We start from the raw sequence: 56,940 nt of genomic DNA, 5'->3' as shown, positions 1-56,940 counted from the left end.
AAAGAAAGAAAGAAAGAAAGAAAGAAAGAAAGAAAGAAAGAAAGAAAGAAAGAAAGAAAAAGAAAGAGAGAAAGAAAGAGGGTGGGTGGGTGTGGGAGAAGGAATAAAGTAAAATATTTTATTTTTTTCATTCTTAATTGATCTAAAATATACCTGTTTAAAGCAATAATGGTAACAACATATTTGGTAATTATAGCATATAGATAAAAGAAATAAATGACAGCAATGTCACAAAGGATAGAGAATGGAATTGGGATACCCTAAGGTACTTACAATATCTGTAAAGCAGGATAATGCTATTTGAAAATGTACTTAAATTATTTAAAACTATATATTGTAAACTCCAGGGCAACTACTAAAACATTTTTTAAAGAAATATAAAAGATAGGCTAAGAAAGAAGATAAAATGGAACCATATAAAATGCTCAGCTAAGGGGCGCCTGGGTGGCTCAGTCGTTGGGCGTCTGCCTTCGGCTCAGGTCATGATCCCAGGGTCCTGGGATCGAGCCTCACATCGGGCTCCCTGCTCCGCGGGAAGACTGCTTCTCCCTCTCCCACTCGCCCTGCTTGTGTTCCCTCTCTCGCTGTGTCTCTGTCAAATAAATAAATAAAATCTTAAAAAAAAACAAGAAAACACAACCCAGCTCTATGTTTTCTACAAGAAACCCACTTTCAACACAAAGTCAAATAGTATATAAATAGTAAAGGCTTGGAGAAAGATTCACCATACTATCACTATCCAAAGAAAGCTGGCTTCACCTTATTAATTTCAAACAGTGCAGGATTTGAAACACGGAAGAGTATCTAGGATAAAGAGGGATATTACACAATGATAAAGAAATCAGTTCTCCAAGAAGACATAACAATCCTGAATGTGTATGTACCTAACAAAGGAGCATCAAAATACATGAGGCAAAAGCTGATAGAATTGGAAGGAGAAAGATAAATCCAAAGTTATAATTGGAGACTTCAACACATCTCTGTTAACAATTGATACATCAAGCAGGTGGAAAGTCAGTGAGACTATAGATGACCTGAGAAGCACTACCGAACAACTTGGACTAACTGACATTTGTAGAATACTCTATCCAACAACAGCAAAATACACATTCTTCTCAAGCTCACATGGAACATTCTGGGCCAAAAACATACCTAAACAAATTCAAAAAAACAAAAGTCATACAAAATGTGATCTCATACCACAATGGAATTAAATTAAAATCAATTACAGAAAGATAGCCAGAAAGTGCCCCAAATATTTGAAAATTAAACTTACTTCTAAATAACTCATGAGTCAAAGTACTCATCTCAAGAGAAATTTTTCAAATATGATTAACTAGGTGAAAACTAAACTACAATTTATCAAAATTTGTTGGATGCAGCTAAACCAGAGCTTAGAAGGAAATTTACAGCATTAAATGCACATAGTAGAAAAGCCAAACAATCTAATATGAATAACCTAAGCTTCCACCTTAGGAAACTAGAAAAAGAAGAGCAAAGTAAAACTAAAGCAAATAAAAACAAGGAAATAATTTTAAAATTAGAGCAAAAATCAACAAAATTGAAAACAGGAAAACAAAAAAGAAAATCAACAAAACCAAAAGCTAGTTATCAATATCAGAAATTAAAAAGGGGTCATCTTTATAGATCCTATGGACTTTAAAAGGATAATAAGGAATACTATAAACAACTCTCTGCTCACAAGTTTGATAACTTAGATTAATTAAATGAACTGATTCTTTGAAAGCTTAATAGCCCACAAGTCCTCTATGCATCTTGTTTAAATAAAAATTAGGATTCAGAAGATCTAGGATGGGGCCTCAAATTCTGCATCTCTAAGGCATTCTCAGGTAACTCTACATTGCTAGTCTGGGAAGCACACTTTGAATAGCAGTGATTTAGAAGACCAAAGAGAAGGCATTTCTTCATTACACAATGCAAAAGTGATGTGAATATGGTCAACTTTCAGGTGTTCAGGAGGAGATTATTTAAATTGATTGCATATTCAGGGTCATGTCTTTCCGGGTTTTTCTTTTGCTTTTCTTGGCTTTCTTTTTGGTGTTTTAGAACCTCACCAACAATACCTGACAGACACAGAAGATGGAAGGCAGCCTTACCTTTCAACAATGCTTGACAGACACAAAAGATGGAAGGCAGCCTTACCTTTCGTGAAAGTCCTACAAACCCTATAGACTGGGGGAGAGAGAAAGGCTAAAACACTTTGAAGCCATCAGTGACTCTTAATCTTTGGATTATTTTTTCCCCCAACCTCGGTGACCAAAATAAAATTATAATGCTATACCTGTGTCTCAATTACCTGGGTTAAGCTAAGTGCTACTATATAATAAACAAGTTATTTCCTTCTGAGATAAAGAAATGGGATGTTGGGGAACAAAAACGCAGCATGCTAGAAGTTTTCAGAGAACAAAGTAGATGCCTCTAGCTTAGAGTCTTAGATGCTATTTAAACGTATCATAATCTGCCTTTAATGATTGTGAACATAATCTTGAGACTACTGTAGAAAAGATCTGTGTCCCATCCATATCTAGTGTTAGTTCACTACCTCAGGAGCATCCTGGGGGGGGAATCTGGAACTGGCCTCCAAACAAGGGCAAGGGGACTGGATAAAGAGGCAGACCCTCCAGATCAGTAAGTGGCAGGTTAAAAACGCAAGGAACTCTGTACCTCTGAAACAAATAATGCAATATATGTTAAGGAAAAAAAAAAAAAAAGAAGAAGAAGAAGAAGATAGCAGGAGGGGAAGAATGAAGGGGGGGAAATTGGAGGGGTAGACGAACTATGAGAGATGATGGACTCTGAAGAACAAACTGAGGATCCTAGAGGGGAGGGGGGCAGGAGGATGGGTTAGCCTGGTGATGGGTATTGAGGAGGGCACGTTCTGCATGGAGCACTGGGTGTTATGCACAAACAATGAATCATGGAACACTACCTCTAAAACTAATGATGTAATGTATGGGGATTAACATAACAATAAAAAAAAGGAAAAAAAAAACGCAAGGAACGTTACCAGGCTTGTGCTAGGTAGCCCCAAGACGAGATCTCTGCACCACCGCCAGAATCTTAAAAGTTTATATAGAGGTCTTACCTTGGTTCAATCACATATGTGGTCCTGATGTCCTCAACAACACATTGCTCTCCCAGGGCACCTGGGCAGCTCAGTCGGTTAAGCAGCTGCCTTCGGCTCAGGTCATGATCCCAGGGTTCTGGGATCGAGCCCCATATCGGGCTCTCTGCTCAGTGGAGAGCCTGCTTCTCCCTCTGCCTCTGCAGCTCTCCCTGCTTGTGCTCTCTCTCTCTCTCTCTCTGTCAAATAAATAAATAAAATCTTAAAAACACACACACACACATTGCTCTCAAAACTGTGGCCTAGGGGTGCCTGGGTGTTTCAATCCATTAGGCGTGTGCCTTGGGCTCAGGTCATGATCCCTGGGGCCTAGAATCAAGTCCCACGTGGGGCTCTCTGCTCCAAAAGGAGTCTGCTTCTCCCTCTGCCCCTCACCCGACTCCTTCGTGTGTGCGCATGCGCTCTCTCAAATAAATAAATCTTAAAAAGAAAAAAAAAAACTTATGTCCTGGAAAATGGCTCCCACTGCGGGCAGGAAATACACTCCAGGATAGGGGCAGGGGCAAAGAGCCTCCAATTCCCCAGATCCCAAGGGTGAACGAGCAGTCACGTCTTCTCGGTGACGTCCTCCAACACTCTACCCCTGGTGACAAGCTCTTATAATCTCAGATGCCCCCTCTTCCATATTGTGCTCTGAGGGTCAGCAAGGGGTTTCATTAGCATGAAGGTGGTTCATTGCGCAGCCGCAATCCGGCTGCAGGGGAAGCGGATACTCCAGCGACAATACAGGCATGCGCAGCCAACAGACACATGAAAAAGTACTCAACATCACTCGGCATCAGAGAAATCCAAATCAAAACCTCAGTGAGATACCACCTCACACCAGTCAGAATGGCTAAAATTAGCAAGTCAGGAAAGGACAGATGTTGGCGAGGATGCGGAGAAAGGGGAACCCTCCTACACTGTTGGTGGGAATGCAAGCTGGTGCAGCCACTCTGGAAAACAGTACGGAGGTTCCTTAAAAAGTTGAAAATAGAGCTACCCTTCGACCCAGCAATTGCTCTACTGAGTATTTACCCCAAAGATACAAATGTAGTGATCCAAAGGGGTATGTGCACCCCAATGTTTATAGCAGCAATGTCCACAATAGCCAAACTATGGAAAGAGCCTAGATGTCCATCAACAGATGAATGGATAAAGAAGATGTGGTGTATATATACAATGGAATATTATGCAGCCATCAAAAAAACGAAATCTTGCCATTTGCAACAACGTGGATGGAACTGGAGGGTGTTATGCTAAGCGAAATAAGTCAATCAGAGAAAGACCAGTAGCATATGATCTCACTGATATGAGGTGGAGTGGTGGGGGGCGGGAGGGATGGGGGGGCTGGGTGATGGACATTGGGGAGGGTATGTGCTATGGTGAGCACTGTGAATTGTGTAAGACTGATGAATCATAGACCTGTACCTCTGAAACAAATAATACATTATATGTGAAAAAAAAAAAAAAAGAAGATAGTAGGAAGGGAAAAATGAAGGGGGGAAATCAGAGGGGGAGACGAACCATGAGAGACTATGGACTCTGAGAAACAAACTGAGGGTTTTAGAGGGGAGGGGAGTGGGGGGATGTGTTAGCCCGGTGATGGGTATTAAGGAGGGCATGTATTGCATGGAGCACTGGGTGTTATATGCAAACAATGAATCATGGATCACTACATCAAAAACTAATGATGTAATGTATGGTGACTAACATAACATAATAACATTAAATTTAAAAAACACAATACAAGCACGTTCAAGAAAAAACATAGGTTAAGATAATGATTCCTAAAATAATTTTATAATAAAATATAAGAAATAAATATAATAAAAAATAAAACAATTTTTCCACCAAGTGCCACATGATCTGAACCACTGATTTATTAGGTCCCCTGGGCTGGGGATTGGATCACTCAGAGATTACACTTGTGTCCTCATGTGATTTAATGAAGATGATACACTAGCAGACTCATCAGGTATGAATACAACGTTCTATTTGGATAATGGCACACGTGCCCCCTCTCAAGGCAATAACATCCAAGGTCATTCCGTTTTGGAGGACAGCTTTTCTCAGTGGAGACGTTTCAGTGTTCAATCAAGACAGACTTTGCTGGCTACCAAATACATTGCTCTCTCAAAACCGTGTCCTTGAAAACAGCTCCCACCGTGGGAGCAGTGGGCAGAATATACAATTTACAATTTTAGTCGTTATGGTATTCATCCCTGAATACCCCTGGAGCTCCATTTGGGTCCAAGTTAAAAAAGAAAAACTCTAAATAACCCCTTCATGGTTCAGAAGGGAAGTCAGATGGATTTTTCGAAGGCCACACAGTATGTAATGGGCACAGCTGAGGAGGGCGTGTTTACTAAAGCTCCAAGGATTAAACCAGCACCAGCATTCCCCAACAAAATGGTAAAGGAAACCATTTAACCAAGGAACACTGACTAGAATACTCAAGAGCTGAGAAAATACATTAAAATGTACTTACCCAGGCGGGGCTAGGTAGGGAGAGATAGGGGACTCTGTGATCAGGCTCACAGAAATCCCAAAAATTTACGGGGAAACCAGAGATAAGGAGACAAATCGACCACACTGCCCTAGGAGTGTGCAGTGGGTTGTGTGGGGGTGGGTGTCTTTATGATAATCACCTGTGACCAACAAAGAATAACCAAACCCTAAAAAGGAAGTAAGCCATTGAAGGTATTATCAATAGAGATCTTAAAGGATTTAAGTTCTCCGGTTAGCTTTCTATAAAAGACCCACCTAAAGGCCCTCCTTGGCAACCTGGTACGGACCCCTCTCACTCTTGAGAGCTTTTTCTGTATCTTCACTTAATAAACTTCTATCACTTTACTCACACATACACACACACACAAAAGGGTACTTACCAATGAATTCTTAGTAATCAGATACGTGAAATACAATCACAAGCAAAGACCCCTCTCTCATCACTTGTCCCCTAGAAGCTAAAAGGGCATCCAGAGAAGTCACAAAATCCTAGCACTTTGGAACTGGAAAAGCCTTTAGAGAGTTGGCAGGCCTTTTACAGATGAAGACAAAAGGTTTGGGGTGGGGCGCGCGCCTGGGAGGCTCAGTAGGTTAGGCGTCTGCCTTTGGCTCAGGTCATGATCCCAGGGTCCTGGGTTTGAGCCCCACATCAGGCTCCCTGCTCAGCAGAGAGCCTGCTTCTCCCTCACCCTCTGCCTGCAGCTCCCCCTGCTTGTGCTCTCTCTCTCTCTCACTATCTCTCTACGTGTCAAATAAATAAATAAAATCTTAAAAAAAAAAAAAAAAGGTTCATAGGGACAGTCATATGGAGACTAAAGGGAAAATTTTCCAGGCATAGGCAGGGCCCAGAGTCAAGTGTGGGGCTGGTATGCTCAGAGAAAAGCAAAGAAGCCAGGATGGGCTAGATTGGAGTGAACTCCAGGGGAGGTGGTAGGAGAATTCAGAAAGGTGATGGGGGTGTATGGTGTCTTAGCAGCCAATAAAGCCTGGAGGGACCTTTTAATAGTTTTCCAGGTTTTTCCTACACCACATTATTTGGTTATTACGATTTATTTTATTTTTTGGTTGTTATTACAATTTAGGATACTAAAAAGGAAATTTTGCTCAGGTATTTTTCAAGGGAAGTTTTAGTTAAAACCTTCTCTGCAAGATCGGTTTTCAAAAGGGAAATTTAAAAAATACACGATAAGGTCAGAAACTAAAACTTTGAATTGCACAGGAAAAATTGTGAGTTGCATAAGGTAGGTTAGCTTTTAAACGGCAACTTTAAAAAATTTTTGTTCAAATTTCACACAGTTCTTTCATTTTTATATATGTTATCCCAAAAAAGATCCATTATATACAAAGTTAACATATATTATTTATAGGCTTTATGGATGTGTTTTGTCAGGAAATTTGTTTCCTGCTTTGAAATGTCAGTAAATAGGGGTGCCTGGGTGGCTCAGTCGTTAAGCGTCTGCCTTCCGCTCAGGTCATGATCCCAGGGTCCTGGGATGGAGCCCCACATCGGGCTCCCTGCTCGGCAGGAAGCCTGCTTCTCCCTCTCCCACTCCCCTTGCTTGTGTTCCCTCTCTCGCTGAGTCTCTCTCTGTCAAATAAATAAAATCTTTAAAAAAAAAAAAGTCAGTAAATAGGAAGTAATAGATTTCAGTGAACTTCCTCATCAGAAAGGACATAGGATTAGGAAAGCATTCTTTTTCCTCCGTTCACCTAGAAAGCATTTATTAAATTATTACTTCAGTGGATGATGGAGTAACTTCATGACCAAGAAAAAATATATTCCATTATTATACCTCAATTTATTTTTATTTTTATTTTTTTGTTATGTTAATCACCATACATTACATCATTAGTTTTTGATGTAGTGATCCATGATTCATTGTTTGTGTATAACACCCAGTGCTCCATGCAGAATGTGCCCTCTTTAATACCCATCAAAATATTTTATATTATTATTTTTATATATTAATGTTATTTATATTTATTTTTATATTGCATATTATATACTTATATTGTATATTTATATTTTAACTAATGTTATAGTTTACTATCTATACTCTGTTTCTATACTTTATCCTGGACAAAAAGCATTTCTTTATAAAATGGAGAGGAGATTAAAATTAGGACATCAAATATTAAGTTAATCTAATACATTTCTAAACACAAACAAAATGTCTCCTTACTCTTAAAAAAAATTAAGTCAATTAAGCATCTGACTTTGGCTCAGGTCATGATTTCAGGGTCCTGGGACTGAGCTCCTTGAAGGGCTCCCTGCTCAGCGGTCTTCTCCCTCTCCCTCTGACCTCCACACTCACTCACTCTCTCTCTCTCTCAAATAAATAAATAAAATCTTTGAAAATAAGTAATCAAGTAAGCATTCTTGAACGCTTTCTCAGGAAAGCTCGATAAAACCGTATGTACCTATCCACTTGTGACAAGCAAAGTTGAGCATTAAGATGTGACTTTTGGTCTGATAAAAAAAATCTTTTGTTTGTCTCTTTATGTGGTCTTTCTTAAGTTTATTATGCTATCATGAGGAAGTAGGTTCTTTCTATACTTCAATTTCACAACTTCTTTTCAAGGGAGACTTAATGTACTTAAAGTCTCCTCCTTTTCTGATGAAATATATTAGGCTTGAACATAGGCCTCTGCACTTCATTTCTCTCTACTTGTAAACCATTGAAAATGCTTTAGAAAGGGGCGCCTGGGTGGCTCAGTTGGTTAAGCGACTGCCTTCGGCTCAGGTCATGATCCTGGAGACCCAGGATCAAGTCCCGCATCGGGCTCCCTGCTCAGCAGGGAGTCTGCTTCTCCCTCTGACCCTCCCCCCTCTCATGTGCTCTCTCTCTCAAATAAATAAATAAAATCTTTAAAAAAAAAAAAAAAAAGAAAATGCTTTAGAAAGATTCAGCAGTGATGCCTGCAGCTACCGTGGCTTGTTTTAGAGACCTTCATAACAGGCCAGGCAGAGCTACCTCGAGGGTTTTACAAATTTATGTCAGAAGTTTAAAACCCCAAATCCATTAGTGTTTGAAACTATCCCCTGTCATATGATCAATCCATAGTAGCTGTATTTGTCAGAGAAGGCTAATGACTATAACAAATAACCCTAAAGTGCCTGAACACAAAAGAAGTATCTCTCGTTTATGTAAACTCCAAAACAAGTGTTTCCTATCATTAAGCATCTCTACTCCAAGCAATGATTCCTGGGCAGGGGAGAGGTGGGAGTCAGGCATTTTCATCTCTTCCATCTTCAAAACCTAGGCTCTAAAAGTTATTTGGGGGTGGTCGTCACTCCAGCCAGCCTACCAGAAGGAAAAAACAAACAAACAAACAAACAAACAAAAAACAAAAAAAAAACATGGCGATACATAAAAGGTATAGATGGCCTAACTCTGATTTGCTTCCCCATCAAATCCATTTCTACAAGACCCTAATTTGAGTGACTGCCCTGTTGAAAACTCTTCAGTTGCTCCCCATTCCCCAGAGGAAAGAGAAAAGTCCACATTCCCCACCACAGCCTATGTGTCTCCCTGGCCCAGCTCCTGACCTCACACACACAGCTGCTTATCTTCTCTAAAGCTCCCCAGCTGTTCACACCACCTCAGCAAGGATCACATCACAACCCCTCTTCCTCAAAATCCTTCTTCCTATCTCTTGGGCCCTTCCTCTACCAACACCCCTCCATTGTTCAAGACTCAATTCATATCACTTTTGCAGGAGGCCTTATAATCATCCCCAAACACTAACGGGGACTCTGCACTTCCCATGTTGTATAGGAAGTGTCTTCTTCTGGGTCAGATGACCTCACAAGATGCTGAGTTAACAACAGTAATGATAGTAACAATAGAAATAGCTATCCCCAAATGGCTAATGTGCCAAATGTTATCCAAAGTGCTTTACATAAATGGATTTGTTTAATCTTCACAACATTCCTATGATGGATCATCATTCCCATTTTACAGATGAGGAAACTGATGTCATGAAGGAAAATTTGACGAGACCCTCAGCCAGTATATAATACAGGCAAGATTCAAAGCCAAATCCACCTCCAGAGTTTCTGTCTTCTTCATCATACCTACATGTTTTTGTTGCTGTTTCCAAAAGAGCTAGTAGATAGGAAGATACCAGAGACACATGGAAGAAACCTACCCAAAAATGTACTGCTCAGAGAAAAAGGCATTAAGTAAAAGCAAAGGAAATCCAAAACAAAACAAACTATAGACTGTAGTTAATAATAGTACTGAACCAATAGAACTCAAATTCGTTCAAGTTGTGACAAATATACCTCAGTAATGTAAGATATTAACAATAGGGGAAACTGAGTGAAGGGTATACAAGATCTCTCTGTGCTATCTTGGCAACTTTTCTGTAATCAAAGAACTATTCCAAAATAGAAAGTTTATTAAAAAAACAACAACAACAACATACTATTCCAGACCAAGTTGGTAATCACAGAATTCCTACAAGGAAGGACACTATTTCTTTGGCTTAAGACTTCAACCATTAATATGATTAAATGAGGGCTTTAATGAATTAAATAAACTAAAAATAAAATTTTCTATCCATGGTCTTGTCTGTCATTTACACTCCTTATCCCAATTTTCTTGTTTTAAGCTCTTGGTATGGATCTGTTCATGGAAGTTTTTAAAAGGAAGAAAGAGACAGAAGTAGTATGGGAGTTCAAAATAAGTCCACAGATTCTTTGATACTTGAGGTGGAGCTAATTCCTGTCCCTTCACCTCTAAGAAAAAAAAAAAAAGAAATATATGTGACAGATGTGATGGTGTGACTTCAGAGATCAGATTCTAAAAGGCATGTGGCTTCGGCCCTTCTTTCTCTCTCTCTCTTAAATCACCCACTCTCAAGGAAGCCAGCACTGTGTTGGGAGGATACTCCAGAGGCCCCATGAACAGGCCCAGGCAGCAAGCAACTGAGGCCTCCCACCCACAACAATGTGAGTGCACCATCTTAGAAGATTTCCCAGTTCAGCCTTCAGCCAACTACAGCCCCTGCCATCTTGACCACAGATTCATGAAAGGCTCAGAGCCAGAACCACCCAGTTAAGTCACCCCCAAATGCCTGATCCACATAAACTATAAAATAATAAATGTTTATTGTTTAAGCTATTATGGTTTGGGTAATTTGTCATGCAGCAACAGACAACTCCTTAGTTCACCACCTACCTCCGCCAAAGATAGGACTGTCCTTCACTGATCCTTCATCTAGATACAGGGTCTCCTAGATTTTTTTGTGCCATAGACTTTGTCACTGTATTCGCTTCCTATTGCTGCTGTAACAAATGACCACAAACCTAATTGCTTAAAATAGCACAAACGTATTGTCTTACAGCTCTGGAGGTCAAAAGTTCATATGGAACTCACAAGGCTAAAACCAAGGTATCGGCAGGGCTTTTTCCTTCTACAGGTGCCAGGGGAGAATCTGTTTCCTTGACTTTTCCAGTTTCTAGAGGCTGTTCACATTCTTCAGCTTGTGGCCCCTTCCATCTTCAAAGCCACCCCTTTACTCCGTTTCGATGATCACAAAATCATTCCCCCTCTGACTCTGATTCCAACTCCGCCTCCCTCTTTCACTTATAAAGGTCTTTGTGATTACATTGGTTCCATCTGGACTCTCTAGAATAATCTCCCTATTTTTTTTCCTTTTTTTTTTTATTTTTTTATTTGACAGAGAGAGAGACAGCAAGAGCAGGAATACAAGCAGAGGGAGTGAGAGAGGGAGAAGCAGGCTTCCTGCTGAGCCGGGAGCCCGATGCGGGACTCGATCCCAGGACCCTGGGATCATGACCTGAGCCGAAGACAGACGCTTAACGACTGAGCCACCCAGGCGCCCCAGATAATCTCCCTATTTTAAGGTCAGATGATTCGCCACCTTAATTCTACCTGCAACCTTAATTCCCCCTTTGCCATGTAGCATGACATTTCACAGGTTCCAGGGAGTAGGTTGTGGATGTCTTTGGGGAGCCATTATTCTGCCTACCATTAGTCAGTCTGGAGAAATCTATGGAGCCCCTCTCAGGATGATGCTTTTAAAGGCATTCAATAATACGCATATGACTACCAAGGAAACTAACCCCACTAAATAGCATTGTCAAAATACTTTAAAAACAAATGTGTGATGTAGTAATACACATGTTTCTCTTTTAACACATTATAAGATCTAATGGTGAATCTAGTAACTATCTTAATTTCAAAGTGGAGATGAGGTATAAATCCTACTTCAAAATCATCGGCAATCATGTATTATAAAAATTATGATTTCTCTTGGTGGCATAGTCCTAGGTAGTACAACTACTATGGCTTGTTGCCTACATTTTTTTTTTTAAAGATTTTATTTATTTATCTGAGAGAGAGAATGGGAGACAGAGAGCATGAGAGGGGGAGGATTAGAGGGAGAAGCAGACTCCCTGCTGAGCAGGGAGCCCAATGTGGGACTCGATCCAGGGACTCCAGGATCATGACCTGAGCCGAAGGCAATTGTTTAACCAACTGAGCCACCCAGGTGCCCCTTGTTGCCTGCATTTATACTCAAAGGAAATGCTACTTTTCTGTTAGAGGTTATTAATTTTTTTTTTCCTACTCAAATTCACACCAAATTTGGCTTAAGCTCTGGTTAAGAACCCAGGTAGAATCAAGGAATTTACTTAATTTAAAAGAAATAAATAGGGGGTGCCTGGGTGGCTCAGTTGGTTAAGCATCTGACTCTTGATTTCAGCTCAGGTCATGATTTCAGGGTCCTTGGATCGAGCCCCTCATCGGCTCTGAGCTCAGCACAGGGTCTGCTTATCCCTCTCCCTCGGCTCCTCTCCCGCCCCTCATAAATAAATAAATAAATAAAATCTTTTTAATAAATAAATAGTACTTCAGTAAGTTAAATTAGAAGGACACTAGCTCCTCAAATTTCTGGAAACTGTCCCTTTCAATTCAATTCAAATTTTATTTAGCATGTACTATGTACAGAGACCTTCATATACCCAATATGAGCAAGAAAAACAACAAATGTAATGGAAAGTCAGTGACAACATGCAAATAAAACAAGGATTCTCATAATTTATAGAGGAAAATCTGCCTTCTAACTTAAAAATGGGCATATTTGGGCGCCTGGGTGGCTCAGTTGGTTGGGCGACTGCCTTCGGCTCAGGTCATGATCCTGGAGTCCTGGAATCGAGTCCCACGTCGGGCTCCCTGCTCAGCAGGGAGTCTGCTTCTTCCTCTGACCCTCCCCCCTCTCATGCTCTCTCTCTCTCTCTCTCATTCTCTCTCACACATAAATAAATAAAATCTTAAAAAAAAAAAAAATGGGCATATTTGTGTTCTCAATCTAATGAAATCAGACCAGGGTGGGGGAGGAGTAGGAGGAACCCAGACGCATAGGATTTGCGAACATGACAACAGTGACATCTAGTGGGCATCATATGCTAAAGCACCTCAAGTACCTACCAAGGAATGCTACAGATGGAAGCAAGCACAGAGAGCCACACTCATTAAACATTTATTGAGCACCTATCATAGATTAATATCTCATTAGGCCCAGGCCAGCAGCCCACTCGTGTTCTCCCGCCCCTGGCTCTATTCCGCACCATAATAGCCTCACGTGTACATACCTCAGCCAAGTCCCAGACACACAGTAGGTAAAGAAAATTATTCTGGCTATCCGTAACCTTCTAAAACGAACTGACTGGAGATTCAATGCCAAAGTAAAAACTCATGCAGGTATGAGATTACCAAATCTAGGCAAGGGATATTTGTTCATGGGGACAAGAAAAACATGTGCACTCAGGTAGGTTATGATGTTGACCCTAGGGGTGGAGTCATTCAATACTCCACAAACTACTTCCATGGTTTGTCCCCTATGATCGTTCCTGTTTCCTTCCTCCAGCAAACCCAAAGTGCCTTAGAGAAAATGCTAGGGCTGTGAGAGAAGAAAGGAAGGGAAAGAAGTAAATAGACAGGGCTTGGAGGAAAGTGAGGTCCTTTGGCCCTTGGACCTAAAGGTGTACACATTTATGGCAGATCCACTCTGCAAAGGAAGGGCAGCCCCAGGCACTGTTCTTCTCTGTGCTGAGATCCTATACCTCACAGTGGGCTAGAGATCCATTGGAACCTGGGTGTTCAAAGTCCAATGGCTGGAGGAGAGGCCCATGCAGAGACATGCTTGGGACCATTTGCACAAGGAATTCCTGAGTCTCAGGTACCCAAAACAAGGTCTACAAGGGCAGAGGTGGACTCCAAGAGGACACTGCTCTCAGCCTCCATGGACTCCTCAGCCAGTGAGAAGCCAAAGGAGAACCATGGGGAAGGGAAGAGAGCTCTAGCCAAGACTTAAGGGTACTACTACTCTTGCACCCACATTTCCCAGTTGGGACCATTATCATGACTGCAGCAACTGTTTAAGCATTCATATAGTCAATGTGGAAGAGGAGTGAGAGAGAGCAACCACACCTCTCTTTCTGAAAGCCCTCTGGAGTACAGCTCTTCTCACACTTCTCTGTGCACAAGCATCACCTGGCATCTTGTCAGAACGCAGATTCTGATTCAGTGGGTCTGCAGGGGGAGCAAGAACACGCATTTCTAACAATGGCCAGGTGCTGCTGCTGCTGATCTGTTGGCCACATTTCGAGTAGGAAGGCTGTAGGAGACAGAACTTTCATCTGCCTGGCACTCCATTTTCTCGGAGAACCCATCCCACTCCCATTCCATAGGAATCCTCCTCATTCCGAGTGATTCACTTGAGGCTGGTTCTACCCTCCCAAAAGCAGGCACATGCCCCAAGCCAGGCTGATGGGAAGCCTTCCCAGAACACTGTCAGAACTATTCAGGATTGCCAACTGTGCACTTATAATGAACATGGTGAAGGTCATCCTTTGAGTCAGCTTGAGAATAACACCATCGCAGAAGAAAACCTTGCCAAGACATGATGAGAAAGAGGCAGGGATCAGGTGAAATCCTGCATCTAGCCGCGCTTCTAAGCTTTTCAGTTGCAAAGCCTCCTTCAGATGCATAGTCAAGGCAAGAGCTAAACTGCCTGAGTTCACATCCTACCTTCGCCACGTCTTAGCTGAATGATGTTGGGCCAGTTATTTAGCTTCCCTGTGCTTCCATTTCCTCATCTGTAAATGCGGATAATTATGGTTCCTTACTCACGCAGCTGCTGTGATGTTTGGTTGATTAACATATGTTAAATTCTGAGAACAGTGCCCAGCGCATGGTCGGATCCATAGAAGCACTTACTCTTACCATGACTATCATTATTTTTATTATTATTTTATCCCCAAGACAACCTCTCAGGGAAGGTATTATTTTTATCTTCATTCCCATTTTGTAGATGAGGTGACAAAATGATAGTGAGACAGATACTTTTAATGAACAACACTGCTGAGATAATGTCAACATTCTTCCTCAAACTGTAATGTGGACTCTTCTAATGCTATCTTTTGTTATTCAGCTATTTTATTGCTATACGAATACAAAACAGTGTGTGTGTGTATATATATATATGAAATCCTGTTGTTGTCAAAAATACTTTTCTATATACATCTTTCTACAGGTAGACAGAAAAAAAGACTGAAGAAATTTATATCCAAATATTAACAAGGTTATCATTTCTGAATAGAAGGCTACAGATAACCTTTGTGCGTATGTCTAGGATTTTAATTAAGAGACTTCCAAAGGCTCAATAGTTGGCAGATGTGGGGTGCCAGGGTTCTCTCACCCCCATCTGTACCTGAGAGCTGTCAGGCTCCCAGGAATCACCTCAACTGGAAATGGACTGAGGGAATCTTCTTGAATCTAGAATCTACATTTGTTAATAGCCCTTGGTGTGGCCCCCTGTCCCAGTGTTTCCCAGTGGGTCCTAAGTTGCTAGAGTGAAGGCTCCCAGTGGTGCCATAAAATTCCCTCTTACTTCCATTTGCTGTCTTCTCAGTCAAGTATTGTCAGCACTCACAGCTTGGCACTCATTTGGGAGTTCTTCCGTGTGGAAGAACTCATGTGGTCCTTTGAGGTGAAAAGGGTGAGGTTCCACGCAGGGGCTCTCCTTTCTACATCTTCTACCACCAACATGCATCTTATAATAGAGAAAAATGTGTTTTTTAAAAGCCAATATTTGTTCCATAAAAGCATTTAAACATATGTTGGAAATATACTGGAAGAAGTGGTTTGCATCCTGCCAAACTTCATAGTGTGAGAATACTTTTTCCCTAGCATTTGTTTTTGCTCTTTGGGAGTCCTTAAAATTCAATCAACTTTGAATCATCTATTCTGGATTCTTTAGTCTACACCTCCTCTCAGTTTCCTGGCTGGTTTCCCACCTCCACAATGGCTGGCACAGAACAGCTGTGAAATCTATAAAGATATTACTAAGATCTTCCCTAATTTCTTAGAAAAAAATTGTCTTTAAACATTTCGACAGGTAAAAACTCAAGTCTGACCCCTCTTTATCATTTAGTGAATATTTGTTGGTGCCTTCTATGTGACAGACCCTGAGGGTAAAGTGATGAATTAAAACATACACTCTTCCCGCCCTACGGGAACTTAGAATCTAGTGGACTTAAGTCTCACTCACCTCTAGAAGTGATCTCCTTTTGTCATCTTTCTATGCTACATGCTCTGCAAATTGTCCAAAATCAAAACTTCCCGTGCACAATGAAGAGAGAGAGGCACCAGGGGGAAAGGCATTAGGAGAAAAGAAGTTGCTTCACATTTTATCTTCCTAATTATTGGTCTAAAATCTGCCTTTGCAAGTATATTTCAAGCTCCGTGAGAACAGGGACCATATCTTTTTATTCACTGTTGTATCTCTAGCACCTAGAACAGTGCCTGGCTGCTGGGAGGCACTCAACAAGTACTAATTTATTGAATGAATGAATGAATGAATAAATGAATGAACCTGGAAATATCGCCTGGCAGATGGTAGGTGCTCATTTGTGGATAGTGAGATGGATGAGCAGGTGTGGAGTAGATGAGTGGATACGTGTATAGGGGAGTTAACGATGGATGGACAGGTAGAAGGTGGGGTAGGTTAATGAGACATGAATGAGTGGGTGACATATGCATGGTTGGGTTGGTGCTTATGTGGGTGGGTGATTTTTAAAACGGCAAAGTTTCAGTACGGTGACCAGGATACTTATGATAACGTTCAGTTTGTACAGGTTCGAATTTGCCCCAGTTGGGAAGATATCACAGAAACACCACTAGGGTTTGGAGCAGCCTATGAACAGGACGTGGCCTACACACGACGTGGATGGAACTGGAGGGTGTTATGCTGAGCGAAATAAGTCATCAGAGAAAGACATGTATCATATGACCTCACTGATAGGAGGAATTCTTAACCTCAGGAAACAAACTGAGGGTTGCTGGAGTGGTGGGGGGTGGGAGGGATGGGGTGGCTGGGTGATGGACATTGGGGAGGGTACGTGCTATGGTGAGCGCTGTGAATTGTGTAAGATTGTTGAATCACAGACCGGTACCTCTGAAACAAATAATACATTATATGTTAAAAAAAAAAAAAGATAGCAGGAAGGGGAAAATGAACAGTGGGGACATCGGAGGGAGAGATGAACCATGAGAGACGATGGACTCTGAGAAACAAACTGAGAGTTCTAGAGGGGAGGGGGGGTTGGGGGATGGGTTGGCCTGGTGATGGGTATTAAAGAGGGCACGTTCTGCATGGAGCACTGGGTGTTATACGCAAACAATGAATCATGGAACACTACATCAAAAACTAATGATGTAATGTATGGTGATTAACATAACATAATAAAAAATAATAATAATAATGATAAATAAATAAATAAAATTAAAAATTTTTTAAATTAAATTAAAAAAGGCCTTGGTCCTTATGTTTTCCAAAGTCTAATGGGGAGAGTTTACTTGGTTCAATTAACTATACCTTCATATCCTTACCATAAACTCCATTTAATTGTGTCTTTTTACCCTTTTAAGACAGAATTGGTTCATGCTGCCTACAACCAAAGTATCCTAACAGCTAAACCCAGTCCTCCAAGACAAAAGGGCTGAGTGTGGTGCGTGTGCATCACTCCCATCTCCCTTCCCTTTGGACCTTGAAGAGTGAGCTTGGCAAGAAGAGGCCAAGGGGTTCCTTTGTCAACTTAAATGAAAACAATAGGATGGGGTGCCTGGCTGGCTCAGTCAGAGGAGCATACAACTCTTAATCTCGGGGTTGTGAGTTCCAGCCCCACACTGGGTGTAGAGATTACTTAAATAAATTTAAACTCTTAAAAAAAAAAAGAAGAAAATAGAAGGACTTTCCAAGTGACTTTTTATTTAACAAGGGCACTTTTTCCCTCTGTATTTTAGTTCAAGAAGCATGGATGGTTCACCAGCTAGACTGTGTTGAATTCCTGCCTAAACTTATCACAGGGCTATTGTGACAATTAAACAGGAGATTAAAAACATGAGCTTCAAAGTGTTACACAAGAATGAAAGCCCACATCTTCAAATGAGGAGGATCAAGCAGTAAACTTTAGACTGAAAAGACCCCTTCAGTTAAAAATCAATCCCTTATCCTGCTTTATTTTCTTCTGTAATCTGATATTATGCTTTATCTGTATTTATTTATTTACCCACTGTCGGTCTTCTCCACTTGAAGACAAGTCCCGTAAAGGCAAGGGCTTGGTTTCACTCACTGCTGAACCCACAGTGCCAGAGGGAATAAATGAGGGAATGAACAAATGAATGAAAGCAACAAGCTCCAAACCAGCCTTATTGTTAGCGCTGCAGATATATTACTTCACCTGAGTTTTAATCTCCTCATCACTAAAATGGGAATGCTAAAATCTACTTTTTTAGGTAATTACAGGAATTAAGATGAAGTAAGGCTAACTATTCAAAAATGTAGTCTGGAAAGTATGGTACTGGCACAAAAACAGACACATAGATCACTAGAACAGAAGAGAAAACCCAGAAATGGACCCTCAACTCTATGGGCAACTAATCTTCGACAAAGCAGGAAAGAATAGCCAATGGAAAAAAGATAGTCTTTTCAACAAATGGTGTTGGGAAAACTGGACAGCAACACACAGAAGAATGAAACTGGACCACTTTCTTATACCATAAACAGAAATAAATTCAAAGTGGATGAAAGACCTAAATGTAAGACAGGAGTCCATCAAAATCCTAAAGGAGAACACAGGCAGCAACCTCTTTGACCTCAGCTGCAGCAACCTCTTCCTAGACACGTCGCCAGAGGCAAGGGAAACAAAAGCAGAAATGAACTCTTGGGACTTCATCAGGACCAAAACCTTCTGCACAGTGAAGGAAAAAATTAACAAAACTAAAAGGCAGCCTACGGAATGGGAGAAGATATTTGCAAATGACATATCTGATAAAAGGTTAGTATCCAAAATCTATAAAGAACTTAACAAACTCAACACCCAAATAAAAAATAATCCAGTTAAGAAATGGGCAGAAGACACGAACAGACGCTTTTCCAAAGAAGACATCCAGATGGCTAACAGACATATGAAAAGATGCTCAACATCACTCAACATCAGGGAAATGCAAATCAAAACCAGGATGAGATACCAACTCACATCTGTCAGAATGGCTAAAATTAACAACACAAGAAACAACAGGTGTTGGCGAGGATGTGGAGAAAGAGGATCCCTCTTGCACTGTTGGTGGGAATGCAAACTGGTGCAGCCACTCTGGAGAACAGTATGGAGGTTCCTCAAAAAGTTAAAAATAGAGGGGTCTGGGTGGCTCAGTTGGTTAAGCCTCTGACTCTTGGTTTCGGCTCAGGTCATGATCTCATGGGTCGTGAAATCAAGCGCCACTCAGGGCTCTGCGCTCAGCAGTGAGTCTGCTTGAAAAATTCTCTCCCTCTGCCTCTCCCCCACTCATACATGCTTGCTCGCTCTCTCAAATAAATAAATAAATCTTTTTAAAAAAAAAAAAAGTTAAAAATAGAACTACCCTATGATCCAGCAATTGTACTACTAGGTATTTACCCAAAGGATACAAAAATACAAAATCAAAGAGGTACATGCACCCCGATGTTTATAGCAGCATTACCAACAATAACCAAACTATGGAGAGAGCCCAAATGTCCATCGACAGATAAATGGATAAAGAAGAGGTGGTATATATACACATTGGAATATTACTCGGCCATCAAAAAGAACGAAATCTTGCCATTTGCAGCGACGTGGATGGAGCTAGAGGGTATTATGCTAAGTGAAATAAGTGAGTCAGAGAAAGACAAATACCATATGATTTAACCCGTATGTGGAATTTAAGAAACAAAACAGACGAACATATGGGAGGAGGAAAAAAAGAGAAAAGAGAGAGGGAAGCAAACCATAAGAGACTCTTAACAATAGAGAACAAACTGAGGGGTGATGGAGGGAGGTGGGTGGGGGATGGGCTAGATGGGGGATGGGTATTAAGGAGGGCACTTGTTGTGATGAGCACTGGGTGTTATACGTAAGTGATGAATCACTGAATTCTATTCCTGAAACCAATATTGCACTGAATGTTAACTAACTAGAATATCAAATAATCAATATCATAATAGTAAGAAATACCAGGTTACTTACAAAGTCCAGGTCGTAGGCCTGTGTCCCAGCTGCAGGGGAGGCTGGGAATTGGAGTTCTGATTTCTAGATGGGGATACTAACGAAAGGATTTCTACAAACATAAAGAGGACTTTCCAAGGATGGTAGGTAGTCATGATACCCACTATAATCACAAGATATTTTAAAGTGAGAAAAACAAAAACACAGAACAATATGTATAGGATACAATCACTTGTATAAAAAGCAAAAATAGTCTACATGCATAGACTATCTCTGGAAGGTTCTAGAGGAAATAGGTAACCATTTTCTCTGGGGAAGGGAACTTTATTATCAAAGAGGAGGAAGACTTGATTATCAATGTATACTCTTTTGTACGCTTTGATTGAGATGGATGTAAAGGAAGGAAGGAGAAAGAAAGAAGGGGGAGGAAGAGAGGGAATGAAGGAGGGAGTGACCACCTTCCTTGCTGCTCTCATCCTTGATGGTGAGCTGAGTGTGGCCTCCCGCAAGGCCTGCTGACTTTTCTTTCTCCATCTAGTGCCTATAGATACATCAGGACACACCCTCTCCACCCTCGCGAGGAGAAAATTATAGAACTTGCCTGGGCATAGAAAGCGCTCATTATCCATCCAGCTGGAAAGGAGGGTGTAGCTTTAATAGGCACATTCAGCTTCTTTGCGCTGAACGGAACACGTTCGCCGCAAACATGAACACAGCTCCTGAGTCCCAAGGACTGGGTGAAAATTAAAAAATACATTTTAGGTATCCGTTGTCATTTCTTAGTTGCTAGACATTCAGCATGTTGATAATACTTAATGAAGAAGATTACACTGAACAACAACTTGTCTGGTCAAATAAAACCATCAATTCAGAAAAAAAAAAAACCCACCCCTTTCTCCTCCCAGCAGCTTTTTCTCATTTTCTCTCAATTAATTATATGGAATTTTTTTTTAGCTCTGAGGGCTCACCTAGTGGAGGTGGAAAGGTGCTAGAGGAAGGAAGTTGCTAGTATTTAACAAGACAACTAGGACCTTCAAAGGTCCTCTACTTGTTTACTTACTTCCCCTTTCCATTCAGTGAATAAGAACGTGGTCATAGCTCTCACCCAGTCCAATCCACTCATATCCCATACGATACTGCAGGCGTGACTAACTTACAACGGGAGGACACTAATCTTCACGTCAGTGTTTCAGCATATGGGTGTCTGATAACAGTTATTGTTTCAATATTTATTTGTACCATGAACACATAACATTTTGAGGTCAGGAGATATAGCTCCTCTTTATCGCTCACCTTCTGCCAACTGAAGCTAACTATAACTATTTGTTAACTTAAAAACATCTTAAAACAGGGTGCCTCAGTCGGTTAAGCGTCTGCCTTAGGCTCAGGTCATGATCCTAGAGTCCTGGGACTGAGCCCCGCGTCAGCTCCCTCTGCCCCTACCCCTGCTTGTGCTCTCTCTCACTTGCTCGCTCACTCTCTCTCTCTCAAATAAATAAAATCTTAAAAAAAAATCTTAAAAGTTTTCTAGAGACTTCAGGTTATTATAGGCAACTATCACACTCTTACCCAATGCTTCAAAATCCATCTCAAAAATCATCTCCTTTCCGAAATCTTTTCTCACACTCTCCCAACTCTGCAAAGTTGGCTGAAATAGATAGCCCTCTTCTGTATTCCCTGGCATCATAACTATGATCTGAAGATAAAGTCTCTGTGCCTAGATAATCTTGAGTATTTTCAGCACATATCACAGTGTCTAGCCCACAGTAATACAATGGCTGAATGAATTAACAAACTAATTCATTACTTAACATGTGTAAATTAATTAAATAGCTGATTCAAAGTTGATTTTGCTTGTTTATACATATAAACATATGAAATTTTAAAGTCCAGAATGCACTTTTTAATTCATTTCTAACCCAGGACCTTAAGGGATGTGTTAGACCTGTGTCACAAGAATGGTAATAACCAGGGGTTCCTGGGTGGCTCAGCTTGTTAAGCATCAGACTCTTGCTTTTCACTTGGGTCATGGTCTGGGGTTTGTGGGATCCCTGCTGAGCATGGAGTCTTGCTTGGGATTCTCTCTCCCTCTGCTCCTCCTGCTGCCCACTCTTGCACTCTCTCACACACACACACAAAAGAATCTCTCTCTCTCACACACACACACACACACACACACACAAAAAAAAAAGAATGGTAATAACAAAAAAAAAAAAAAAAAAAAAAAAAAAGCTTAGGACACACAATATAGATGAAACTCAAAAACATAATGTTTAACAAAAGAAACCAGACAGTAAATATTTTGTTTTAATTATAAAATCCCACATTTGCTGACAATTATTCAACTGATTTTTTACTTTTTAAATTCTTTTAAAGATTTTATTTGAGAGAGAGATCGAGAGAGAGAGAGAGCGCGCGCACAAGCAGGGGGGAGGGGTAGAGGGAGAAGCAGACTCCCCGCTGGGCAGAGAGCCCTATGGGGGACTACGTCGCAGACCCTGGGATCATGACCTGCCCAGAAGGCAGATGCTTAACCCACTGAGCCACGCAGGCACCCCTCAACTGATCTTTTTAAAGATTTTATTTTTTTTTAAGTAATCTCTACACCCAGTGGGGGCTTGAACTTACAGCCCTGAAATCAAAGTCAACCGACCTTTTTAAAATTAAAGGTAAAGGGGCGCCTGGGTGGCTCAGTCGTTAAGCGTCTGCCTTCGGCTCACGTCATGGTCCCAGGGTCCTGGGATCGAGCCCCGCAGCGGGCTCCCTGCTCGGTGGGAAGCCTGCTTCTCCCTCTCCCACTCCCCCTGCTTGTGTTCCCTCTCTTGCTGTGTCTCTGTCAAATAAATAAATAAAATCTTTTAAAAAAATTAAATGTAAAATACTTTCAAAACCATTATAACGGCTGAATATGGTAATGTGCAAGCAAAAACAAGGATTCCACTTCTAAATTTGATAGCATTTTAAGTTATCATGAGCCTTATGTACTCGGTGTAAATCGCTAAAGTTTATATTATACTGCATGAAACCCTGGAATGGTGGTGGACATTCCATCTCTACCCATTTCACAGATGAGGAAACTATCATTGCCTTGACTGTCTCATTAAACCACTGCATCCTTAGAGCTCAGCCCCATGTCTGGCACGTAATAAACATTCAACAGATGTGTGTAATATGAACCAAGGAGGCTTGGACAGGTTGTGTACATTGCCCAAAGTCACCCACCCAGCCTACTTTGGGAGTAAATCCGACAGGAAGGTGACCGGCGAGACCAGGTGGTGAATCGGAGGTGAGCCACCCAATTCCGGCCTGGGGCGTGGCCTTGAGTTGCCCCGGGGTCTTGCATTGTGCGTATTTTGGGCGCCTCGCCCTTGTCGGCGGTTTACATCACCCTCTTACTCAGAGATGACCCGCTCTCGTTTCTTCCACCTGGCGATCGCAGGCCCCCCAGGCTCTTTAAAGGGGAGAAGGGAGTCTCCGGACCTGGACGGACCCCGGGGTGTGAGTGATGGATATACCTGGAGGGCAGGGCACGTAGCCGTACTTCAGCCACCTGGGCTAGTCCCCGAAGGGCCTCGGGGAACCGGGGAAACTGGAGGCGGCCTGCGAGGGGCCGGTTGAGAGTTCGCTCGGGGGGTGCAGGCGGCGTGCGTCCGCCCGGGTTCTCCCCGCCCTCCCGCCGCGCCGCAGCCCTTCGGCCACCCTCAGCCCTCCCAACTCTGCCGAGCGCTTCCCCTCTCCCGGAGCGAGACCCAGCAGGCCCGGGGCTGGGCGTGCCCTCACCTGCCCCGCCGCGCGCCGGCCTCGGCCGGGCCTCCGGGGGCCGCGCAGGGCGGAGACCGTGCACCCCGCGTCCTGCTAGGGGCGGGCGCCGCGCCTCGCCGGGAGGTCCGGGGCGGCTTCCCCGCAGCGGCCGCGCGCAGCCCAGCCGGCCCAGCCGAGCCGAGCGGCCGCCGCGAGCGCGGGCCCCGGCACCCCGCTTCGTCCGCTTCGCCCGCTTCGAGCGCCCGCCCGGCCTGGGGCGCCTCCGGCGGGACTCAGGGGCGCAGGCGTCCACGTGCGCGTCCGTGAGGCTGCACGCCACCCGCGCCGGGAAAGCAGGTGGGTGCCGGGGGCTAAGGCTAGGGGCGGGGTGGGGGGGGAGGCTGTGACGGGCACCGCCCAGGCTGGAGACCCCTGCCCCTTCCTTTCTTCAGCGCTTGCACGTAAATAGCTGCTGAATTAAAAATAACGTCCCCGGCGTGTGGCCACTTTCTCCGGCCTTGCCTATCTGGCCTTGCAAAATAAACTCTCCTTGTAGCCGCGGGGGCTGCCCTATGGGTCAGGGGCACCCACCTCACTCCCCCTGGCCCCAGGACCCTGCAGGACTGGCAACCGACAGGCGGAGTGGCCTTTGGACAGGCACACTCTCTGATCTTCCAGGGGAAGCATCAGGGGCTATTTCCCTCATCTTTCTGTCTGGCTGGCTGCCTGTCTGTCCTTTGTTGCATTTTCTGTAGTCAAGGAGGACAGGAGGAGGTGGACAGCTGGTCTTCCCCCAGGGAAGGCAGGTCAGCCTGCGCGCTTTGCTTTCTGTTCTCGTCTCCTTCGATGTGCTTTCCCGGTTGGTGTTTGCTGCTCCCCTTAACAAGTAGCAGCTTGCTGCGAATGAGAAGTTCATTCAAAAATGGAAGGTGCAGAAAGATAGGAGAGGAATGCGGGGAAACCGGATTGTCCAATTTTAGCCTGAATTTCGCTGTAAGGGAGTCACCATATGTTGCCTACATGCGAAGTGGGTTTTCTTTGTTTTTTTGGTTTTTGAGAAGTGTTTTGATTGCCCAAGTTAGGAAAAGACCAATGTGTGATACTCATGAAACAAGCAGTAAGGAGTCACTTTAAAGTACAAACTTTTTTTTAGTGTTCAGTTAGCCACTGTAGAGTTCATTAGTTTTTGATGTAGTGTTCAATGATTCTTTAGTTACCTGTAACACCCAGTGCTCATCACAAGACGTGCCCTCCTTAATACCCATCACCCTGTTACCCCTCCCTCCAACCTCCTCCCTTCTGAGACCCTCAGTTCGTTTCCGGGGTCTCTCATGGTTCGTCTCCCTCTCTGATTTCTCCCCCTTCAGATTTTCCTCCCTTCCTCTGTAGTCCTCCATGCTATTGCTTATGTTCCACATATGAGTAAAGTACAAACTTTTAAAATAACTATACCTCGAACCATAGCAGTTTAGAAATTGTGAGGGTCTTAAAGTCAAATAGTTCAATGCCATGTTATGGTGTTATCTTTATTGCTTCCTCACTGGGAAAGATGTTAGTTGAAATGCTTAGTGAAGCCTCCTGAGAGTTTAGCTAATGTGGTTTTAAGAGTTTTATTTCATGTTGGTGTTGCAACTTTATGAAGGACGTGTCCCGGTGTAGTGGTTAAGAGTTTGGGGTTAGAAAGACCTGGATTTCTGTCTGGGCTCCACCATCTAACTTGCTGTGTGGCTTCCAACGAGTTGCATAACCTCTCTGAGCCTGAGTTTCCTCATTTCTAATGGGACTGCTGAGCAGTGAAGGAGATAACACAAAATAGTGGTTCACACAGATTATATATCCGGGTAAGTACATAACAAATGATATTTGAGCCTGATGATGACAGTGAAGCAAGTGGTTAGGCCGAATATAGTCATTACATGGCCTTCACTGCCCAAGCAGGAGGTCTCCACGTGTGGCTCTGTGCATGGGGAGGTACAAGCATTATATCCCTTCTGGTCATACAAACACAAGGAGCTACTTCTGAACTCCTGAATTTGATTTAAACAAATAAAATCTGCCCTGAGCCCGTTCAGATTTACAGTGTATCTTTGTGTATTTTGAGATTCTCTTATGCTTTCAAATGTGAATAGTTTCAAATGCACACAACACTGGTATGCCACTGGTGGGGTAATTATTATTATTATTTTTTAAGATTTTATTTATTTATTTGACAGAGAGAGACACGGCGAGAGCGGGAACACAAACAGGGGGAGTGGGAGAGAGAGAAGCAGGCTTCCTGCTGAGCAGGGAGCCTGATGCGGGGCTGGATCCCAGGACGCTGGGACCATGACCTGAGCCGAAGGCAGACGCTTAACGCTTAATGCTTAACGACTGAGCCACCCAGGTGCCCCTGGGGTAATTATTATTAAAAATAATGTCCCTCAGGTGTCACCACAGTCCCTGGCTTCATATTAATTTGGGTAGATTGAAGGGTGGAATGGAGTCCTGAAGCTAATTTTTCACGTGGCTGGCTGTTTGGACTCAAAAGTGTGAGCCACAGACCTGTTAACCTGAAGCTTGTTATAAATGCAGGGTCTCCACCTGCACCCCACACCTGCTGAACAGAATCTGAGGTGAATAAGATCCCCAGGGGATTCATGCACTTGCCCTTGGAAAAGCCCCTCAGGAGTTTGAGTGCACTGATGTTTCTCAAAAATAGGCCTTATGAAAACATGGACATCTTATAAGCTGTCTTTACATAGTGAAGTGAAAAAGATGTATTAATGTTTAAATGACTGATTTTTCTTTTCAGTATTAAAATAGTCAGAAATGGTAAGATCATTTGTTTTCTTTTTAGAAGTAAGACAGAGCCCTTATTTTAATTCTGCCAATTTCAGGTTCCAGTGTTCCTATTACCCCTGAAACATTCCAGTTTTGATACTGCATAGCTTATTTTATTCTTGTTCCTCCAATAAGAGGAAAACTCTGATTTTGAAGTTCTCACCCCATCTGTATTTTGAAGAGTGGGCTTGGTATGTCTGTCACTCCTGTTTTAAATCTTTTGCCAGAGGTATGTCCAAAAACTTAATTGATGCACTTAACTTATCAACTTTGATATGACATAAAATGGTAGCTCAAATAAGTCAAATACATGACAATAATTATTAATGACCTATATCTTCATATGCATTTAAGGTACAACTACATAGTGTATGACTGAAATAGAAACTATTTTGCTGTACTTCCATTTTTTGAATTGTCATACCAGAAGATGTCATCAATATGTATGGGAGAATATAATAATATAGAAAAATAGAGGAAGATTTTTACGGCATCCTTTTCTAAAATAAACTTTAGCTAAAGGCATAATTTGCATATAACAAAGGCATCAAACTGTACATTTAAAATCCGTGCATTTTTGTGGTGAGCACAGCATAACATATAGAGTTGTTGAATCATTATATTGTTCACCTGAAACTAATATACTCAAAAAAGAATCTGTGCAGAAGTGCCTGGGTGGCTCATATGGTTGAACATCTGACTCTTGATCTCAGCTCAAGTCTTGACCTCAGGGTCGTGAGTTCAAGCCCCATGTTTGGCTCCATGCTGGGCATGGAACCTACTTAAAAAAAAAAAAAATCTATGCATTTTGTTATATGCAAATTACACTTCAATGAAGTTGATTTTTTTTTTTAAAGATATCAAGGATTCCCATGATTTGTTGCCTATTGCCACAATAGTTCAGAGAAAGTCAAGAGAAGTCAACAGAGACAGAAAGTGAAGATTGATGCATTGGGCAGGCACGGAAAATAAATAGGCAAGTGCCTATGGAAAGATAAAGTTACATACATTTGGAAGGCTTGAGACCATTTTTATAGGACTTTTTGTCTTTAAAGATAAGATGTTGAATTTAATATGGAACACTGGGAACCCTGCAGAGTTCCTGAAGAGGCTAAAATGAGAAAAAGTTTTGCCCTGCAGGGTCTCCTGGCAAGCTCCAGCTACCTTCTCATATTCTGATCTGTGTCTGCCTTTTTATGCGGCAGACACCTGCGTTTGCCATGATGCTCTCATCCAGCGACTTTGCATCTGCTTCTTGGGAGCTCGTCGTCAGAGTTGACCATCCAAACGAGGAGGAGCAGAAAGATGTCACACTGAGAGTGTCCGGAGACCTGCATGTTGGGGGGTTGATGCTCAAGTTAGTAGAACAGATCAGTAAGTTACTGTTTCTTTATGGTTTCCCTATATTTGAAACCCTCTCTATTGCACTAACAGTAAATGGCTGATCTAGGTTGTCTGATCATCTAAGTTTTTCTGCTTTTTTATCTTGTAATGGCTCAGAGAACAAGCCCCCTCCCACAGGAAGAAGAGAAATAGAGAATCTTACAAAAGCCATAAACTGAACCCCCCAACCACTCTTGTAAAAACTGGAGTCTCTGGTGGCAAACTAAAGCTCCTCAGTAGGTATGAAACCATGTTTCCACAGGCTCATCCCACTGGCGGCATCTGAAGTGACTTTATGTGACATGGCATTAGATTACTGTGTCAATTCTCTTTGTTAATATGTTTGATTGCTCAGTGATGAAGTCCGCTCAGTGCTAATGTATCTTCTAACACATATCCACCATTTGCTACTCTTCCTGTTCAAACAAAGAAAGAGAAGTCTTAAGGGTCAGTCTTCACATCAGGAATCAACATGATCGACCTAAAACTTAATAGTGTTCTGTTTTCTCTTATTTCTTTTTACCTTCTACCCAAAGTTGTCCAGATGTTGGCTTTTCACTTACACTAATGAGATAGAGATTTTTTTTAAGTAAGTCTTCATTAAAGTATAATTCTGACTTCTAACACCATAGGAATAATTTTACTTGTTTTTAAACTGCATATAGGTGTACTCATGTGAGGATTTACCCATGTTGTTTTGTTTTGTTTTGTTTTTTAAGATTTTTTTTATTTGAGAGAGAGAGAGTGAGAGAGAGAGCATGAGGGGAGAGAGGGTCAGAAGGAGAAGCAGACTCCCCGCTGAGCAGGGAGCCCGATGTGGGACTCGATCCCAGGACCCTGGGATCATGACCTGAGCCGAAGGCAGTCGCCTAACCAACTGAGCCACCCAGGCGCCCAAGATTTACCCATATTGTTGCATACAGTTTTGGTTCATTTACTCTCATTGCTGTGTGATATTCCATCGTATGATTATGCCACGGTTTATCCATTTACCTAGTGATGGGCATTTGGGTTGTTCCCATTTGCAGGCCCTTACAGATAGGGCTGCTATAATACATGTCTTTGGTGAGTAGATTTCTGTTGGGGTACAGCTCAGAGAGGAAATGCTGCATAATAGGACTTTCTAAAATAGTTACAGCATTTATATTTCTACTAACAGCATTGAAAGAAAGGTTTTCTAACATAAAGTGAGAGAACAAGAGAGAAACATTTTTTAAAAAAACAGACAAAAGATTGAATATTGGTTCCAGCATTGACAAAGGAAAAAGATTCAACTTTGCTCTCAGCATTGAAGGAGGGGAAAGAGTTCACGTTGACACTGACATTGAGAGAAAATATTCAGCTGATCTCAGGTAGACATTTTGGAAACTGGGTATCTGGTGGTGCTGATAAGAGAGCTGGTCATTATGCAGGGGGGGAATGTCGACTTTATAGTCCTTCTGTGCAGACTTTGGGAGTTATTGATATTCCTTTGTGATGCAATGGTGTAAGGATTCATTTCTTATAGGGAAATAATCTTGATTAAAGTCAAATGCTCCTGGCTTTCCCAGAAAGGACCATGCCCCTAAGGGATTCTAGGGAAAAGAACTCCAGCTATTTTATCAAGAACAAAATGTGTATGTTTCTGTTCCTTTCACCGTGTTAAAATATAATCATGATAAGGTTCAGTCTCTGTTTTCTACCTGCCCCACCTTAGAGACTTTGACGAGAGTCCCAGGCTTGTGGAGCCTTGGGTTGTAAAAGGAGATGGGGAGCTGAAGACCATGGGTATATTTCAGCTCTCGCACGCAATGGAATGGACTCGAGTTCTCTCTCATTTCACTTCATCGTATTTTCCATTTTTGCAGACATATCCCAAGACTGGTCAGACTTTGCCCTCTGGTGGGAACAGAAACATTGCTGGCTTCTGAAAACACACTGGACTCTGGACAAATGTGGGGTCCAGGCAGATGCAAAGCTTCTCTTCACCCCACAGCACAAAATGCTTCGCCTCCGCCTGCCAAATGTGAAGACAGTGAGGTTGCGAGTCAGCTTCTCAGCTGTGGTTTTTAAAGCTGTCAGTGATATCTGCAAAATCCTGAGTGAGTACCCTGGAGGGGCCCCACGCCCTTTGGACTGTTGGGCAAGGAGGACAGGAAAATTATGTGTGCTTTCTGCCTACACTTCCCTTATTAGGAACCATACTTTTCAAGCTTTTTCTGGGGACTTTAGCCATGTAAGTAGAGTTAAACCAAATGAAACATTATTGGAATAAATCAGGTTCATTTCCACAAAGCTTAACACTATTTCAAAAGAGATCTGTAAACAGAAGAAACAAACCCATTAAGATTTCCCCCCAAAAAAAATTCATTCCCCTAAGCCATACTAATATCATCATTATATTTAAGGCAAACAAGGAAGTTCCATTCCATCATCATCACCATAGAGCTGAAATATCTTTATTGTTTTTGAGATAATGGTGTTTTTTAGTGTCTTAATTGCTTTATTAACACTTCACTACAGTAAATATTCTAGCCACGAAAATTATTTGTGGAATTTATTTTAAGCAGGAAGGTACACTTAATTATGGATTGAAAACTAATTCTTACGGTTTTAACAGTCATTAGGAACAACACTGCCCAAACCATGTATTTGGGGAACTTCTATAATGGAAGTGAACCCTGTGTCATGAAGATTTTCTTGTTTTATACTTTTTGAAAGTGTGTAGGTACATTCTTTGGTTCCAAGGCTAAGATTTAGCATTTACAATATCTGAGTGAGTAATCTCTCTTCCCCATTAAACTATAAACCGTTCATTCATTCCTTCAACAAATATATACTGATTAGGCAGGCATTGTGGCGAGTGCTAGGGATTGGTTAGCAATAAAAATAGTCCAAACCCCCTTCCCTTCTTGAGCTGACATTCTAGGATACAGAGACAGAAAAGAAAGAATGAATGTAAAAGTAATTTAAAAATAAGATATTAAAAGGAGATATGTGGTAGAGAGAAAAAGAAAAACTCTAACAGTATATGCAGGATTGGGAGTTCCAATGTTGGTCAGTGGGGACTACTATGGTATTAAATAGGGTGAAGACAGAAACCATTACTTGAGCATGCCCAGGTTCCTAACACCTAGCACAACACCTGGCACATGTTCGCTGCTCATCAACTGTTAAGTGAACAAGTGAATGGAACCTTCCATTACAGAGCTCACCAGCAGTGCCCCTGGTGCATGACGGGCAAATGGCAAGTAGCAGGGCATGTTGTTTCCAGCAATATTCCAATGACGATTGGAAAACAAAGGAAATGATGAAATAAAACCCAGTCCACAGTAGACTGGAAACACACATTGTGGCCGGGACCAAAAACTTGAGGCTGCAAAATATATAGAAGCAGTCAGACGTTCTTCTCTTTTCCAGATTATATCTTCATAGTAGTTCTAAAGGGCTCAATCTGGCATTTCTTTTTTTTTTTTTTTTTTTAAAGATTTTATTTATTTATTCATGAGAGACAGAGAGAGAGAGAGAGAGGCAGAGGGAGAAGCAGGCTCCCAAGGAGGAGAGAGCCCGATGTGGGACTCGATCCCAGGACCCTGGGATCATGACCGAGCCGAAGGCAGACGCTTAACCATCTGAGCCACCCAGGCGCCCCAATCTGGCATTTCTAATCATTGTCTTTTATATCTGTTCAAGTGAAGCTAAATCAAATTTAGCAATATGATGGGTTTTCTCACAAAGACAAGACACAAATCTTGGGCTTGGAGATGCAGGTTTGGTTTGGTTGTTTTGTTTCTAATGCTCCTGCTGGAAATTCTGATTCATCTCCTGGTCTCATGTATAAATTATGCATTTGGAATGGGCACAGGTGTGTGCTGCCACCTGACAATCAAGCATCCTTGGTTACAGGGGAAGAGGATGGAGCTGAACTGCTAGCCTCAGCCTTGGCACTAAGCAGTGTTTGAACTGAAAAATGGCCGGACCTCTGGCATCAGTGCATTTGCCTCCAGGAAAACTGCTTTCAGACTCTAAACATCCACATTCCTTAGCTTTTACTTGGAATCACATAGCAGCTCAGTGTGGTTAATGGTTATCAGGAGTTCTGATTAGCAGTGGTGGTTATAAATATATTTGACTAATAGAGAAAACTGGGAATCATCTTGGTTTCATTGCTCCAGAAGCAGACTCTGAGATAAGAATTCAAGGACAAACAGTTATTTGGGGGGGGGGGGGTGATTCCAGAAAACACTGGTTGGGGGGTGAGGAAGTAAGACTGGAAAGAGAAGGCCACCCATAAGAGAGTGTCACCAATCCAGTCGCATTTGGGGCATTTGGGGGCTTCTGAGAGATGATGTCAACATGCCTCAGAACTAGCCCACCCAAGGGGTGAGGGAGCAGGAGTGTTAATATGCCACTCTCGTCAGTCATTGAGGGCTGCTTTTGGGGAGTGTTAATTCTCTGAACTTATGTGGCCTTTTGCATCAGCATTTGGGCAGTGCAGACTGTGGCATCCAGAGCAAGCCCTCAGGCAGAGAGATGCTTGTCCTAGCTGCCACGGGAAGTCGCCTCAGAGTGCACGGAAGTGGTGAGGGCCACGAAGAGATGCGCGGGGCACCAATGCTGTCTGCCGTAGGGATGAAATTAGCGACTGGGCACAGTGTAAGAGAAAGGCTTTCAGGATCTATGTTCTATAAAGAAAAAGGTGGGATTCTTGGTTGTTATTTTAGAAAAAAAACCTGAAAAAAGAGGAAAAAGAGGGAGGGAAAAATGGGTAGTAAATAGATAACGCAAGAACAGCTAAATGTTGGTAGTGGTTGAAGCTGGCTGATAAAAATATGAGGGCGCCATTATACTATTCCCTTTGCTTTGGATATCTTTGAAATATTTTCATAATAAATTAAAAAACAACTAGTAATTTTATTAGACTAAATCTCCCTCCACTCTTTGGCTCACACCCCCCCCCACACACACACACACATGCACCCATTTTAGGAGTCTCTGGTCCCCTTCTGTTTCTTCCAAAGGGATATAATTTAGTTCCATCTACTTCTCAGGAATTTCCTGAGAAATGATTTCAGATGCCCAGCATGACTCTGGGTCTTAGAAGGAATTTTCTTTTTACTTTTTTTTTTTTTTTTAAGTTTTATTTCTTTTTAGTAATCTCTGTGGCCAACGCGGGGCTCGACTCACAACCCTGAGGTCAAGAGTCGCTTGCCCCTCCAACTGAGACAGCCAGATGCCCCCTCTTTTTACTTTTTGATAGTTTTTCATTCTTCTTTATATTTGTTTGTTAGATATCAGACGATCAGAAGAACTTTCCTTGTTAAAGCCTTCTGGTGACTATTTTAAAAAGAAGAAAAAAAAAGACAAAAGTAACAAGGAGCCCATCATTGAAGATATTTTAAACCTGGAGGGTTCTCCGACGACTTCAGGTCCACCAGGTATGATTCCTGACAGCTGTTTTATTGTTGTGTTTCATTCTTGAATCCAAGGATTTCTTAAATCCCAAGAACTCTCCTTCCCTCTGCTCCTCTTTCCCTCGTCTTCTCTTCCCTCACCTCCCTTGCCCCAAACAAAGAAGGACTAAAATTGCAGGATTCCTGTGAGGAAGAAAGGATATGCGATTACTTTTAGAACTCACAGAATTTTTTTTAATAAGGTTTGTTTTATAGCTCATTATTTTTTTTAAGTGGGCTCCATGCCCAGCACGGGGCTTGAACTCACGACCCTGAGATCAAGAGTCACGTGCTCTACCAACTATATAGCTCATTGTTTTAACTGTGTATATTATGTTGCTGATGAACGCAAAGCTTTAGGGGAATTGGCTGTGAATTTGGGAGGAAAAGAGATTAGTTGGATCACTCAAACCATACTTTTCTCTTCCTGAGTCTGCCTTCATGTGACTCTTTCCTGAATTCAATTTAAATTTTGCATCGGGCATGTAACAAGTGGGCAGGTAAAAATTCTGGAAAGACACTATCCTTGTCTTTTTACATAAAAGCAAATCAATCTCTAGCTTGCTTGCGACAAAGGTCTTCTTGCATAGTATATTCCAGTGCAAAGAATAAAAAGCATTTTTTGCATTTTCCTTACACAGACCATGTGATTTATAAACCATCAACTAGCTGGATTCTTAAAATTGGCAAGTACTATTATTTGTTTAAAGGATTTGCCCAAAAATATAGTCTATATATGCACTCTTGGGAGATCTTCTGTTCTCTGATGGTGCCAAAACTCACTGCTGAAATAGAATTTTGAATTATTGACAAGGAGATAGTCCCCAGCATTTGCCTGGGTTGGTTTTAGAAGCTTTTACGGCCTGTGAGTTCTCTACCTTTTCAGGCGCTAAAAACTCCTCTACCATCAGTCATAACTTACTTAAATGTTACAGACATTTAAATTCAAAATCCATTTTAGTATAAGCAATGTTAGTACCTATTTTTCCAAAGATGCCTCCCTTGATCTTAATATTCTTAAGGTCTTAATGATCTTAATATTCATTAAGATATGAATCTCATATCATAGTGCATGCTTCCCTTTGCCTTGCAGTCAGCCCTGGCTTGTACAGTAAAACCATGACTCCCACATATGACCCCATCAGTGGAACGCCGGCGTCCTCCACCATGACTTGGTTCAGCGACAGCCCTTTGACAGAACAAAACTGCAGCATCCTCGCATTCAGCCAACCCCCCCAGTCACCAGAAGCGCTGGCTGATATGTACCAGCCTCGGTCTCTGGTTGACAAAGCCAAGCTTAATGCAGGGTAAGGACATGGCTCCGGTTTGCTTCTCTCTCACCATGTTCCTGTATTATGAGGCTCACTCACCCCCACTGGACTGTCCAGAGATTGTATCTCAGTCATCTTTATTTCCCCCCAAAGCCTGGAATAATAGACATTCAGGCCATCTTCACTCCGTGGGACTGGAGGGCATTCATCCCCGCCTCATTCTGTTGCTCACTTTTATTCTCCACCCCTCACCACCACCCAGTATTTATTTTTCAGCTCTAGAACTGCACAATCCAATACAGGAGTCATTAGCCACGGGTGGATATTTACATTTAAATTTGAATTTAATTAAAATTAAAGTGTGGCACTAGCCACATTTAAATCTTCAGTAGCCACATGGGACTAGTGGGTACCCTATTGGACAGGGCAATATAGACTATTTCCACTGTTACAGAAAGTTCTAGCCAATACGATAGACCCAGCATTGAGTCAGACCAGCTTGTGTAGAAGAGAGGCAGTGCGGGAAGTCAGCAAGTACAGATTTTCATTCTGGCTCCACGACAGGGCACGTGACCTTGAACACGGCACTTAATGTCGCTAAGACTCCATTTTCTCACCCATAAAACTGAGAAAATATGAACCGCCTTGGCCCTTCACTGGGTTATTTTAAGTATCGGTGTAAACAAAATATACATACAAAAAGCACTTGGAAAGTTATAAAAGCTATAAAATAAAATGCAGATATAAGGTATTATCAAGTCCTCTCCCTTACAGGTTTTTGGTTATATTACTTACTCAGACTTTGTTCAAGGAAATACACACACACACATACACATGTATGTGTACATCTACATCTATATGTATATAAGTGTAAATACATGTATATAAGTGTAAATATGTATATAAACATATTAGGTAATATTCTAATATATGTGTGTAAAATTGATTGACTTTTAAAACTCATCCTGTTGTTTTCTAGTTGGCTGGACTCCTCACGTTCCCTTATGGAGCAAGGCATCCAGGACGATGAGCAGCTACTGTTACGATTTAAATACTACACGTTCTTTGACTTGAATCCCAAAGTAAGATACTTTTTATCTTCTTTTTTTTTTTAAGATTTTATTTATTTGAGAGAGAGAGAGAAAGAATGAGCAGGGTCAGGGGTAGTGGCAGGCAGAGGGAGAGAGAGAGAAGCAGGCTCCCCACCGAGCAGGGAGCCAGATACGGGACTCGATCCCAGGACCCCAGGATCATGCCCTGAGCCGAAGGCAGACACTTAACCGACTGAGCCACCAGGTGCCTCTTCTCTCTCTCCTTTTTTCAATGTGAAGGTCTGGAAGTGGAAAATTGAGTCATATAGTTCTCAGAATTAGGGTTAATTTGTATAATCTTCTGTTTAGCTCTGCAGGGTTAGACCAATGAATATATACTGTCTTTGGATTTTCGTCTTTAAGTTTCTAATGAGCATGGTCAGCTGCCCCTGAGTTAGCAGGAGTCTCTTGGGGTCTTCCTGCCCAGCATGGTGTGCACTGCCCCTCTCCATCCACACGAATCAAGGAACAAGAGGAGAGTGGCTCACAGAGCTGAAATCTCCTTCTAGGAAGGAAGGATCATCAGAGCCAAGGTTAAGAGCAGGCTCTCATGAATAAGCCAGGACTCCCCACTGCAGGGCTGAATAAGTCTTTGGTAATGAGAGAGAGGGACCATCTGTAAAAATAAAGACCCCAGCTGGCAGCAACTCCCATTAAGTGCCCATCTGCCACCTGAAGTTTACTAGGACAACTGAGTAGTGAAATAAATCCTCTGAATTTCTGCCCCTTTCTTGGCCCTGCCTGGCCTGTTTGTGGAGTTGTGAGTCAGCACTTAACCTGCCAAATGTCAAAAATATAAACTGAGTCACGGGCCCTCCAAGTGCCCCCTTTCTCACCCACAACAGTGATTCTGCCTCTCGTGGCACTCTCTTCTCCTTGATCCCGATGTTAAGTCTGGTCTTCAAAGGTGCATCTCTGGTCCCACTGGCATCTTCTTCAAAATGAGCCTTGTTCCTGGTCAGTCTTTGCTTTAGATCCTGGTTTAATGCCCCTGGACCTAGCTTGTTTCTGGAGTGCCTAACTTCCACCGAATCGTGGCAAACGAGCAAATTTTGGCTCTTTGATAAAACCTTCAGGAGAAACTACTCTACAGCTTCTCCCAAAAGGGAGGGGTTTTTTTGTTTTGATTTTTTTTTTTTTCAAGGGTGCTATGAATGATCATATTTGCTTAATTGGTAAGGAGTTCTCTCCCCATGGCTCATGAACAAAACCTATTTGAATCTAACAGCCAAATAGAAGCTGTCAACCCAAAGGTGACCGGAAGACTCAGGCTTTGGGGATATGACTTTGGGGCACAGGAAAAATGATCCCCAACCACTTTAGAGTTCCCTTCTCCCCCCTTCAAAAGTATGGATGCTATAAATATAACCAGGTTTAGTTCCAAGTTTCTACTAGGTAGACAGAGGGATACAGAAACTTAAGATGCGCTTTATGTTTTCATAGAATCTACAATCAAATCAAGAGCAAAGATAGCACCCATGAAACCTTGTAAAACAGACAAGGCACCTCCAGATGGGAACCAGACTGTATAGTAGAATCAAGGAGTGTCTCCTCTCCAGCTTTCAGCAGAGAGATGCAGGCAGGCGGTGACACCAGGGTTACAAGGACTGATGAAAATCTCAAATTTACAAAAATACTAGAATATACAAAATTTCAAAAAATAATATACTTTAAAAATGCAAAATCCAGAATCCAAAAAAAGATAGGTGCGTTTTCATAAATTAAAATTTTATGCATGCCGAAAAACCATATACAAAGTAAAAAGGTCTTTGCAACACATATTACAAACAAAAGGCTAATTTCCCTAATAAAGAGCTTCCAGAAATCAATAAAAAAAAAAAAAGACCAACAACCCAGTAGCCTAATGAGCAAAGGATACGAACACATAGTTCATAGAAAAGGAACTAGAATGGCTTTTAGCCTTGTATTGGCAAAGATCAAAAAGTTTCATACACTATCTTAGCAAGAGTGTGGGGAAAATGGCTCTCTCGTACCCTGCTTATAGATCAAAGTACAAATTAATCTGATCCTTATGGAAGGCAATTTGGCAATATCTATCAGAATTACAATTCTACATAGCTTTGACGCAGCAAATCCACTCCACTGTATTTACACCACAGTTATACTCAAATATGTGCATTAATATGTCTGTACACAAGAACAGTTATTGCTACATTATTTGAGGAAGAAAATTGGAAACTACCTAAACATCTATCAGTAGGGAAGTGGTTAAGTACATTATGATACACCTATATAGTGCTGTTGCTAAGAAGAATGAATCAGCTTTCTTTTGATGTAGAACATATTCAAGGTATATTATCGAATGAAAAAGAACAAGGTACAAAACAGTCCGGAACAAGGAAGAGAAGGAGACTAACTTTTTATTGTACCTTCTTTTGACCCTTTAGAATTCATTCAGAATGAATTCCTTCATTATCTCTTATTTTGCCCTATTTGAATGTGTGAATAAAAATAACTTATAACTCTAATAATCAAAGTATTTTTTTAAATGTTCAGTAGAGAAAAGGAACAACAATTTTAATAAGAGTCCTGGAGATACTGAAACCTGCCTCCCAGCTAATTGGGAATCCTCAGTGATTAGATCTCAAGAATAACCCTTTCTTGAGAGAGTGAAACTCTGGGAAGCAGGTCTTGTTATTTGTTTATATTGGTGGTTGTGGGAAGGAGAGAGGGGTTAACCTAATTGCCTGGATGAAGAGAAACAGGGATTCAGGCCATGGAGGTGGCAGAAACCGTGTGCTTCCCACTCTGGGATTTCTTTTTTTTTTTTTTTTCTAATTTTTTTTTTTAAGATTTTATTTATTTATTTGACAGAGACACAGCAAAAGAGGGAACACAAGCAGGGGGAGTAGGAGAGGGAGAAGCAGGCTCCCCGCTGAGCAGGGAGCCCGATGCGGGGCTCCATCCCAGGACGCTGGGATCATGACCTCAGCCAAAGGCAGACGCCTAACGCCAGTCTGGGATTTCTATTTTCAGTAAACTGGAAGACACAGGAAATCGAGAGCCAAGGAAGGGCGAGAGTAGCCAATCCCCACCAAGGGGAAAAATTTGTCTCTAAGTCAAGGAAACCACTGACAGAGTTCTCAGAGAGAAAAAGACCTATTGGGGTGCCTGTTAATACATGACCCATGAAAACCTGGGACCTGTGATGTTCTTCTAGAGCCTCGGGGGGAACCTGAACAAGACTCCAGAGAAGAAAATCCGGAGTTCTGCTGGCTGCCACAGAGAAATCCAGTGTTCCTCAGTGGGAGCCAGGGCTTATCCTGTCCTTTATAACATCTTGTACTAGATCCTGTTCTCCTAATGTCAATTTGCAAATATAGGCCAACTTTTGTTTAACCAACGTTCTTTCAAGGAATTGTTTTATTTGGCTTTGGGGGGTGCTAGGGGAATTAGGTTTGTTCAGGTGTGGAAGCTTTGTAAATCCTTACTGACTGCATTTGAGAGAAAAGCCTGATCGGGTGATTTAACTTACTCTCACTAAAACTCCTACAGCATTAGAATTGTAGACACTGTGACTGACTGGTGGACAGACAGAGACAGATAGGACAGTCCAATTCAAATTTTAGTGGCTGCACATACTATTTAGATTTTGTCTTTAAACTGTTCATGAAGCAGGAGTCTTTTGGGGGGGCGGGCAGGGGTTGCTTGGTTTTTGGTGTGCGTGGTGTGTGTTTTTTAGTTGTATCTTGATTGCCGTATCATTTACATGCCATAAAATTCTATTATAATGATTGTAGTACATTCATATGGTTGTGCAACCATCACCACAATCCAGTAGTAAAACACTTGCATCACCCAAAAAAGTTTCCTCATACCCCATCTGTGGTCAGTTCTGGCTCCCAGCCCCAGCCCACCACTGGTCTGCCTTCTGTGTCCAGGTTTGCCTTTTCTAGAAGTTTCCTATAGATGGACTCATACAGTATGTCATCTTGTGCGTCTGGATCTTTCACTCAGCATGTTTCTGAGGTCCCTCTGTGTTTTTACGTGTATCAGTAGCATGTTCCTTCTTACTGCTGAGTGGCGTCCCCTTGTGCACGTGGCCCACGTTTTGTTTATCCATTCACCAGCCGAGGCACCCTGGAACGTTTCCAGTTCGGAATTGTTATGAACAACGCTGTTGTGAATATTCTCACGTGTGTTCTGTTTTGGTTTGTTTGGGGAGGGTCCTGGGGCTAGCTCCTGTGGTGTACCCTGCAAAGTTCACAAAGCAAAGACAGACTCTCTTAAGGTTCTTAGTCCTCCAGCTTCCCGAGGTCCACTCACATGGGTTCGCATTTGTCTTGCTTTGGCGCTGCTGAGAAAGAGCGTGCCTCTACGATAGGCCCCATTTCCCACTGACCTGATAGCAATGCTCTTTGCTGGTTTGGGCTTGCTACAGATTTTTACATCCCCTATCACCTTTTTTCTCGTGTGTATAAGGTTAATGCAAAAGGAAAAATAAACTAATGCTTATCAACCTGTGATAAATCTGTTTAGGCACTCTTTCTATTCCTCCTCCATATTTTCCTCACCTTTTTTCCTTAAGGGTACGGTAAATTGTATACTCGGGGGGAAAAATAGGCGTTATGGTTTAATCGGTACAGAGTTGCAGTTTTGCCAGATGAAGAGAGTCCTGTAGACAGGTGGTGACAATGGTTTTTCCTACCAGTAGAAATGTGATAAAAGAGAGGGAGAAATAATGGAATCTGAGATGGGTCAGTTTGGCCCCTTGAAGAAGCTCTAGAAAATAATCTTGACAAAACAAGTTCTACGTTCAGAAGTAAAATGAGCTGGGGCAGTGGAAAGATAGGTATTTCTTTCACTTACCTGAGCGAAAGTTTACTGCATTAACAAGGAATGGCCTCCGTGTTTCCAGAGTTTTCGTACTGAGGAATATAAATATGCGGGCCCCCCCAACACATACACACCTACCTGTTTCTTTCTTTAGTACGATGCTGTCCGAATCAACCAGCTCTATGAACAAGCCAGGTGGGCCATTCTCTTGGAAGAAATTGATTGCACGGAAGAAGAAATGTTGATCTTTGCAGCACTGCAGGTATGGGGACTCTAGTACCTTCTCTCTGGAAGAAAACAAAGCAGATTTGTTTTCTTCAAGTTTCATTTTCTTCATACTGTTTCTTTTCTTTGAAGAAAGAACTCAAAGTGAGGGGAGTCCATTTCAATTTAAAATTTTCCTCATAACCCCCACACGCGCCCGTCTTCTATAAGGCATTAGTCTTGCAATTCTTATCTCATCCCCACTACAAGCTGAACCAGTGATGAAGAAGAATCGAGTTTGACCATGACTAACCATACCTCTCAAAATAATTCAGATTAAAATGTCATTTTCCCTTCAGAGGAGGGAGACCTCTTTCCAGGAGACATTTGGAACTACAGGGGGCATTGTCTTCAAAAAGAGAAAGGGCTGATGGATACATGTGTGTTTATAACATTTCTAAAACCTCTGTTTGCATCATAGTATCACATTAGCAAACTGTCGCTGTCAGCTGAAACACAGGATTTTACAAATGAGTCTGAGGTGGACGAAGTAGAAGCTGCACTCTCTAATTTGGAAGTGACCCTAGAAGGTGGAAAAGCAGACAACGCTTTGGTATGCACTTTTCTGGTAACTCAGAACAGTGGCTGTGTTCTCATGGACTGACACGTGTAAATGAGCTCTTCTTTATGAGAAATAAGAGAACCTTGTGTCTGATTTTGAAAAAAGAAAACATACTTGTCACAAGCTTAAAGCTAGCAAGACCTGACTGGCTTTTCTCGGGTCAGTTCTGGAAGGGACAATGAGATACGTTCAATGCTGTTAATGGGAGTACGTTTATATGTATTTCTTTTTTTTTTTTTTTTTTTTAAAGATTTTATTTATTTATTTGAAGAGAGAGAGAGGGAACACAAGCAGGGGGAGTGGGAGAGGGAGAAGCAGGCTTCCCGCCGAGCAGGGAGCCCGATGCGGGGCTCGATCCCAGGACCCTGGGATCACCACCTGAGCCGAAGGCAGACGCTTAACGACTGAGCCACCCAGGCGCCCCTATATGTATTTCTTAGGGAGAAGCTGTGGGGTATGAGGCAAAGGCCCCTACCACCAGTGGCTTTTCTTCACTCGCGGGGAATATGGAGGCGGTCCCTGCCCTCAGGTCTAGAGAGAACCACCCAGTGTGTTGTATGGCTAGCTGTGAGCATGGACAAGATGCTTCACAGATACAAAGCCTATTACCTATTTACCTAGTCATTCACTGCACCTGGGCAAGGTTGACACAGTGAGGGCCTTTATTCTGGGACACTTTAAAAAGCCCCTGAACCCTTCTGACTTCAGGAAATAGACAAAAATCTTCCAGTGAGACATAAAGTCATACAGCTATTTTGTCATCTCCTTATCCATGAAATGTGGCCGAATGGCGGCTTTATAACCGGCATGCCTCTCCTGTTTGATTCACCCGTTGAGTGCTACCCTTTTGTTTAACTAACTACTTCAGTCATGGGAGTAATTATTAGTTTAGTGCACATTGAATCAGAGAGGTGGACCTATTGTAATTGGATATAAATAGTAAGAGATAAAAATGAGTCACTATATTTTTATGGATTTAAGGCATGTTTCCTTATGATTAATTTCCTTAAAATGGGAAGTTGGTATCATGCAAAAGAAAATACTTCATACAAACTAAATGCCAAGATTCTGTAGAGATTCAAAGCCCTGTCTCACATTTATAGGAGACACCACGCTCATTGAATTTGAGTGTTCTCACTTGTTGACTTCCTCCACTGAATAGATAGACTGTGATCCTTCTCAGAATAAATGAAAAATTCCCCCCTCCCTTCCTCCCTCAAAATTTTCATGTGATGCTGAACAATAGGCTTTTCATTTAGAAAGTAGACACCAGCCTACACCGCACAATGAACTTTGAACCGGGTTCCTTTTGAGAAGTTAATCAGTGAACTAGACGTAGCTAGATTTACTCCCTCTGAGGTAAAATTTGTAAAATATTTTGTTTGTACATAAAAGTAGCAGTTTCTAGCTCAAATTTTTAACTTGAATGGTAGTGCTTGGTCAATTTTTTAAATCTCTTTTTTCATTTGTGTGACACATGACACATACAGAAAAGTGGGGAAAAAGTGTACAGCTTAACAAATTTGTATTAACACCCAAGTCACCACCCAAACCAAGAACTAGAACTTTGCCAGCCACCCAGAAGCCCCTGCATGTACGCCATCCCACCCCACCCCACCCCCCCCCGCCGTCCACTCCTCACCCACTAAGGTCACTACTAGAAATGTGGCTCGTGTGACTAAGGGACTGAGTTTCTCATTAATTTAATTTTAATTAATTCACATTTTAATAACCCCATGTGGGGAGTGGCTACAGTATTGGGCAGTGCAGGTATAGAGTATCAGTACCACCTAATTAACTACTTACGAAATGTTATCTGTTTCTCCTTAGGAGGACATCACTGATATCCCTAAACTTGCAGATAATCTCAAATTATTTAGGTAAGTCACCCTCAAAGGGGAAATGGATTACCCCTAACAAGGCCTCACAGGTAAAGAGTCCAGGAATTTAAATTGAACCCGTACTAGGCAGGTTCCTGGTTCAAAGGTAAGAGCACGAGCTTTGGCATCACACAGACGATGGGCTGAATCCTAGCTCGACAACACATACTAGCTGGGGTACCTCGGGCATTGTCATGTGCCTGAGCCTCAGTTTCCTGATCTATAAAATGGGGACATACCTCCTCTTGGGTTTATTGGGGGGATTGAATAAGATAAGGTATATGAAGCATTGAGCATGGTACCTGGCTCGTAGTACGTGCTCAACAAATAGTGGTGTAGACACGGCCGGTGTCAGCAGTTAGTGAACAAATACGCCAGACTGGTCATCTGCGAGGCTCGGGACTTGACACCATTCAAAGGTTCTTTCATGGTTGAAAAATCAGTTGTCTCTAGAACTTTGGTCCTGGGCTTATCCAGAGTAGTCACCTCAGTTTATCTACCTTTGCCTGTTAAGTGTTTCTCATAAACTCCCCAGTTACCTGACCTCAGATCAATCTGAAACTGTTAAAAAGGCAGAGGAGTTTTTTATTTCGTGGAAAGAAAGAAAACATTTGTGATGGTGCCAGGGTGTGTTAAGATGAAAAGAATAAGGCCCCTTTGAAGTTCTATCAGTTACTCGTGTCACTTTATGGTTCATTGACTTTTCTTAGCACACCGACACTTCAGTGGGTCAGTTGGCTTGAAAAGAAACGTGAGCTGTTTTGGGAACACGTGATGCAAAGAAAGACTTAGAAAGAGTGAACAGCAAATCAGGTATAAGTGAGAAGCATCCAAAAGTAACCATTTTTGTCACTAGGTTTCTACAGGTTGCTTTTTTTTTTTAATGTGGTCTCAAACAATAGGATCATTAATTTAACTTTTATGGCATAAATGGTTGCAACCACATATATTGTTATAGTCAGAGCTACAGAAAAAAAGTAATAATTTGAATCCACGAATACATCTTTATGATTTTTTAATAATCATTCTGTGAAGAAAGTAAGTTGCCATATTCTCTGTCTAGAGCAAATCTGGCTCTTCACAAACCAAATAATGACCCTTCCCTTCCTATCGATGTTTTCAGTGAAGGAGATGACATTCCAGAGTTAAGCCCTCCATCCACTTCACTTTAATGTGATTGCTTTGCTCAAACACACAAAATTGTCTTCTGTTTCACAGTGGTCGCTATATCTACCAAAGGTCTGAAGATATTGACTTTAATAGACAATATAGTTCATGGAGGAAGCAAAGAAGAAAGGAGACAAGAAGGGGGGGAAGGAGAATGGAGAGTGGAGCTCCACTCCTACTTCTTAGCGTGCGTAACCCTTAAAGGCCCTTCATTTCCTTGGGCTTCCTTTCCTTATCAGTAGAAGAACATTGAGCTAGTCCTGTGAACCATTTTTAATCTTTTTTTTTTTTTTTTTACAGTGAAGCTCTTTTTTTTCTAAACAAAATCTGTTGAACCCGCTATATAAACAGTAGACTTCAGTTTCCAACAACTGATCTAAATGCATCTGATCTAATGCAAACTTCAGTCTTGCTATAAATATGCGTGAGTGCTGGATAAAGTAAAAATAAAAGAATTGTACAAGGTTGAGGTGAGACCGGGGAAGTCCAGCTTGCAGGAAATGCAGAGGGAATCTAATTCTACAAATGAAGCCTCAGATGCAGAGAGGGATTGGGCCATGACATAGATTCTCATGGTTTGGGGCTGAGATTTTAATCCCTGTGAGAGGAGATGACACTGTAGGCCTATTGTAAGGTACTGACAGGGACTGAAGCCCGTGCCTAAAGGCAGAAACTTGCAAGGGTGGCCTTCTCTGTTTAACAGGGAGTAGAAAAGCTGTCCATCCGCGACAGAAAGCAGTGAGGAAGTTCATCCTTGCATGGGGTCCTACATGGGGAAATGAAAAGTCTCTCTGGAGGAAATTGGAGCCAAGTCCTTTGCCACACATGGATGTAGATCTAAATTTAAATGTCTTATATGATAAGTGAATTCTGAAAAAAATAAAATAGAAACTGGCCCAGGACCACAAAACCTGTGAAGCCCTAGCAAGTGTAATTACAAAACTATCTGGAGGGAAATATCCACAATCTAGCATGCATGGGCCTTCTAGAGGAAACAATAAACCCCTAAAAATTGAGCTCCTGATAAAAAGTACTAACCATGTGAGCTCATGAACCATCGTAAAGGAAAGACAGCCAACCCAACAAACAAGAAGATTAGCAGTTTCAATAATTTTAGGTAATAGAACAATCTGAGAAAAACATAAAATGAGTATGTTTCGAATCCTTATGGAAATTAAAAGATAAATATCATCATGAAAGAGAAGAGGCAATATTGAAAAGGAACCAAATAGAAACTCTGGAAATGAAAAATTTACTCATAGAGAGGCTCCTGGGTGGCTCAGTCAGTTAAGCATCTGCCTTCAGCTCAGGTTATGATCCCAGGGTCCTGCTTCTCCCTCTCCCTCTGCCATTCTCCCTGCTTGTGCTCTCTTGCTCTCTGTCAAATAAATAAATAGATAAAATCTAAAAAAAAAAAAAAAAAAAGGAAGGAAGAAAGAAAGAAAGAAAAATTTAGTCATAGATATTTAAAATTGAATAGGTGCACTGAATGTCAAATTTAAAAACACAGGTGAGGGGCACCTGAGTGGCTCAGTAGATTAAGCGTCCAACTCCTGATTTCGGCTCAGGTCATGATCTCAGGGTTGTGAGATTGAGCTCCACATCAGTCTCCACACTGAACGTGAAGCCTGTTAAGATTCTGTCTCTCCCTCTCCCTCTGCCCCCCCCCGCAACTCTCACATGTGTGCACTCTCTCTCTAAAAAAAATAATAATAATTTAAATAAAAACAGTTGAATAGAGAACACAGAAAGGTAGAAATGGAAAATGTTATAGGTAGAGTGAGAGTTTTCAACATACATCTACTAGGAGTTCTAGAAGAAAATATGGGAGAGAGGCAAGTATTCAAAAAAGAATGCTTAAGAATGTTTCATAATTTTTAGGGCGCCTGGGTGGCTCGGTTAAGCAACTGCCTTCGGCTCAGGTCATGATCCTGGAGTCCCTGGATCGAGTCCCACATCAGGCTCCCTGCTCAGCAGGGAGTCTGCTTCTCCCTCTGACCCTAACCCCTCTCATGTGCTCTCTCTCATTCTCTCTCTCTCAAATAAATAAATAAAATCTTTAAAAAAAAAAAAAAGAATGTTTCACAATTTTTGAAGACAAAAATCCTTAAATTCAGGAATCATAAAATCCCAAGCAAAGTAAATCACTATAAATGCATATCTTACTAAGGCCAACCATTGATAAGAGAAAGTCTTTAAATCAGAGAGAAAAGACAGATTTCCTAGCAAGGAAAAACAGTTAAGTGGGCAACAGACTTCTCCTTGGCCAGGAAATCTCTTGAAAGTGCTAAGAGAAAATAATAGTCAGTCTAGAACTTTCTGCCCAATCAGCCTTTCAAGATTCTACTTTATGCAAACCCCTGAATATAAACCAGACAAGGTATAATCCTACTACTTAGTTACATACTTAATAAAAACAATTAGTTATGTCCAAACTGTAAGGTGTAGCCACTGTTGGAGAGACTACTTTGGAATAAATAAAATGGCTCCACTAGAGGATTACAGAGAGAGAAGCCACACATCAAATCCATTCATTGCATCAATCACTGTAGTCAAGTAGGTAAGTTACTGGAACAGAGAAGTTCCAGGCCGACTTACACAATGTGCCACGGGAGATTATCAGGGAGAGTCACGTTATAAATACAAGACACCTAAAATACAGTGGAATCTTTATAATACTTCATAAAGAGGGAGTGACCATGAAAACCTTTGGTCCCCCCACCCTGGTTATCACATGGAAAAATACCTCTAAGAGGAGTGACACACTCTTGTTTTTTCAAAAGAATGTGTTCCAAATTTATGACCTCTCTGTGATGACAAGTGGCCATCAGTGGTCAGCCTGCAAATGCTTTCAAAATAATAAACACACTTCACCCCTCCTTTAAGAAAAAGGTGATTGTGAAATGAGTGAGAACGCAATTCATGTTTGAAAGAGATTAGTGCGGTGGAGAGGGCATTTCGGAAGCACTTATTTGGAAATGTTTCCACTGTCACAGTGTTGCCAATAATGATACTGCCCATTAAAACAATATTCTCTTGCCTAAATTTTGATCACCTCTCTCAGTTAAGCTGAGAGTCTGTTCAAAACGGGAACTGTTAAAAAGAAAACCACAGGCCCAAAACAGCATCGCTTAGACCAAGTCCCCAAACTAGGGCTTAATACCTAACCTAACTGCAATTTCAGCTTCCCCCAGAAATGAGTCTTAATCGGTCAGAAGGGAATTTTCTGATCAGCACCAATGAGGTCCTCTGTCACATGGGCCCTCCGTCTCCCAAAAGATGAGGTAATCGCCTAATAAGACCTCCTGCCCTTCCCCACATGGAAGGGTGACCTTTCCTGGACCAGTCCTTTCTTTTGCTAATAACTTCCTTGCCCCACCTTCCTTCCTATGACAACTTTCCACTCTGTACCCCTCCTCAGAGCTCCCCTCTACTTGCCAGGTGGGATGCTGCCCAATTTATGAATCACTTCATAAAGCCAATTAGATCTTCAAAGTTAAAAAAATAATAAAACAATGCTGTCTGCACACCTTTAAAACTCGGAAACAGGGGCGCCTGAGTGGCTCAGTTGGTTAAGCGTCTGCCTTCGGTTCAGGTCATGATCCCAGGGGCCTGGGATCGAGCCCCGCGTCGGGCTCCCTGCTCAGTGGGGAGCCTGCTTCTCACTCTCCCTCTGCCTGCTGCTCCCCTTGCTTGTGCTCTCTCTCTGTCAAATAAATAAATAAATAAAATCTTAAAAAAAACGTTGCCCCAAATTATGTACGAGTGGGGTTAACACATGGCTTCCTCTCTTTCTCTCGTCCTTGAATGCAGAAATCCACTGCTGTAGCATGAGAGACCCTGATTCACCCCCACGGCCAGCACTGTTCCACGGAACCATGGACAGCTCATATTGTCTTTTCTCTGCCCAGCTGTACCCCCTTTCCTTACTCCCCAGCTCTCTCTCACGTTTTCTATTTTGAATGGCCCAACTGAGACTTACCATTGGCACTACCAACCTTGTCCAGCCCAGAGTATAAAGTGTTCTGGCCCCCACAGATCTCACTTTTGGGGATCTTCCCCCCAAAATGTTTTTTTTTTCTAGTAACAGTAGAGTCTATGTAGATTAGCTGTAAATTTTTGTGAGTTCCATGACTCACTGGGAATTCTGTGGTGGTTTCTCTTAAGGATCAGAGGAAACTACAGAAAAGGTTTCTTACTTTTAGATCTAGTGTTTATGCCTGATACCTTGAAAGCTGTGCTGTCCATGTGGACAGCTTTTTCAGATCCAAGAAGTATACTGAAATGACAGATGTCCCAGATTCATGGATGTTTCTTAAATTATAATAATTTATTGAGCACTTCAGTTAGGCCAGGTGCTGTGGTAAGCACTCTCAGAGATTACCTCGTCCCCTGCTCACAGATGCCCTGTGACTGTCCCCATCACACAGACGCAGGACACGTGGCCCAGGCAGGGAAGTGTCTTCCCCAGGGTCCCATGTTAGAGGCAGTAGCAAAGCCAAAGTGGTCTTAATCCTGAGATTCTGCATTAACTTCTATATCTATTAAAAACCCCATTTTCAGTTTTTAGAAACGAGTTAGCAATGTGAAAATTACTTTCAACAATGAAGAGTATGTTGTTTGAACAGGTTTCTAGAGCATCTCGAGCCACTTGAAATTTGCGATGTGTCCCTACGTTTCTGGATGGCTGTTAAAATGCTTACTGTACTTTAACTTGCAGGCCCAAGAAGCTAATATTAAAGGCTTTCAAACAGTATTGGTTCATCTTTAAAGACACATCTATAGCCTACTTTAAAAATAAGGAACTTGAGCAAGGAGAACCAGTAGAAAAACTAAATCTTAGAGGTAAGAGAGTCCTACATCTGGGTAAGGCTTGTCATGACCCAGCCATGAAAGCCAACCTCCTACCCAATGAAGTAGGGCTTACTTCCAGAGGAACCTCTCTATTTCACTGGTTTCCACATGGCAGCCTGCCTGCAGCGCCGTTCCCCATGGAGCAGGAGCCTGGAATATGGTGTGATAAATGTGATTATTTGCATTCTGCTGTCCCTTCTTCCCCGGTGTGTCCAGTTCTACGAAGTGGTGGTAATTGGTGTCATCCATGTAGTACATGAGGCATTGTAGGATCCTGAAAAGCTTTCTAAATTCCAGAATGGTTGTTTAATTCAATGTCACTTTAGTTTCTGTTCTAATTTCTGAAAGTGGCTGTGAGTGTGCTGGTAACTCCATTAACTGAAATATTTAATTAACCAGTGCACTCAATTCCCTTATCATTGCGACAGTAAGAGAATTCTCTCTACTTTGGTTTATTTAAAAGTTAATATTCATAGCTCCATGTTACTATGAGTTAGCATAGCCAAATCGACCTGGAAAATGAATTCAGTTGATGAGATACTTAAGAAAATCATAACAAGATATTTTCTCTTATCCATGTGAATTGTTCATGAGTCTTATTTAGTTACCCTTTAATTAATGTTGTCTGCCTGCTCCTCAATTTTTCAGAGGAAAACCAAATCTGAAGGGCTTATGTTCAAAGTGTTTCTTTTAGATGCACACCTAATTTATATAACAGATTTCTCAGAACTCAGTTTTGTCCCTGCCTTTTATCATTCAGGCTGTGAAGTTGTGCCAGACGTCAACGTAGCAGGGAGAAAATTTGGAATCAAGTTACTAATCCCTGTTGCCGATGGTATGAATGAAGTGTATCTGAGATGTGACCATGTAAGTTAAAAAAAAAAAAAAATGCTAAGTCCCTTTACCTTTCTTAAGCCTAAGGACAAACCAGCTGAGATGTCTTCTCCAATGAGAACACTCATCGGTCAGTTATTGCTTTGTAACAAACAACCACAAAATCAAACGACATATACCAATAAACATTTGCCTCTGAAACATCGACGAGTAGGCCGGGGCTCAGATGATCCAGCCTCACGTCATCTGGACGGATCTGCTGCTAGCTGTAGGTCTGGCTAGGCTTGGCTCCTGGCTCACAGTTAAGCCCCTTGTATTTATTCTGGGTGCCAGGCTGCCTGGGGAGGCTCTGCTCACAGCGATGGCAGAAGTGCAAGAGAGGAATTACAAACAGGCAGACCTCCTAAAGCTTGGGCCGGCAAGTAGTACACTGTATTTCCACCCACATTCCATTGGCTAAAGCAAGTCCATGGTGGGGCTCAAAGTCAAGAGGTGGGAAATTATACTCTGGCTCCAATGAGACAGACTGTAAAATCCCATGGCAAAAACTATAGATACCAGGAGGATGAAGACTGAGGTCAGTAATTCAGTGCACCACACCAACTATTGCTCTGAAGAATTCCTCTCTTCGGCTGCATCCCCTCAGCTTCTAGCACCATGCCTCTTGGCTCCCTGAGGTAAAAAATGAACACAAGGGGCGGGGGTACCTGGGTGGCTCAGTCGTTAAGCATCTGCCTTCAGCTCAGGTCATGGTCCCAGGGTCCTGGGATCGAGCCCCACATCGGGCTCCCTGCTCAGCGGGAAGCCTGCTTCTCCCTCTCCCACTCCCCCTGCTTGTGTTCCCTCTCTCGCTGTGTCTCTCTCTGTCAAATAAATAGATAAAATCTAAAAAAAAAAAAAATGAACACAAACATTCAAGAGCAATAGAGGTCACCATTGACTGGTTCAGAGCCCATCAGTGGACCTGATTCCTCCCTTGGGATTAGAATCTTTACTAAGGATAGGCCAGAGTAGACATAATATGGGAAATCAGTTCATGATCTTTTTCCTCCTTTCCTTCTGTTATAGAGATCAGACATGATATGAACATGGAAATAGGTATCAAGGAAGGCAGTCAGGTAGCTTGGGTTTTCACCTGTCTGTCCTCCATGGTGCTCCTGTGTCCTTGGTTCATCTTTCAATGCAAAGTTCTCTGCATGGAATGGATCACAACCGACGTTCCTATTCTCTAGCCCCTTAGCATAGAGAAACTCAACCCAGGACTCAAGAGCTCTTGTTGGGTGTTAAATTAGGTGATTGACAGCCACTCAGAATATGTGGCACTTCACATCTTTCTTTGCTTGGTAGGTGACAGTTTCGTGTATTGTAGAGATGAAAAGCCCACATCCTGTTCTGTTCCCAGCAGGGTGGCTTTGCACTTGAATTTGTGTCTCAGCCCTCTGATGTTTGCTGCAGGAGAATCAGTATGCCCAATGGATGGCTGCCTGCATCCTGGCATCGAAGGGCAAAACCATGGCAGACAGCTCCTATCAGCCAGAGGTCCTCAACATCCTTTCATTTCTGAGGATGAAAAACCGGAACTCAGCATCTCAGGTGGCTTCCAGTCTTGAAACCATGGACATGAACCCTGAATGTTTTGTGTCACCTCGGTGTGCAAAAAAACACAAGTCAAAGCAGGTACTGCTAATCTTGTTGGAGCAATTATTTGCAGTAAATTCTATTTTCTGGGGTAAAATGAGGAATTAAAATGATCGAGGCCATCATCATGAAAAATCGGCTGATGGGGATTTTTGACTATGGACTCAGTATTAGACGATGTTAAGAAATTATTGTTCCTTTTGTTAGAGCTGACTGCCGCTAACTGAACATGGCAGTAGTCCCAGATTTCATTAAAATTATTAAATCCCCACAAATTAAAAATGTAAATTATGCTTCCATTAGAGGGGGTTAAAAGTTACACAGATAAACTGATATAAGAGGAACCATTGTCCACAGACACCATACATATCCCAGAAAGAGGGACCCAGAACTCTCCATTTCCATGAACCTTAGAGTTGTTCCTTCTTCTCCTCAGTGATTTATGTGTTTTATAGAAGGACAGAGAGGAACAGAGGATGAATGAATGGGAATGAATTGTCTTTGTAGAGTTGCAGTTGGGCCTTGCATTTATTTTTCTCACTGGGAATCTGAGCTAAAGGGATGATTGCAGAACAGTAAGTGTATGCCAAGATGGTTCAACATTTTCCACTTCTGCTTAGCTGGCAGCCCGGATTCTAGAAGCCCACCAGAATGTGGCCCAGATGCCGCTGGTCGAAGCCAAGCTGCGGTTCATCCAGGCCTGGCAATCTCTACCTGAATTTGGCCTCACCTACTATCTTGTCAGGTGATCATAATGTTCACTTGCCTCTCTCACTTCCTGTTTGTTTCTAAGTGCCTTTCTTGGAGCCCAGTTTATTCTCAGTCTAGAATGTAGAACTCTTTAATTTTAGAATACTGTCCTCTCGGGTGCCTGGCTGGCTCAGTCGGTTAAGCGTCTGCCTTCGGCTCAGGTCATGATCCCAGGGTCCTGGGATCAAGCCCCACATAGGGGCTCCCTGCTCAGCGAAGAGTCTGCTTCTCCCTCTCCCTCTGCCCCTCCCTGCAGCTTGCACTCGCTCTCTCTCTCTCTTTCTCACTCTCTATCTCAAATAAGTAAATAAAATCTTTAAAAAAATAATAAAGAACACTGTCCTCTCACAAATGGCCCAAACACATTGGCTGCTTGTAACGATCTTCCACACCTTCTCTTCACAGTACTTACCTGGGCTCCCTGCTTCTCCCCTTGTTCCCCTAAGTTTTCAAGTTGGCTGCTAGAGTGATCCTTTTAAGACCTGAGTCAAACCATAGCAGGCGTCTGCCCAGAACCATCTGAAGGCCTCCTGGCTCACGCAGGGTATAAGCCAAATCCTTACAATGGCCCCATAAAACCTTAGCTCTGGGACTTCACAACTTCTGCCCCTCCTTTATGGTGCCCAGCCACCCTGGCCTCCTGACAGGTCCTTGAGCATGCCCCAAAAAAAGGAAAAAAGAAAAAGAAAGCTGCAGCCTTTCACTGGCTGTGCCCTCTGCCTACAGCTCTTTCCCCAGATACCCATGGGACTCGTTCCTCACAGACATCTTTAATCAAATGTCCTTTCTCGCTGCAGTCTTCCCTGACTTGCTTTTCAAAACTGTAACCACCTCATTGCCAGTATTCCCTGTCCCCCTTCTACGCTTTATTTTCCTCCATGATCTTACCTGCCATATATATTTCACTTATTCATGACCCTCTTCCCCCCTAGAATACAAGCTCCATGAAGTTAGACATTTCCTATCCAATTAGGTCACTAATGTATTCCCTGTGCCTAGAAGGGTGCCTTGCATACACAGCTGATTTTAAATTCATTGACTTGACCCTCTCTTACTTTGCTTTCCTCTGATGTCACTTTCACGTAAAGATGTCTACAGGACAGCCTCAATTCTCTCCATTCTTCATATTCCCTTCCTATCACAGTAAAAAATCCCTTCTGTAGAAAAGTTAATCCCTCGCTGTCCATTCTTTGGATATCATTTAGAAATGTTCCTATTATCTTCAAGAGGTTGTAGTATGAATGACCATCATATTATAGGAAGCAGTTGCCTCTTTTAATTCATATTAATTTTTTTTTTAGATTTAAAGGAAGCAAGAAAGATGATATTCTGGGAGTTTCATATAATAGGTTGATTAGAATCGATGCAGCCACTGGGATTCCAATTACAACATGGAGATTCACAAATATGAAACAGTGGAACGTCAACTGGGAAATCCGACAGGTACACTAAAAGTTTTCTGTATATTCAGTGTTGAGGCTATAAATGTGTGTTCCATCAGAGTTGTAGATTACTCTGTTCATATATGTAGAATTCAGAAACCACAAGCGTGTGCCTGTTGTCTGCTAAACTAACCATAGGCAGTTCTGGGCAGTTCACTAACAAGTACAGGCCAAATGGTTTTGAATTAACACCACAAGTTGGCTTAGCCTCCATCTGGACTTTCCATACAGACTCTAAAACTGCTGAGCAGTTTGATTAGTTTCCTTCAACTCAGCATAGGATTATGTAAGATGCTGATAACTGCTTAGTAGAAATTGTCTGAGATGGGGCTGTCATCCAAAATGATTCCAAAAAGGCTTCATCTGACTGGCTGCCAAGAGGTCTAACCTGTCGAGGACTCAGAGGCTCAACTGCCCACCTGGAGAGCATTCCAGCCCCCAAAGGGAAAAACTGCTAGAGAAGCAAGAGACGTGAGCAGGGATGACTAAGTAAAGCTTTGCCTCCTGAGTTAAGGAGCCCCAAACCCTCTGTCTCCCATCAATTGCAGTTGCACCCCAGGGGGCTAAGGTCAAGCCAGGGCTATAGCATGGGAAATTCTAGATCTAGTCAGAGGCACCTTAGCATCCAGCTGATTTAAAACATTCTGATGGGGCGCCTGGGTGGCTGAGTTGGTTAAGCGACTGCCTTTGGCTCAGCTCATGATTCTGGAGTCACAGGATCGAGTCCCACATCAGGCTCCCTACTCAGCAGGGAGTCTGCTTCCCCTCTGACCCTCCCCCCCTCATGCTCTCTCTGTCTCGTTCTCTCTCTCAAATAAATAAAATCTTTAAAAAAAAAAAAAACATTCTGATGTTGCTGATCTAGAATTCTCATTTCTCCTTCGTTTTCTCATTTTTCCAGTAGAAAGCCTAGAGGAATGGGAGGAGACTCACACCTTTTTTTAAAGAACTGTGGATTCCTCTCAGCAGGGCTGTTAACCATGTGGGCACCCATTTATAGAATAAAAGTTTGAGATTAGGTGACCTCTCAGGCAGTGGCTCTAAAACCTTGTTGCATATTAGCATCACCCGGGAGCTTTAACACCCTGCCGCCCGGACCACACCACAGACCCATCAAATCCCAGTCTCTGGGAGTGGGAGCCTGGCAGCAGCTTTTAAAGGTCCACCAGTGATTCCAATGGGCAACCAAGGTTGAGAACCAGTGAAATCTGTTTCTTCCAGTGTTTAGAGTTTATGACTTTGAGCTGGGAAGGGGTGCAGGGCTGTTGGGTGTAGGAAAATTCAGGTGAGCCTTTTAGTCTCCATTAAAGAGTCTGCAAAGCACCCTGCCCCTTGACAGAGGGAGTGCTTAGGAAGTTCTTAATATCTAAACATGAGCGACCAAAAATAAGCATGTGTGTTGGGAGCTGGAATGTTTTGCCAGGTGTGCGGCATAGTTGAGACCACTAGAGGGCGCACAGAGAGCAAAGACTTGTTGGCTGTAAGGGTTTAATGGAAGTGGTGATTGGGGTTTTTTTTTGGTTGGGTGAGGTTTTTGTGGATTTTGGGGGGAGGAGGGGAGGGAAATCATCTATAAGCCACCTAAGCAGTCCTCAGCTCTGGGGTCATCACAAGACAGTTTTTGTCTTTTTTTTTAAGATTTTATTTATTTGACAGAGAGAGAGAGAGACAGTGAGAGAGGGAACATAAGCAGAGGGAGTGGGAGAGGGAGAAGCGGGCTTCCCGCCGAGCAGGGAGCCCAATGCGGGGCTCAATCCCAGGACCGTGGGATCATGACCTGAGCCGAAGGCAGACACTTAATGACTGAGCCACCCACGTGTCCCTTTCACAAGGCAGATTTTTCCCTCATTTTCCTTGAAGTGTTTAAGCTTACCTGTGCCTTCCTCTTCCAGGTGGCAATCGAATTTGACCAGAATGTCTCCATCGCGTTCACCTGCCTGAGTGCGGACTGCAAGATCGTGCATGAATACATCGGTGGCTACATTTTCTTGTCCACTCGGTCTAAGGACCAGAATGAGACCCTTGACGAGGACCTGTTCCACAAGCTGACTGGTGGTCAGGAATGAAGCAAAGCTGACCTGCCTACACACAGAGGGTGAGCCACGGATGGTCCTTCCTGGACAGATGGGATCCTTGGCTCGCACGGTGTGCACATTGCAGACTGACAGCACATACTCACCACTGGTCACTCAGATGAGGATCCTCATCCCATTTCAGACACACTGCCTAGCATATCCTTTTCCTTTCTTTACCTTGTCCTACCAGTGATGGAAGGGGCCTCAGTTGCCTTTTCTGTAAAATGGGTGGGTGGGAAACAGGCTAGTAGACAAAGATTGCGCTGTGGCCCAGCATGGAGCTACAGTTCTGTGACTTGCAGACCCTGCAGGTCTATGGCTAGAAGTCACCAGAATGCTTCTCTGCTTTGTTGCTAAGTCAGCAAAAGACAGAAAGGTCGAAAGCACGGTAGCCAGGGACGGATCTTATTCCTTAACTCAGGTATAAAAAGTAATTTGTCTTTCCTAACAGAACCACTTTTAGCTCCTATCTTGTGAAAATGGCAGAGGGAGTCCCCACACACACATAGACTTTCTCCCTATAGGTCAAGGCCTGGGGGTGGGGAGGGGAGAGGTGGAGTTACCTGGTGCTGTTTGGTGACAAGGGGTCAGAGCAGTGAACTTCAAGGTCATCAGTTCACAGTGACTTCCGCGGAGGTGACTACTGCCCCGTCTGGCCTTGGACATTGGTCCCCTCAGGTTACTTCTACCACCTGCAAGGCCTGTTGCGTTCCTGAGGGTCCCTCAGCCGCCTTTAAGTCTTTCCGG

General features: G+C 42.4%; 1 protein-coding gene across 1 annotated transcript; it reads left to right on the top strand.

Moving 5' to 3' along the window:
- Window positions 1-24,240: 24,240 nt before the first annotated feature.
- Window positions 24,241-56,726, top strand: FERMT1 (fermitin family member 1). The gene is made up of 15 exons (XM_032420162.1): window positions 24,241-24,290; window positions 27,959-28,127; window positions 29,984-30,217; window positions 33,407-33,553; window positions 34,662-34,875; window positions 35,819-35,921; window positions 40,882-40,989; window positions 41,413-41,544; window positions 43,384-43,433; window positions 49,321-49,445; window positions 50,215-50,321; window positions 51,744-51,965; window positions 52,547-52,671; window positions 53,978-54,119; window positions 56,011-56,726. Exons 2-15 carry the CDS (start codon window positions 27,974-27,976, stop codon window positions 56,182-56,184), a joined length of 2,037 nt encoding a protein of 678 aa, XP_032276053.1. The 5' UTR covers window positions 24,241-24,290; window positions 27,959-27,973; the 3' UTR covers window positions 56,185-56,726.
- Window positions 56,727-56,940: the final 214 nt, after the last annotated feature.

This window comes from Phoca vitulina, unplaced genomic scaffold (assembly GCF_004348235.1).
Source record: "Phoca vitulina isolate PV1807 unplaced genomic scaffold, GSC_HSeal_1.0 scaffold22, whole genome shotgun sequence".
Taxonomy (NCBI): Eukaryota; Metazoa; Chordata; class Mammalia; order Carnivora; family Phocidae; genus Phoca; species Phoca vitulina.
Note: the sequence above shows the minus strand (reverse complement) of the source record. Positions and strands in the feature narration are given on the sequence as shown.

What these genes read in the sequence shown, in the direction of transcription:
- FERMT1 (XM_032420162.1), top strand. Translation starts at nt 27,974, where the DNA reads ATGATGCTCTCATCCAGCGACTTTGCATCTGCTTCTTGGGAGCTCGTC. An exon ending in GATAATCTCAAATTATTTAG is followed by an intron (nt 43,434 to 49,320) that starts GTAAGTCACCCT and finishes TTTAACTTGCAG; the next exon opens with GCCCAAGAAGCTAATATTAA. An exon ending in CTCACCTACTATCTTGTCAG is followed by an intron (nt 52,672 to 53,977) that starts GTGATCATAATG and finishes TTTTTTTTTTAG; the next exon opens with ATTTAAAGGAAGCAAGAAAG.